Raw genomic sequence first — 72,089 nt, 5'->3', positions numbered from 1 at the left:
CAAGAGCTTAAAAACAAATTTTGTTGCATGTAACATGGCATTCTTGCAGGACCCAGTGCAGCCCCCCCATAATTTACTGCAGGACCCCTAAGGGATCTGCTACACAAGCTGAACCCTCATAGTAATTTGAGACCATGCAAGCTTCTGTAAGTAAAGCTTACATGGTTCTGAGGTGACATAATATCGTTATAAACAATATTTATTCCTAAAATATTGCAAAATAAATATTGTTTACAAAAAATCTTCTTCCTAAACTTAGATAACAAAAATATAAATATCAATATCCAAAATTCCATTGTCAAAAATATCTATTTTCACTTATTTTGATACTAAAATTATCAGACACAAAAGTATTCACATATAAATACACTCAATTATTGGAACATAAAATATTGACAATATTGATGTTGGTAAAAATGAATAATTTAAAATCAAAAACATACAAATAACCACATTGTACATACAAACAATAGACATTTAACAAATTGGGCATTATATTAGCAACATTATAACAATTGTGTATTAAATAAACATAAATATCCCAAAAAAGGAAAGCAAATCAAAACATCAAAATATTAATACAATACATATTTATAACAGCAATAAACATTTAACCAATAAACAAAAATTCTTTTACATATATAAAAGAATCATACATACAAATTAAAACAAATATACCTATATAAATAACAATATGAAATACAAACTAATTAGCAATCACCATAAAAGGCAATAACAGTAAAATAAATTAAAGCTAGTAGAACACTAACCAACAACATATAGTGCATATAAAATTAACCAATAAAATGATGCAGTCAATTTAACTAACAATATCAAAGGCACACAAAATGGAACTAATTGCTACTCCCAAAAATACAAATGCTGCAAGGAGACAACACTTTTCCAAACTGAGCATACAAACAGAAGAGGACAAATATTTACAACTACATTTTGTTATACTAACTTATGGACTAATTAATTTTAAAAAGTAAAATAAAAATGTATTAAAGAAACACTTTACTACTTTTATGTCATTTAATAGAGATACTACAATGCACTTACTACAACTTAAAGAGAAAACCAAACAGCAGAAAAGTGGCAGAAACCAAATACCCAGACAAATGATAACGAAAAATATGCTAATTAAAACATTTAAAAACGAGTAGAAACTGACTAAACTCTCTGAGCCACCACTATCAACACACAAACATTTAAAATAAAAATAAACACTTTTTTTCTCCAACAGTAAAGTAAGCACCTGACTCACATTAAAAGAACCACCACAAGAGACACATATGAAATAGCAAACAGAACAGATCCTTTTACATGTTAATGTTAAATAGTTCATACATTTTTAAGCAATTAATACTTTATATTTTTACACTATGTTCAGATAAAATGACAGAAAGTGCAAGAATCATCACATCTCAGAAAGGAATAAAATTACTTTCCCACATGGGCTACATGTATCGAGAAGCAAGTACAATCACAAAAACAGTCAACTAGAAATGTATGAAAAATTACTAATGCATGCTATGGGAGGGGTACTACACAATATGATGTTGTTATTAATGTAAAGGAATACAACCACGCCCCAAATGTCACAGAAATAGAAGTAAGAAATATAGTACAAGATTCGAGAGAGGCAAGCACTAGTTCCAAGTGCCCACAACTAAAATAATAAAAGATGCACTTCCCAAAGTTTCCAACCACATTAATGCCAGATACTAACTTTCCCCATCTTAAAACGCTTAGTTGCATGAACTAAAAAAGTCACCACTGACACCTCTCCTGCCCCAGAAGATTCCAAGATATCCAAATTCTTGAATACTTAACCATGATACATGTGATATCCTAAACAACGATAAACATATAATAATACTATCTAGCACAGGAAATGTACTGAATCCAGCACATTGTCAAATACGACAAATGGATGGCACAATGAAAATGTGCCCTAAACAATTAACTCCATAAATGGCAAATACCAAAACAACACTAACACATAATTTGTATATGCCCTATGGCCTAATAAACAATGTAGTACTTACTACGAAGTACTAAACCACATTAAAAGTGAAATAAAACAATAATTGAATTTGAACAAGGAATGAGTCAAACTATCCTAAAAATGTGCTTACACATAGGCATACAAAGCTATACCACCACTTTAATCAAAAAATTTGAAGCCAATTTCAGCAATCTATACTTAGTATAGAGTACACAATAATTTGCCTATGAAATAAAAAATTACATATTATACTAACTTGTGTCCCTGTCACAGAGGTATGTATCCACTACAATGTACTTATAGAAAGTCCTTTCTACCAACAAAACCGGGTCTCCATGTGGACTATTTTGAAGACACCTGGGTTGGCAGACTACATCGGTCATTACACAGACTCCATCCCAAATTCCAATTAAAATGGTGGAATGTCTTTGACAGCGCCATGGTACAGGAAGCCAAAACGAACAACCACTGTAAGGACTGCACAATGTCTTCTAATCCACACGAGATGGAGCCTAACCTACACTATAAAAATTCAATGAAACTTCACAAAAGTAAGAAACCTACCAAGAATTATGAATGGAACAATCAGTAGGCATAAGGAAACCTAAAGTAACCTAACAAACCAATAGACCTGTTTGAAGTGCTACAATGTAAAGTAAAACGTAAAATTATATGTAAAGGCTTACACTGCTCAGAATCAATAGCCAAAACTCTAAAATAAAAAATCTAATTCTCTACAGAACACCCACAAAAATAACATATTTTTAAACAAATTAATAAACATCAGTTTAAAAATTATAAATCACAAATTACAAATTAGGCTGATGAATACAATTAATATGTATGTAAATAAGTTACCAAATAAAAAAGTCACCAACTACCAAATCAGATGAAAACAATCAAATAAAACACATAAAATAGAATGTAATAAACAGCAATCACATCAAATACAAAATCATAAATAAATATAAAATTTACTACCCAACAATAAATAACAAATATAAATTACAGTTTTGTAGCTGCAGATCTTTCTCCGTCATGATGTAGTCAATTCAATTCAATAAGCTTTATTCGGTTGAAATAAAAACGACCATAAAAGCACATATTAAAACATGATGTAGTCAAAAATGTAGACCACCAAAAAGGAAAAACAGAAATGTAATGAGCCCCCCAAAAAATTCAAAAATAAGACATGTCCCTTATAAATACATTACAGCAATTCATGTCTCAAGCTATCATAAAATACACATTAACGTATAAAATTTAAAAAAAAATGCTCAGGAGAAAACAAAAATGAATTGAAATTATAAATATTGGTTTGCTAGAACCCAAAATGATTTACTTTAAAAAACCACAAAATCCAAATGTCCATATGACACCTTACAATCTGTAAACCTGTAAAAGGAGAAAACAATGCCACCCACAAAAAACCACATTCAAATGTAAAGTAACATAAAAATGAAGGCATACAAAGCTCATAATAAAATACCATTTAATATATAACAACATAGAACAATGACATCCTACTATGCCTAATGAAAAGGAATAACTAACAAAAAAAACTAAAACTAGAATTAAACTTTTCAAAAACCACACAACAGCACTACCATTTTATCCCTACATTCTCCTAAACCTCTATCAAAATCCTAAACATTTACTACCTCTGATGAACGACATCATCTTTCTGCAACTTTATTCTTGGGAACCAAAAATGAGAAAAATAACCTTCAAATGATAAGTTAACAGAAAAAATGAATGCTGCCTGAAAATTTAAAAATACTTTTTTCCAGTAGTTGGCAATAGGGATTAAAAATAAAAAAGCTTATAAAATATTTAGAAAATGTTAAAAAGTTTAGAAAATGTGAACATTTCTAAAGAAGTTATAAACATATTAATGACTTATGTAAATTATAAAATAAATAATACTGTGTAAACAATAGTATTATTTAAGATGTACTTAAAAGTTTCTTTTTTTAAATAAAAATGTTCATGAAAAAACTGTCACAAATAAAAATTAACCTTATATTTGCTTTTCCTATGTGTTAAATCATATATACAAAAAAAGAATACCCATATAAATTCAACAAAGAAAATATATCTAAAAAATAGAAAGTTTGTTAAGTACCTTTATTTTCATTAAAATTATAAAGACTAACTTCGTATGTCGAAGATGAAATACAAACTCCAATGTAAACTATTTTGGATAAAGCGTTGGACACTAAAGTGGTTACATGAACTATTCACACTCCAATCTAAACCATTTCAGGAAAATTGTTTGATACTAAAGTGGTAACATTTACTATTCCCAATTTAATCTATACCATTTTAGAGAAGTTGTTGGATAGAAATGGCTACATTTACTAATCCGGCTCCAATCTAAACCACTTTGAAAATGTGTTGGAGACTAAAGATGTTGCATTTACTATTCCCTCTCCAGGCTAAACCATTTTGGGAAAGGTGTTGGACACAAATGGGCTCACATTAACTATTCTCATTTTATTTAAAACCGTTATAGGGAAGGTCATGGCCGCTAAAGTGGTACAATGTACTATTCCGACTCCTATTTTGAAGAAGGTATTGGTCAATAATAACATTTATTATACATATCCCTCAAAACAACAATTGTGATTTAAAATAGAATAACTCCGCAAAAAAATAAATCATACCTAGCAAATATTCAACATATCACACAATATACAACTGATAATATATGTACCCAAAGTAATAATACTATGCATTATCAGAATATTAACATAACATTATTAATTATAATATATATATATTCCAGTATAAATATGTTATGTATCTAATATATGGGGCACATAAATATAACATTTGAAAATCATGAATATATAAAATTAATTCATGGTTAACTACTTTTTAGCAAGTAGAAACCCTATTTTATATATTTAAAAATCAAATAATATGCTTTAAAAGTAATAATTACATATCAAAATTATATATTATTTTACAATTGTTTTAATAGATGTTACGTACATTGGCAAATTTACAATTCAACAAACACATATTTATTAATACAACATAAAAATACATTTGAAAATTGGCTCATAGTATTGTGACGTACAGTGAAGTGGCAAATCCTAGAGTGTGATACAATAGAATGTAATAAAGTGGAATAGCGTACAGTGGAGTGGTGTACAGTTTAGAGATGTACAGTGGAGTGTAGTAGAGTGGACTGATGTACAGTGAAATAGCATACAGTGGAGGGGCATAGCGAGGAGTGGCATAGAATGGAGTGGTGTAGAGTGGACTGGTGTTGAATGGAGTGAAGGACAGTGTAGTGTGGTACAATCAAATAGTATAGAGTGGAGTGATGTACAGTTGAGTGGCTTTGATTGATTTAGAGTACACTGGAGTGGGGTAGCCTGGAGAGGAATGGAGTGGAGTGGCTTAGATTGGAATAGTGTAGAGTGGAGTGGCGTAGAGCAGAATAGGATACAGTGAACTGGTATAGAGTGGAGTGAGATACAGTGCAGTGTGCCACCATATATTTTCTGTTTTTAACATATTTAATTCTGTAAAAAACACCTGCCAAGTCATGCTGTAATACTTATAAAGACACTAAGTCAGAAACAATTACCCTTTGGGATTACTCAATAGCATAAAACATTGAGAGGAGCTTAACCCCTTCCAGGCTCATGACGAGCTGGGCTCGTCATGGTGTAGCCTCCTCGCACGCTGATGACGAGCCCAGCTCGTCATGTAACATGGGTTTTTGAAAATCTCAGCATAGATCTAGAATACCCCTAGCGTGCATGTGGTTAAAGATATATTGAGTGGAGGAACAAGCTCCCCAATTTTAATGTCTGACAATCCTGACTTTTGATAGGACTGCTGGGAGACATCACTTATCAAGCCTGAAGAAGGTGGTTGGACCCTTTATACCACCGAAACATGTTGCTTTTTGGTCCTTTGTTGCCCCACCACTATTTAGGGGTTCTTGTGAACAAAAAATGTAATATTTTGTGAACTTGATATTAACAGTGGTTGCCATTGTTATAATCATGTGTTAATGAAGATTGTGTTGTCTGTTTTTGAATTCATGTACAACATGTAATGAACTTGCATAGATTGTTGGTTTTATTAGTCACAGGAAATACTGCATATTTTATACAAATTTTAATGTATTGAACAGATTTATTTAATAAACGTGTGCATTGGTAATTATTTGGCTTTAACCATTTTCTTTGATGAATGAGTGACAGTTTGAATGCTGTAGTGAGCAGTGGTATGCTATTGAGTAATCCCAAAGAGAAATTGTTTCTGCCTTAGTGTCATTTGGTGTCCTGTCCCTTTGGCGCGTAGGATCCTCTCTCTTTTTTTTGGTAATACTTATAAAGTTCTATAATAATTAGAAATTTAAGAAAAACTGCGCAGTTCTTTCTAAACTGCTGTAAAAATGTAAGGAAAATTATAAATACATTTTTCTACCTATTCCCACAAAGTTGTAATAGGTAGGAAACAACAATAAGTCCTATTATTTACCAATATTTTGGACCCGAATTCAGCAAAACACAGTTAAACTGTGCTAAAGAATTTACATGGCCGCATTAGACAATCACGTAATATACTCTGCACCATTCCACAATAGGCTTTTACAGTGCATGCAACTACAGTTTTTCCCACTCTGCTCTACAACACTCTATTCTATTCTATTCTATTCTATTCTATTCTATTCTATTCTATTCTATTCCATTCCATTCTTCTGTATTTATAGAGCACATGGCTACCCAATGGCCTTCCAGTGCGGATCACAAATGTTAGCAAAACAGTACTGCTTGTGTGCCCTCAGCTGCACTAGAATAGGAAGGTTTTCGACTGCTTTCTGGAGCAAAGTTCTGATTGGTCAAGTCTGATATACACTGGAAGAGCTTTAGAAAACTTCACTGCCAGGCAAATGAACTTCCTCTGCATCTTGCTCACCAGATGCTGAATTAGCTAGGGACCTTTCTTGTGGTTGACGCAATGGACAAGAGAGAGTGCTTTGAACTGGAATCTCTTCTGAATCTGTAACCAGTGCCAGGCAGCTACTGCTGGTACAGCTGAATGGTGTGTGGAAATGTTGTACATAATCTGTGTGGTGGCATTCTGGACTACTTGAAGTTATCTTGACATGTTTCTGGGGCTGCATAGTTAGAGAGAGTTACTACAGTCAAGACATGCGTTGACCAGTCCCTACATAGCAACTCTTGGCAGTGGGGAAGGGACCCAACTTAGCAATTTTCTCATGGTTCTGAGAATTCCAAAGCAGCATGCAGCCAGTTTCTTGTCCTGAACCTTCATGGATAGCCTATAAGTGATCCAAAATCCAAAGCTCTTGACCATTGGGGAGGGTGAAAGAAGTGGATTGAGGCAATCAGGTCAGTTATGTTCCATCCAACAGGGGGGGTAGTGTCTTCCCCTTTCATTTTCAAACAGCTAGTAGAAATTTAGTTTGTTACCTGTTTTAGACAGGTGTGTAATTGATTGGAGGTTTTGTTTATGTAGATGGGAGTAAGATGATCATTTGCACAGGATACCGGTGCAGACCATGTTCTCACATTTTCTCTACCAAGTGGGAGTATGTATAGTAGGCCTGGTTGATAAATTCCATTCCGCTCGTGGAATTTGTGGAATTTGGGTAATTTAGCATTCTGCGGAGAACGCTGAGTTGCCAAAAATTCCGCGATCCTCAGCTTTGCTTAATTCTTTGCTTTTTCGCACTTTCAAAATGCGTGTTCACAAGATATTTACTCTGGAGCACGCAAACAGCATTTGCGAACAGGAAAAAAGTATTGTGAATGGGAAGAACAAGCAATTCCGTTTGTTTGCGGAACTCGGCGTGCTTGCGGAGATTTTTCGCAGAGCTTTGCGTAGCGCGACTTCACAAATTCCACCCAACCCTAATGTATAGGTTGAAGAGTGTGGGGCTTAAGGAGGAGTCCTGGGACACTCCACACTTTAGGAAGTAGGTTGTGGAGAGCAATGAATCCTCCCGAACCTGAAAACCTCTGTTTTCAAGCAATCTGGCAAGCTTTTTAAGAGCATCGCTCACAATGTCTGCCTTTTTCAGGGTGTGACACGGTGTCAAAGGCTATGCCCAGGTCCACAAAAATGATCACTACTGAGCTGTCTTGCCTTCTAGTTCTTCAGTTGCTGCTAATTGAACAGTTTCTTTGCTACTGCCCAGCCTGAACTCTGTTTGGGTTGGGTGTAGGATGGCTTGTGCATCCAAAAAGGAACACAGGTTCATATAAATATACTTCTTAACATTCTTACTGACTCCTGAAAGGAGGGAGATGGACTGATAGTTATCTGTATGAAGGGGATCTGCTAATGACATTTTCAGAAGAGGTTTACCATGGTATGTTTCATGCAGGGGAAACAGTGCCACTTTGCAGTGAGTAGTTAAACATGTCTGTCAGTATGAAAGGGGTGCGTTACCTCCTTTCCTGAATATATCGGGGCTGGGTCGAGTAGTGCTCCAGATTTATTAGTTCAAAGAATCTCATCTGCGGCCTCATTGTTAATTGGCAGAAAGGTCAGCAGTTTGATTTTAGCCATGATTGATCCTAGAGAAGAGTCATTCACTTTTCCTAAAAAAAGCTTTCGAAGCATGTTGCAGTGCTCCTCTGAATACAGTGGCCTGTTTGGTTCTTTGTAGCTTTTAGTACGGTGTTTACCAGTATTAATATTTATTTTGAGGGGTCGGGCCTTTTCTATGTTAGCACTAAAATAAGAAACTCTTGCCTTGCTGGACCCATTATACGTTTAGCTCCATGCTCTTTCTAGGTTTTTAAATTCCTTTTGTAGTTTTGTGAGTTTAGGTGTGAACCAAGGGGTGCATGCTGCCAGATGACTGGACTCTCAAGGTTTCATTGGGACTAGGGCATCCATGGAGCTATAGAGCCAATCCTCCAAATTGTTATTTCAGTCTTCAAGTTCCTCTTTGCTTGTGCGGACCGATTCCAACAGGGTCCCACCTTGCAGGGTCAAGCTTAGACCAGCATTGACTTTGCTTAGTCGGAAGGGGCATTTTACGTATGTACATGATTATGTGCAAGGAAAAGGCACTATGTGGTGGTCTCACCTCTATACTGGGATGGGAACATCTGTTGTCAATTCACTTATAATTGAAAAGATAGTATCTAGAAATACTTTTATTGCTGTCATTGTCAAAGTGTAAATTTAGAACACCCAAAAATGTAAAGTTAGCCTACTGTAGGCTAAGCTCAGCTACTAGCTCTGAAAGTGCTTGGCTAAATTCGGTAACTGGGCCTGTGGGGCGGTATATACGCATACTTGAAAAGGTAAATGTGGCAGAAAGCTTGAGAGAGTAAAGCAAACTTTAACTTCCAGAAGGCTCCCTTGGTTTGAATTGTCCTTTTAGTTTGGCTTTAAAGATTATGGCTACCCCGGCTCCTCTTTTCTTTGCGGTTACACCTTGCAATAGCAAAACCTTGCAGGACAGACATTGCTACATAAGGCATTGAATCTTCTTTTAACCATGACTGAGTAATGAATACAACTTCTAGTTCCCTATCTTCCAGTAGTATAAAGAGTTCCAAGCTATATTTTGGCAGTGACCTGCAATTCAGCAGCAACATCTGCCACTCTCAATTTCCCTTTATTGAGAGCGGGGAGGTGTATGATGTTATTAGTTGATATATTGAAGTATCCTAAGTCGTGTTTGCAGTTATTACAAATGAAATGGGTACTATCAGGCCCAATCAAGTGCTCACAAAGCTTACTTGTAGGTCGGTTAAGTAGATGTAGTTGAGCTGGCTGTGAAGAATGTGATTTGTGTTGTTGGCAAACAGGGGGGATACTGGCCCCGGCCTGACATGGATGGGTGCAGACAGGCTTGCTCTTGGCCAGCAGAGTGCCCGCTGCGTACGTCTGCTGTGCGTCCATGCCCCGGACTGCATCAAGTACCGGGCCAGAGCTGAGCAACTATAGCAGCAACCTAAAATAGTGGCTCTAGTTGTTAATATGGACAAAATGGCACTGAACACAGTAAAGAAGTCCAGGTATCAGGAGGAGTGATTGTTCTCAGTTTTCATACAATTATCAAAAAAGACCCTGCCCTCCCACTGACCTACCACTCCAATAAAGTGAAATTTAAACATTTCTAGTGAAAAGTGCAAACATGTGTGAGTTAGCAGAGCAATTCTGGATGAGTTAAAAATGGCCCTTCCCTTCCCTCTACTTCAAACAGAGTGACATTTTTTAGATGATGTGCCTTTCAGTACTACACAGATCGGAGCATAATGCCGAGCCAGCTGAGAGCGTCTGTTGTTACCATTTTTAAACACTTCACTCTATGAAATTCTACTCAACAACACTACAATGTACACCACTTCACTGTACACCACTCAAATCTATGCCACTTAAATCTATACTATTCCAATGTACACCACAACACTGCACCTTACTCCAATCTATGCCACTCCACTGTATGCTATTTGACTGTACACCACCAACTATAAGCTACTTCAGTCTATGCCACTCCATTCTATGCCACTCCACTCTACAAATATACCACTCTACGCCAGTCCACTCTACTCTAATGCACTGTACACCACACCACTATATGATATTCCAGTGTATGCAGCTCCACTGTATAACACTGCAGTCTACGCCATAACACTGGACACCACAACACTATATGCCAGTCCACTCTACACTATACCACTGTATGCAACTCCACAGTATGGCATTTCAATGGACGCCACTCAATTATACATTATTCCTTTGTATGTCACTCCATTTAATGCCACTCTACAGCACTATATTTTAATCTGCCCCACCCCATTCTGCGCCACTCTATTCTATGCCACTCAACTCAATACCAATCCAGTCTTTGCCACTTTACAGTACGCTACTCTAATCTATGCTATTCCACTGCATGCAACCCCACTCTCACCACTCTACTCTATGCTATTCCACTGTGCGCATCTGCACTCTATGCCACTCAACTCTATGCTATTTTTCTCAGTGCCACTCAACTGTACTTTACTCCATTGTTTGCCACTCCTCTCTACACTATTTGATTGTATGCCACTGCACTCTAACTCACTCCACAGTAGGCCAATCCACTCTACACTAGTCCAGGCCACGCCCTTTATTCTATGCTATTCCACTGTATGCCAGTCCCCTGTATGCTGCTCCATTGTATAACACTCCAGTCAGTTACACACCACTGTACACCACTACACTGTACCCAAATCCACTATACACTATTCAACTGTATGCAACTCCACTGCATGACACAACCTTCTAGTCAATTCCACTGTACTGTACATTATTTCTTTGTATGCCACTCTACTCTACATCACTCCACCCTATGCAACTCCACTCTACGCCACTCCACTGTGTGCCACTCCACTGTACGGCAATATAATATGTGTTTTTTTGCTCTTTGCCACTCCACTCTATGTCACTCTACTACACAATTCCACTCTATGCCACTCCAATGTACACCACTCCACTGTATGCTATTCCACTCTATGCCACTCCACTCTGTGCCACTCTACGGTATGCATTACCACTATATGATATTCCACTCTATGCCACTTCACTCTATGCCACTCCACTCTACGCCACTTCGATGTGTGCAACTATACTCTACACCACTCAACTCTTTGCTATTCGACTCTATGCCATTCCACTGTATCCCACTCCATTCTACTCCAATCTGCTCTATGCTGTTGCACTGTATGCCACTGCACTGTAAATCGCCCCGTTCTATGGCACTCCATTGTATGGTACTCCATTGTATGCTACTCCACTCAATGCCATTCACCACCACTCTCCTCTACCCCACTCCAATCTACGCTACTAAACTGTGCGCAACTCACTGTACGCTACTCCACTCTATTCCAGTCCACAAAATGCCACTCTACTTTGAATCATTCCACTCTATGTCACTCTACTTTACACCACTAAACTCTATGCCACTTCAATCTATGCTACTCTACTGGTTGCTACTCTGCTTTATGCTACACCACTCTATGCAAAACCACAGTACACCACTCCACTTTATGCCACTATATGCTATTCCATTCTATGCCACTCAACTCTATGCTTTTCCACTGTATGTCACTCCATTCTACCCCACTCCACTGTACAGCACTGTACTATATGCTATTTCTTTGTACATCACTCAGCACTAAGCCACTCCACTCTATGCTACTTTACTCTGTCCCACTCTACTCTATGCCACTGCACTCAGCACACTCCACTGTGCGCTATTCTACTCTACAGCACTTCATTGCACCCCACTCCACTCTTCACCACTCCAATATTCGATCTTCTACTGTACACATGTACTATTTATGCCACTCAACTCAATGCTATTTGACTCTGTACTACTCCACTTTACCCCACTAAACTGTACCCAACTCACATGCACACAATTCCACTGTATTCTACTTCACTGCACCTTACTCCTCTCTATGCCACTTCACTGTATGCAATTACTATCTATGCCGCTCTCATCTATGCTACTCCACTGTCTGCCACTCCACTGTACACTACTCCAGTGCATGATATATCAGTGTATGCTAGTCTACTATATTCTATTCTACTGTATGCCACTGCACTCTATGCAACACCCATCTACACCATTCCACTGTACTCTATTTCACTGTATTCCAATCCTTTCTACCCCATTCCACTCTGTGCCGCTCCATTCTTCACCACTCCACTCTATGCAACTCCGCTCTATAACACCAACTGAATGCCACTCTGCTGTATGCCACTGTAATGTATGCAATACTACTATACCCCACTCCACTCTACAACACTCCTTTGTATGCTATTCCACACTACGCCACACCACTCTATGAAACTCTACTATGCGCTATGCCTTTGTATGTCACTCCTCTCTATACCACTCCACTACATGCCACTCTGCTATATGCTAATCCTTTGTACGTCACTACACCCAATGCAACTCCACTCTGCGCCTTTCTACTCTACCCCACATCACTCTATGCCACACTACACTGTGCTACTTCACACTATGCCACTCCACGGTATACCACTCAGCACTCCAGTCTACGTTATTCCACTCTACACTACTCCACTCTATGCTACTCCACTGTACACAGCTCCACACTCTACACCACCCCACTGTATGTCACTATCCGCCTTTCCACTCTACTCTATGCCACTTGACTGTATGCTTTTCGGCTGTATGCCTCTACACTGTGCCTCACTCCATTGTATCCCGCTCTACTTTAAGCCACTGTACTTTATGCTCCTCTCCTGAATGCTATTACACCCAGCCAGACTCCACTGTATAACACTCCACCTGTCACAACTCCCCTGTATGATATTGTACTGTACCACATGCCAGTCTGTGCCACTACACTATACGCAATTATACTCTATGCCACTCAACTCCATGCTATTCAACTATGTTATTGTAGTGTATACCTCTACACTGCACCACACTTCACTCTATGCCACTACACTCTACACCACTGTACTCTATGCTATTCAATGTCACTCCACTCTACCCCAATCCAATATATGCTATTGTACTCTAACCATTACATTGTTCGCCACTACACTCTATGCCACTACACTCTACACTATCAAAATGTATGCCAATACACTGTATGCCACTGCACTCTATGCCACACAAGCCTACACCACTCCATTGTATGCTACTGCACTCTACACTACTCCACTCTATGCTACTCCACTGTGCACCACTTCACTCTATGCTACTCCACTCTATGCTTGTCGGGGATGTCGGCAGCGCCAAGTACAATACGCCACTAACCTTAGGTACGGCCAGCAGGAACAATGCCGTGAAGAGTAGTTCCCAACGTCCCTTGAACACTACTCTCAGCACAATGCTATTACCACACTATGGGAAGAGAAGTATCCCAGGGAAAAAGGGAATGGCATAAAATAACAAAAGATATCCTGTTCCGTCACAGGAGTTGGTAACCTTCTTTTAGGCACCCTCCGGGATCCCTGTATGTACGAGAAGTAAGAGCAGAATGAGTAGTACCACAATCATACACTATAGAGGTAAGATGAAGGAAAACGATGCTTTAAACTTACAGAAAACAAAACCAGGATGTATCTCCTATTATACTCAGCTGGGATGCACTTTAGAAACACGCACACCATACAGCTAGAACTCTCACAAGGTATGAAGTTATAACGTTAGCAGAGGAGAGTTTCCCCAACCATAAATGCAGAATAATCTGTAGGGTGCCTAGACAGGAGAGCGCCTTTATGCGCAGTCTCCGACTCTCTGGAGGACGACCAAATACCTGTGAGGATTGATGGTTCCAGTTGGAGGTGAGGCAGGAAGACAGGCGGCAGAAAATGAGAGGAGAGCACGTTATGCGCAGTCTCCGACTCTCATGAAGGACGCTCCACACCAGGACTGTCTCTCCCTACTCAATAAGCTCAGTCTCCAAGGGGGTCTGCTACTAATCCGGGAATGTGGCGCGCTTCGTGTGTTGAGCCCCAGAACACTCGGAACTGAGTTACCTAGCGCCAGGCTTCACTCGAGCAATTCCAGAAGCTCTACACGCTCTTCGTGTTTAAGGAAAAAACTAAACGAAAACAACAGCATTCTCCCGTTCGGCTCCGGAATGGAGACGCGAGCACCCTCCTGACCCGGAGGTGCTTCGGAAAACCAGGGCGAAAGGAATCACGGCCGCGCTTCAGAATAGCACGGTCAAAGTATTTCAGAGAAGGCCTTCAGGCTGCAGCGTCTTCTTGCCGCAAGCATCCAGCAAATCACTAGAAAATGGCAAAACAGGATCGTGGAAATGGCTCCGCAGGCAGTTTGTCAACCCCCGTTGTTAGTGGAGGCGGGGCTTTAGTAGGAACCTGGTTCTCCCTCATTTCCGGTAACTATGCCCCTAAGCTTTGTGGGACATGTAGTTCCCTACAGATACCTGCCTTTCTCATTTGTGGCATTTGTAACTGGGAAAGGTGATGGATTAGTGCAATGTATGTACCTTTCTTAATCGCTGTACCCATAATCGTGACAGAACCCCCTCTCAAGGACCGCCGACTCTGTGGTTGACCCGGCTTTCCTGGGTTGGCCATATGGAATCGTTCCACCAGATCGGGACAGTTAAAGTTCTGCACAGGCTACCAGGTTCGGTCCTCTACTCCGAACTCTTTCCAATCTACTAGATATTGAACCCTCCCTCGTACCAGTCTGGAATCTAGGAGGGATTGAACTTAATACTCCTCCCGCCCTTCTACATCAATCAGGGAGAGGTCTATCTGGCAGCCTCATACTGGGCAGACATGGCTGAAGCAAGGAGATGTGGAAGACTGGATGGATGTGCCAGGACACTGGTAGGGACAGTCTCATGGCCACAGGATTGATTACCTCTTCTATTCCATAGGGGCCTATGTACCTAGGTTTGAGTTTGTTCATCCCTTTCAGATGAAGGTTTTTTGTACACAACCAGACCTTATCTCCCACATGGTAGGTGGGTTCTGGGTTCCTCTTCTTATCAGCGTGTTGTTTTTGTGATTTTTGGGCCGAGATTAGATGCAGTCTTGCGTCCAGTAACACAGCCTTGAGGTGAGCATGATGTTCACTTATACTCGGAAGTTGGGACTGGATAGGCCATTCGAACGGAAGCATGTTGGGGTGATATCTGTTGACACAAAAGAAAGGGGAGAAACCCAATGTAGAATGTTCAGCGTTATTGTAGGTGAACTCCGCAGTCCATAGCAAAGGACACCACTCGGTTGAATTCTGTAGCGAAAAGCAACGGAGGTACTGTTCAAGGGTTTGGTTTAAGCGTTCTGTTTTTCCATCCGTTTGAGGGTGATAGCTGCTTGACAGTTTAGCTTCTATTTTCATGGACTTGCACAATGCCTTCCAGAAGGGGGACTTGAATTGCGTCCCTCTGTCGGTGATCAAGACGCTCGGAATCCCATGAAGTCGAACAATGTTCTGCAAAAACACGAACGCCAGTTTGGAAGACGTGGGTAATCATTTGAGCGGTATAAAATGGCCCATTTTTGATAAGTGATCAATGACTACCAAGATAGTTTTGAATCCCTCACAGGGTGGCATTTCGACTATAAAGATACCGTATGCCATGGTTTGGGAGGAATGGGGAGAAGACGCAAAAGCCCCGATGGTCTTGCGTTTACTGGCTTTCCCTTGAGCACATACCGCACAGTTCTGTAGATAATTCTCCACGTCCTTTCGTAATGTAGGCCACCAAAATGATCGTTCTATATTGGCAATAGTCTTAAAGTGTTCCAAGTGTCCTCCCAGGGTGGAGCCATGAGACCATGCTAACACTCGTTTCTGAAGAATGGTGGAGTTCTGGACTTTTTGGTTCCGTCCAGAGGTGTCAGGGAACAACACCCGAAGACCCCGGAGTTCCACCTGTCTTGGTGCACAAATAAACAGAAACACGGGCTTCTCGATGGTGGCGTCAAAGACCAAAGGTTTATTACTGCAGGGACACAGAAGTCACAGAAACTACACATGGGCAGTATCTAGGAGCCTGTTCGATTTGTACAAAGAGGGTTGCTCCTTATATACTGAATTTTAAGCTGGGGGCAAATTCTTTACATGTAATACATTCCTAAAACCTTTATGTCTAAAACAATAAATATTTGGCGTTACACAGGAACCGTCGATAATATCTGAAGCCAAACATTATGAAGAGGGGTTCCCACTAGTTCATCACAATCCCTTGTCAATATTGCATTCAAGAGCCGGATCGCCTCATCGTAAATTTCGTTACCTCCCCCTAATAAAGGCCCAGAAGGAAAGGAGCAGAGCCAGGTGCAGAAGATAGAAAAGCAGGATAAGAGATGTTTGTGGGTCGTAAATGGGCAAGGCTACCAGCTTCGGCCGCCTAATCGTGATCAGGCCAACGGACACGAGAACCAGTATAGCAGGACTGGCCTCGGGCAGAGGAGGCAGCCTTTGTCGAGTCATGCAGCTACAGCGTGTTCTGTACTAAGGTGCACGTGTCTTTAGAGAGGTGAATCTCCGGCTAAGGCTACGTGTCCTTAATCGAAATGAAGTGATCAGAGGTTATTGCGTATGTGAGGGCAAGAAACACAAAATGGCTGCCATGATCTAAGATGGATGCCATGGGTAGATCAGAAATGTATTTGTTACAGGAGTACTCTTGCTCGTAGCGTAGCGAAAACACCAGGATATACTAAATGGATCATTTGCGGTTCGCTGATACCAATATTATGTATTTCCGACAATATTGAAAACACGGGTTCAAATCGTCACGGAACCTCAGACCCCGCTTTTGCCCTTACATAGGCAATTACTCAGTCTATGTCAGAGTCTAATTCTATGCTCATCAGGTCAGTGACATGCTGTTGTATCATCATCCTTTCTCGTGCCTTTTCTCCAAAAGCAGGTGGTCTCCTAAAACAGGTTGCAGCACAAAGACTACACAGAGCAGGACCACACTGGATAATCAGGCAGCATGAGAAGAGGAATACTAAGATGACACCAATGACCATTAGAACCTTCCATCCCCACGCTGATATCAGAGTCCAAAACCACTCCATGAAGGACCAGTTTCCCTTGTCTACGTGTATAGAGTCGGAAATCTTGTGTAGCTTAGAGATCGCCTCATAGACTGTTGGAGCATTATTGGGAATAAAGACACAGCAGCTCGATTGGATCATTCTGCATACCCCACCTCGATCTGCAAGTATTACGTCTAGAACCATACGGTTCTGCAACGTCATGAGTCTATCCGCCTGAAGCTCAGCTGTCAAATTGCTAAGGGCACCAGCAGTTTCGGTAATAGTAGATTCAACTACCCGTGTTAGCTGACGTATGTTTCTACTATTGGCCATAGGCCCCCAGAACGGAAGGAAACCTTTGAAGAAGTCTCCAGCTTCCTGACCAGCGGTATCTTCCTTGCTGAAAACACCTCTTGCTACTCTGGTCTTGTGATAATCAAATGAAGCAGTTTATGTTGGAGGCAACAATCGGGCAATATAACATGATCCTGAAAAGTCAGCAGGCAACCATGTATATGCCCTATCTTGACAGATGAAGTAGGTACCCCTAGCAGTAAGAAAAGCAGGGGAAGAGTTAGCCGGAAACACGTAAGTCTCTACGCACTCACTCCTCCCTAGCTGAGCTCTCGGATTTCTCCCATTACCTTGCAAACAGACTTGACCTCGGTGAGGTACGACCCAGATTGGAGTTGAGCTTTTACGCTTGCTTTCTCCCAAACTAAGGCGATACTCTGAAGAATTCCAACTCAAATATACTCGCAATTCGTCTCTAGGGTAAGATGGAGTATTATTGACGTCCTTGATCATGTCAATAATTCCCTGGACTAAAGCTTTGTTGGCAGAGTTATATTTAGTGGAACGTGGTGGACGTGGAGGATAGGTTTCAAGGGCATAAGCAAAGATGGTTTGAAGGGCCTGAAATGATCCATTATAGCTGAAAGGCAAAACCAGATAGGGAATACCTTTATCCATAGTGTGGGGTATCAAGCCACACACCCAGCAGTCTGTAGTGTTAACTACCAGTTGGTGTTGGTGCAAGAGCTGTACAAAAGTGTTATTAATGAATTCTGAGCGTCGAGCTTGCTCATGTTCAGAAAACGAATGAAAAGAGTGTATAGAAGAAACAGTAGAAGTAGCAGGATCAAGGGGAGGTACTGTAGTTACTGGCACAAAAATTAAACTCATACCGAAGACGATTCCACCCACCAACGTTATCAAAACAATCAAAAACGTAATGGCACATTGTATCAAAAAGCATTTGCTGTGAAGAATTCTGTAAAGTCTGTTTCTGCGAACATAAATCACATTTTCTCGTTGCAGCGCAGGAAGCTCCATCTTCTACAATCCGCTCGCGACCACTGATGATGTGTACGTAGATGAAAATGCCTCTATCAGCCCTGGGAGTTCCCAGAACCAACAGAAAGATCGACCTTGTGTCAGACCCCCGCAGATTCAACTAGGCACACAGCCACGACCCTACGGCTACCCAGACGGCAAGGCAATTTTAAAAACAATAAAACAATAGCAAACTTCCTGGCTGAAGGCAAAAGTTCAAAATTTCAAAATATCACAATAGGCAGTTGCCTGCTTTATTTGTCCATATTACGAGATCGTAAATTGTATCTTTGCTTTGCAGGTACTGTTTGATCGGCAAATAGCATGTCACTAGCAGCTGTTGCAGTGTTCAGGTTCGCAGATGACAGAGTTTTTTCTGATGCAGGGGACAAATGTTCAGAGTTCAAAGGAGCCTTTTCAGGAGGAGAGTCAGATTTCGGAGTGTCGGTAATCAATTCGGCATCGCTGAAAGGGATGAACTTTGGCGTTTTTTCAAATTCGGAGGCACCAATTCCCTTCTTCACCCAGTCGTCGTAAGGAAGTGGCAGAGGTACACATTTGACGTGAGATGCATGTACCCAGTGCTTGCGACCAGCTACACGAACTGCGGTTCTTGTCACAAGCAGGACCTGGAAGGGGCCGACGTATCTGGGCTGAAGGTTCTTCGTCCTTGCGAAGTTTCGGACCACAACGTGGTCACCGGGTTTCAGCTGATGCCCTGGACTCTCCGGAGGCTTTGGCAATGCATCGAAAACCTGTTGGTGAATAAGACTCAATTTAGCGTCAAGTCGTAAAGGTAGTCGATCAACATAGGATATTCTAGGGAACAAAACTCCTTAGGCCTAGGCACACCCCACACATTTGCCGGGCGGCCAAAGACAATCTCGTAGGGACTAAGCCCTACTCTAGAATGTACAGTTGCTCTCGTTGATAACAAAGCCAAGGGAAGTGCGTCTGGCCAGGACAAACCCGTGGATGCTTGAATTTTGGCTAGTTTTAGTTTGAGGGTGCCATTGTAACCCTCAACTAAACCAGCAGACTGGGGATGGTTCGCACTGTGGAACTTCTGTTTTATGCCCAGACCGGCACACACACTCTGCATAACTTTCCCTATAAACTCACTTCCGTTATCTGACCATACAATCCGTGGCATTCCGAACCTAGGGAAATATTCTTTGAGAAGAATTTTGGCAGTTGACAGGGCAGTATTGTCCTTTAGTGGATATGCTTCGATCCATCTGGAAAAAGCACAAACTACCACCAGGACGTATTTCAGATTATTACAGCGATCCATGTGTATGAAATCTAGCTGAATCACTTCAAAGGGGCAGGAAGGAGGAGCGAAGTGACCAGCAGGAGTTGGAGTTCCCTTGCCAGGATTATGCATCAGGCATACCATACAATTTTTCACCACTCTCTCTGCACATTTACTGATCCCATCATTCTTCCAGACTGGAGCCAACATCTTACAGATTCCCTTAGAACTTATATGCGCTACTCCATGCGCCATTGTCACCACTGCAAGCACATACGCATCAGGCAACATCCAACGCTGTTGCTCTGACAAATCAATCCAACGCCCACTCGAATCCAACTTGCCCGTACTTTCTTTCCATGCACGTTTTTCCTTCTCAGTTGCCTCTTTCTGAATCTCTTTCACACTTTCCATTGTATCCTCACACATTCCAGAATCAGCAAACCATCTTGCAGACGTAGCAACATACATTCTGCTCATCATGTCTCTAGCTGTCTGTTTAGCAGTTTCATCAGCAAAAGCATTCCCACGACCAACATCATCCGTAATTGCTTTATGAGCACTGCACTTTACAATCGCAACTTCAGTCGGCAAGGTTAGAGATTCCAACAAGTCGTTAACTAGCTGACCATGTTGAATCTTAGTCCCATGGGACGTAATGAAACCTCTTTCTCTCCACAACCGGCCAAAACTATGGGCCACGCCAAATGCGTACTGACTATCTGTGAACACATTCACTCTCTTTCCCTTAGCTAAAACACACGCTCTTGTTAGAGCTATTAATTCCGCAGCTTGGGCAGAATTCTGACTCACTCTTGCAGTCTCCACAATCGTACTCAAAGTCGTTACTGCATAGGCAGCAGTCACATCACCATTCTCCAATTTAAAACATGACCCATCCACATACAACGTGCCATCTGGATCTGACAATGGAGTGTCTTTTAGGTCAATACGTCCTTTTGTCTCTTCCTCCGTTCTAAAACAACAATCATGGGGCTCGGAATCACTCGACTCTTGATTAGCCGGCAACAGCGTTGCTGGATTCAATACATTACATCTTTTGATCTGAATATGACTTGCTAATAATGTCAGCTCATAACCAGATAATCTCGCACTGGTAAGGTGTTGTGTCTTAGTTCGATTCATGAGTGTATCCACTGCATGAGGAACCATGACCACTAGCATGTTGTTCATCACCAGACCAGCAGATTGTCGAATGGAAGCCGCAGCTGCCGCTGTAGCTCTCAAACAACTAGGCAATGCTCTAGCTACCGGATCTAATGTTGATGAAAAATACGCACAAGGGCGTTGTTTATCACCAAATTTCTGTGTCAGAACACTCAACGCGCAACCTTCTCTCTCGTGAACGTAGAGCGTGAATGGCTTGCTGTAATCAGGTGTACCTAATACAGGAGCTGAACACAGTGCATTTCGTAACTCAGAAAAACTCTCCTGGCATTCATCAGACCATGGCACCGGACTCGGAACATTTTTCCCAGTCAAAGCTACCAACGGTTTTGCTAAAAGAGAAAAATTTGGGATCCACTGCCTACAGTAAGAGGTGATACCTAGAAAGGCACGCACTTCTCTCTGCGTGCGAGGAACACTCATCTGCGTAATTGCTTTTATTCTCTCTGGGGTCAACTTCCTTCCCTCCTTTGACAAGAGATGACCTAGGTAGGTCACTTCTTGGCAACAGTATTGCATTTTTGAAGGTGACACCTTGTGATTCAAATTAGACAAATGATGCAATAACGAAATTGTAGCTGCTTTGCAAGTTTCCTTGTCATCGGCAGCCACTAGAAGATCATCTACATACTGTACTAGAGCAGAACCTGGAGGAAGGACAAAAGAATCTAACTGACTTTTTAATGCCTGACTGTAAATAGATGGGCTTTCACAATAGCCTTGTGGAGCGCGTTTAAATCTGAAGCTTCGGCCTCCTAGACAGAAGCCGAAAATATCCCTGCTTTCTTCGGCTATCGGAATGCTGAAAAAGGCATTCTTTAAGTCGATGACTGAAAACCAAGTAGCTGTAGCAGGAATCAATGTTAACAAGGCAGTAATATCTGGAACTACAGGAAACTGTGGAACCACAATCTTATTAACTTCTCTGAGGTCGATGACAAACCTGTACACTGGAAGTTTTGTAGGATCAGTTCGTTTCAAGATCGGTAATACAGGGCTGTTACAGACATTTCCTCTAGTTTCTTCAACCACACCTTTCTTAATCAAATCTTGTATAATCAATAAAAGTGCTTGTTCACCTTCACTAGATATTTTATATTGAGGAATTCGTGGAAATTTTACATTTGCTTTCAAAGTGACTACATATGGTGGAATTTCTAAAAGGCCTACATCGTTAGGACCAGTCGCCCAAAGAGTATCAGGGAGTGAACGCAGCTCTGGCGGGAGTGCATCCATTGACAAGTACATCGGAGAGGTGATTCTTTTGCCCAATGTAAGCTGTACTCCTTCCGGAGAACAGTACAATGTCGCATATAGTCGTTTTAATAAGTCTAAACCAAGCAGATTCTCATTACAACCTGTCGTCAAAATCAGGGGTGCTTTCAATTGACATGTTCCAACAGAAATAGACAAAGGACTGGATATGGGGTTGTAAACAGGGGCGCCTGAAAAACCTACTGAAACATTTGTTGAGCCGGACAAAGGTGCGCCAGGGAGTTTCGCATGAATGATAGAACTTTTTGCTGCACCAGTATCCAACAGAAACGGTTCGACTACACCTGATGTTGCTACTGCGACATAAGGCCCACTCTGATCCACTGGAACTGATACTACTCCCTCTCTCTGTCCATGGCTGTCCTAGTACCCATTTTGCTGAAATCCCTCATCCACTTCACAATAGTCTTCAACAAGATACTGTTGAGATCTATTTTGCTGAGCAGACTGTCCATTTCGTTGATCAAAGTGATTAGAAAGACGATCATTTGTCTGTGGAGGCATAACACCTCGCCCTCGACCTCTGGAATTTTGCACAAAACCACCACGACCTCTCTGAGCTGCTGCATTATTTTGCGCTAAAACTGGACATTCATTTTTATAATGACCTTCTTTCTTACAATACGCACACTGGTTCCACTGATATTGAGGTCTAGGTGAGCTATAATCTGTCCTTTGATATGACCCTTGTTGCGTATTAGTCTGATTCGTGCGAGGCGGATACGCCTGTTGCAAGAGAACTTTAGTCTTTAAATCTTTAGTTTTCTTATCTGATTTCTCTTTCTCTTCTTTATCCCTATTTTCATAATACTGTGCAGTTGCAAGTATTTGCGCAGTTGTAGAAACAGCCCACGCACTCTCGGAATCTTTTAATTTATTGCATAGCTCAGGTAACAAATTATGTACGAATTTGTCCACAAACAGTCTCTGTCCTCCTTCTGTGCTCATATCCTGACCACTATGATCTACAAAAGTCTCTTCGAACCTCGTGAAGAAGTCGGAGACACTTTCGTCTTTCTTTTGCCTGCATGCGGACAACTTGTCCCAATTAACACGCAATGCGGGCATCAGAGTCTTCATTAAGTCTATTATCCTACCTGGAAGATTAGCAATTAGAGGTTCGGGTTTGGAACCACCTACTTGCTGACCATCCGCTGCAATGATAGCTGCCCAATCACCACCTAGGGCAACTGGATGATTCTCTTTACGAATTTTAGCCCAAATTGGTTGCGGAACTACATTACCAAATAACATATCGATGTCCGCCGGATTCATTACACAAGCCTCAACTGTTTGCGCTAATTCCTTATAGTATCCGGCAGGATTCTTACGCGGATCTGGCAAGGCTTGCTTCACTGCTAGCACTTCGGCTCGTTTCCATGGAATGTGTATCCACACTCTTTGGAATTGGGCCGGAGCGGCTGCAATACCACGGACTGCATCAGCTTGCACAGCATCACGCCAAATTGGAGGAACCTCCCTCATTGGATATTGGCGATTCAGCTTCGTCTTACTTTTCTCTAAATCTCTTGGTGAACGAAGTGATGGATCATTTCTATAACTTAAAATCAGTTCCATCGCTTCTTCTATATCTTCACCTACTATCATTCCTGCAGCAAACTCTTTCTGAACCTTAATTAAGTCTTCTAAATTTGATTCAACATCATCTTCTTCTATTTCCTCACGTAACAGCGAGCACAGCTCATCAAAGACATATCGTTGCGTTGGTTCCTTCCACTGCATAAATGTATCTAGCACATCTCTTGTACTGTATCTCCTACTCTTCGAAATCCATCTGAGAGCCGTGGAATCTAAAATTCCCCGTTCCTCAGTACTTGGAAGCTGACTACGTCTTTGTACAGAGTCAGAAGTAGGAGTCTTAATTAAAGATTTATAGAGGGGAGACAGAATGCTAGAGACAGAATCAGTGATTCTTCGACGAACAGAGAGCGGAGTCAACATACTGGCAGATGCAGAGAACACAGTAGAGGTAGGAACAGATAGCGGGACCGTAGGAGTATCAAGGAAGACAGCTTGTGGAACAGTAGGTGTAAGAGACATAGGTATAGGTAAAGAAGTCGGCAACCCAGGAAGAGGAGGTGCCGTAGGAACATGCACATTGACCACAGGAGGTACAGGAGCTTGATTCTGAGGGGCAGGAGCAGGAATACCAGGTTGTCCAGCAACCGGTAACTGAACATTCGGTACAGGTGGAGCCGTAGCACCTTGTGCATACGGTGGAGGTGACCGTAACAAGTAAGACAATAGAGGATCGTTTTCGGGGTCCTCCAGTATCTTAGCTGTTTTCGATGGCAAGGCAGGATAGCACTTGTCGATCGCTAAGTTATGCTCTCTAATGGCCACCTCTATGGCCTTCTCAGACTCGTTAACTTGCAGCTGTTTAGCCGCTTGTTCTAAAGTCAACTCTTCTTGCTCTTTCTGTTCTTTCTTCAACCTTTTCATTTCTCTCTGTTTAGATTCTTTTCGCCAGTAACGGAAAGAATCAAACATTGCCGGCCGGGCTTTCTTCCTAAACAATTTCGCTTCTAAATTATCAAGGATCTCGGGTTCAAAACTACCATGCAGTGGCCAACTAAGGACACCGTCCTTTTCCGTATAACGGACCCACACCTCATTATAAGATATAGGACCCACACCATGTTTACAGTACAGATCATATAAGGGAGTCCCAATCGGAGGAACCAGACATGAGTCCTTTAATCGTGAATCACTGTTGCAACCAAAACAAGACAACATACAATTTCTCCGACTTACCATTTTGCAATCCGGAACATAAAACAAACAAAACACGAAACAGATATGTGCACCTGAACCAAGAACTTAGGCCTACCAAAAGCGAACTGATGTATCGATACCCAAACTAAACCAAATAGATTATCGTAACCAGAACAACCAGTGATAATCTTACGAAACCAAACCAAACCAAGAACCAAAAAGGATTTTAACAACCCTTACGAAGTAACCAGCTAGCAACCATTAAATACTTAACTGAGGCACTGAAGACGTCACCAAGGAGAAACCCGTCACGTTTCGCCGTACTAAGGACTGCACCTCGGGTCCAAGACAGGGCGACGGTCAAGGCAACGGCCCACTGCAGCCGTCCTGAACGGGAACCCTCGTGGAAGAGAACTTCGGGCCACTTTTGCGATATGCCGGGATCGATGAAGTGGGGCGCCTCCCTCAGGAATCTTCACACGAAGTTTCTCGAACTCTTCAGGCTTTTGGACCGGTACCGAATGACGTCGTCCCACGTTGGGCGCCAATTGGAGTTCTGGACTTTTTGGTTCCGTCCAGAGGTGTCAGGGAACAACACCCGAAGACCCCGGAGTTCCACCTGTCTTGGTGCACAAATAAACAGAAACACGGGCTTCTCGATGGTGGCGTCAAAGACCAAAGGTTTATTACTGCAGGGACACAGAAGTCACAGAAACTACACATGGGCAGTATCTAGGAGCCTGTTCGATTTGTACAAAGAGGGTTGCTCCTTATATACTGAATTTTAAGCTGGGGGCAAATTCTTTACATGTAATACATTCCTAAAACCTTTATGTCTAAAACAATAAATATTTGGCGTTACACAGGAACCGTTGATAATATCTGAAGCCAAACATTATGAAGAGGGGTTCCCACTAGTTCATCACAATCCCTTGTCAATATTGCATTCAAGAGCCGGACCGCCTCATCGTAAATTTCGTTACCTCCCCCTAATAAAGGCCCAGAAGGAAAGGAGCAGAGCCAGGTGCAGAAGATAGAAAAGCAGGATAAGAGATGTTTGTGGGTCGTAAATGGGCAAGGCTACCAGCTTCGGCCGCCTAATCGTGATCAGGCCAACGGACACGAGAACCAGTATAGCAGGACTGGCCTCGGGCAGAGGAGGCAGCCTTTGTCGAGTCATGCAGCTACAGCGTGTTCTGTACTAAGGTGCACGTGTCTTTAGAGAGGTGAATCTCCGGCTAAGGCTACGTGTCCTTAATCGAAATGAAGTGATCAGAGGTTATTGCGTATGTGAGGGCAAGAAACACAAAATGGCTGCCATGATCTAAGATGGATGCCATGGGTAGATCAGAAATTTATTTGTTACAGGAGTACTCTTGCTCGTAGCGTAGCGAAAACACCAGGATATACTAAATGGATCATTTGCGGTTCGCTGATACCAATATTATGTATTTCCGACAATATTGAAAACACGGGTTCAAATCGTCACGGAACCTCAATGGGATGTGGGACATATAACGCCTGAGAGTGGTACAGTAACTCCTCATTTTTGGTACGATATTCAGGGTTTTCTTGGATCCAGGCGTTACTGTTGATATCGGATATAGACACTTTCAGGTCATCCAGGAAATCATGAGACTCTATCAATGCCAATAGGAGTCCAGGAAAACATGTCTTTGGTAGTATAGTTGGTGCTTCAGTCGGTTCCACCTGGAGTGTGTCGTGGAGATCTTCACTACGTGACAGGGCATCAGCCTTACCGTTTTGGGGCCCAGGTCTATATTTAATCACAAAATCGTAGTCGGCAAAGAACAATGTCCATTTTAGCTGACGGGGTGTTAAAGCCGGATCTATGACAGAATTTCGACAGACAGAATTTCGACCTACACAAATATCGGCGTAATTATATCGATTGCAAGAATATCGACGCCCTATGTACAACATGGTAAGTACCAAAATATCGAAAAAATAATATCGATGTTAAAAATATTGTTGTCAAATATATCGGTTTTTTTTGGGTTTAAAAAAAAATGAAAAATACTGTAAATAATACTTATAAATTACTTAAACATATTTAAATATATTTAATAATGGTAAAAAAAATAATAATACATATTTAATAAAAAAAAAAATATTAACAAATCATATATAATATATACTGAATTAACAATAATTACTATTCCCACTCCAGTGGGTGCAACAGTAGGGAAAACTGACCCTGAACTCAAAAAATACCCCTTTACCCAAGAACTGAAAACTGACCCTGAACCCTAAAAATACCCCTTTACCCAAAAACTAAAAACTGACCCTGAACCCTAAAAATACCCCTTTACCCAAAAACTGAAAACTGACCCTGAACCCTAAAAATACCCCTTTACCCAAAAACTGAAAACTGACCCTGAACCCTAAAAATAACCCTTTACCCAAAAACTGAAAACTGACCCTGAACCCTAAAAATACCCCTTTACCCAAAAACTGAAAACTGACCCTGAACCCTAAAAATACCCCTTTACCCAAAAACTGAAAACTGACCCTGAACCCTAAAAAATACCCCTTTATCCAAAAACAGAAAACTGACCCTGAACCCTAAAAATACCCCTTTACCCAAAAACTGAAAACTGACCCTGAACCCTAAAAATACCCCTTTACCCAAAAACCCAAAACTGACCCTGAACCCTAAAAATACTCCTTTACCCAAAATTAATTAATATTACAATTAAATTACTTCCCACCCTATTCCCCTATAAACCCACAACCCGCTCCAGTAGTAAAACATATAATTTAGTTAAAAATATACATAAATTATCAATTAATTAATCAATTAATCAATTAAAATAAATCATTGCCAATTAATATTTAATTGCAAAATAAATTAATCATTAAAAAATAATTATTTAATTACAAATAAATCACTTCCCACCCTATTCCCCTAAAAACCCACAACCCGCTCTGGTAGTAAAACATATAATTTACTTTTATATATTTTTTATTTATAAAAACATATTAAACACATATTATAACAATTAATTTAAATACTTAACTAAAATTTCTAACACATATTAGTAAATCGAAATTACTTACATCGATATATATGCTATCGATATAAGTAATTTCGATATTACTTACCTTAGGGTCGATATTCTTGCCATCGATATTCTGGACATCGATATTCTGTCCCTTCGATATTAGCAACTCGATATAAGTGTAAGTCGAAATTAAAAATTCGATATTTTGACTGTGTACCGTTAAAGCCTTAGCCGTTTTCAGAAACAACAGGTTTCTGTGATCTGTATAGATTTCCACAACGTGGCACGCCCCAAGAAGGTAATGCCTCCATTCTTCGCATGCCTTCTTTATAGCTAGTATCTCTTTGTCGGATATGGAATAGTTAATCTCGCTTGGTGGGAGCTTTTTTGAGAAGTAGGCCACTGGGTGTAGTTGCCCCGTTGATGGATGTGTCTGTGATAGCACTCCTCCGAGTGCATACTGGGAGGCGTCTGTTTCTAAGATGAATGGCAATTGCGTGTCTGGATGTCGTAGGATCGGGGCTTGTGTGAACCGTTCGTTGAGCGTTTTATATGGAATTCTCTGCTTCTGCTCCCCATACAAAGGGGGTGTTTTTCCATAGGAGGCTAGAGATAGGATGAATGATTTTGGAGAAATCTTTAATAAAACACCTGTAGTAATTAGCGAAACCCAGGAAGCATTGAACGGATTTCACGCTCTGGGGAGTCTTCCAGCAGGTGATTGCCTCTACTTTGCCTGTTTTCATCTGGAAACCTTTTTCATTGAGGATGTAACCCAGAAAGGCTATTTCTCTGACGTGGAACAAACATTTTTCCAATTTGGCATACAGTGAATGTTCGCGGAGACGGTCTAGGACAGTTTTGACATGTAGAACGTGTTCAGGAAAAGAGGTAGAATAAATCAGAATATCGTCGATATAAACGATACAGAACGTGTCTAGTAGACCCCGCAGAACTTCATCCATTAAGTATTGAAATGCCGCGGGGGCATTACAAAGCCCAAAGTGCATCACTCTGTATTCATAGAGCCCGTATTTGGTTCTAAAGGCGGTCTTCCATTCGTCCCCTTGTTTTACCCTCACTAAATGGTAGGCTCCTCGTAGGTCGCGCTTCGTAAAATACTTGCTCTCTTTCAATAGGTCCAGTAAAACCGGTATCAACGGTAACGGGTGACGATTTTTGATCGTGATGCGATTGATGGCTCGATAGTCTATGCACGTGTGAAGCTCATCGCAGTCCTTCTTCGTGATAAAAAAGAGAGGCGAGGAAGCAGATGAAGAAGAATGTCTGATAAAACCGGAGGCAAAGTTTTTGTCCAGGTATTTACGTAGGTATTGCGTTTCCGGCTCAGTGAGTACATAAACCTTGCTACAAGGGATTTTGGCACCGGGGGTCAACTCAATCCTGCAGTCATAAACCCGATGTGGGGGAAGTTGCGTGGGCAATTGTTTATCGAAAACCGTTCAGTATTCTTCATATTCTCCTTTCAAGGACGTGGTGCAACAGAAAGCAGGCGTAAGGCAAGCCGAGGCCAAAAGTATGGCCTTGGATTCTTCGTGAAACGCCTCCGATATACTCATCGTGTGAGCACAATGTTCCTATGGCAGGATTATGTACGTTAAGCCAGGGCATGCCTAGTATTAGGCGGAACTGAGGAGCATCTATAACATCGAATTGGATGGTTTCGTAATGGTTTTCTCCCAGCCTCATGATGAGAGGGACTGTGTGATGCCAGACAGGTCCTGATGTTAGGGCTGTTCCATCCACGGCGTGTACTTGGGTGGGAGTTTTCTTCTTTTGCCATTCAACCCCTATGGTTCTGGAGTATTCCTGGTCAATAAAATTGCTGGTTGCTCCTGAGTCCAACAAAGCTGCCACTGCGATGTGATGGTTTACTTCTAGGTATAGTTGTACATTAACGGTGAGGTGTGTAGCCGTAATTAGGGGGGTACGTGCATGACCTAAGAGATCGTTGTCCAGGCGCCTGTTGAACCAGTGACCTCCCCCTGATTCAAGCCTGTTCGTTTTCTGACCCCTCCTTAGCCCTGATTGCTGCTTGTCCTTTCTGAGTCAGGCTTTGGTTAGGCAACTGGGCTCGGGCTCGACATTCCTTGATGAAATGGCCGCCCTTTCCGCAATACATGCAGAGCTTTAATTTCCTCCGTTTGTCCCGTTCTTTGGTAGTAAGGGGACCCCTGACACCCCCAATCTGCATGGATTCAGGTCTATCGCTCTGCTTAGAGGGTTCTTTAGGATGGGGTTTTGGTCTTGAAACCAAAAAACAGACATCATTTTTCGATCGGTCTCCTTTCCGTTCTTGTAAACGGTGATCCAGTTGTACCGTTAGAGCGAGCATCTCCTCGCAAGTTGGGGGTAGTTGCACCACCTGTGATAGGACATCCTTTAGTTTGCCCCGCAGCCCTTGATAAAAAAGGGAGGTTTGTTTCTCTTGAAGCAATCGGATTCCACTACAAGGCGGTTGAAGGTGGTGATATATGAAAGGAGATCCTGAGAGCCCTGTTGAAGGGTCAGTAATTCACGGTCTAAGGATAACATATGAGACTTGCGATCCAACAGTTTCCTCATTTACAGGCAGAATCCCGCAAAATTATGTAAGACAGGATCGTTGCGTTCCATTAGAGGAATAGTCCAACTTGCCGCGTTTCCACCCAGGTATGACATTATAAACGCGGTCTTTGAAGCCTCCTCCTGAAAGACTGCGGCTTGCATAGGAAATGCAAACGACATTGGTTCAAAAAGGTTTCGGGTCTCCGTAAAACCGCTCAGGAGGGGCCAGGGCAGGGTTGTGTCTCTTACATAGATCCTACCTCCTTGTCTAGAAATACCTGCCACCTCTCTTCTAATGATACCCATCTCTTTCTTGAGTTCTTGGTTCTCTAGTCTGGAGGTTTGTACCTCCTGCTGCAAAGCATTGAAGCTTTCTAATAGCAAGGTTAATACTGCGTTAGTATCCATCGCTCGGGCTGGCGATTAACTTGGGCTTGACAATCTGTCGGGGATGTTGGCAGTGCCAAGTACAATACGCCACTAACCTTAGGTACGGCCAGCAGGAACGATGCCGTGAAGAGTAGTTCTCAACGTCCCTTGAACACTACTCTCACCACAATGCTATTACCACACTATGGGAAGAGAAGTATCCCAGGGAAAAAGGGAATGGGATAAAACAACAAAAGATATCCTGTTCCATCACAGGAGTTGGTAACCTTCTTTTAAGCACCCTCCAGGATCCCTGTATGTACGAGAAGTAAGAGCAGAATGAGTAGTACCACAATCATACACTATAGAGGTAAGATGAAGGAAAACGATGCTTTAAACTTACAGAAAACAAAACCAGGATGTATCTCCTATTATACTCAGCTGGGATGCACTTTAGAAACACGCACACCATACAGCTAGAACTCTCACAAGGTATGAAGTTATAACGTTAGCAGAGGAGAGTTTTCCCAACCATAAATGCAGAATAATCTGTAGGGCGCCTAGAGAGGAGAGCGCCTTTATGCGCAGTCTCCGACTCTCTGGAGGACGACCAAATACCTGTGAGGATTGATGGTTCCAGTTGGAGGTGAGGCAGGAAGACAGGCGGCAGAAAATGAGAGGAGAGCACGTTATGCGCAGTCTCCGACTCTCATGAAGGACGCTGCACAGCAAGACTGTCTCTCCCTACTCAATGCGCTCAGTCTCCAAGGGGTTCTGCTACTAATCCGGGAATGTGGCGCGCTTCATGTGTTGAGCCCCAGAACACTCGGAACAGAGTTACCTAGCGCCAGGTGTCACTCGAGCGATTCCAGAAGCTCTACACGCTCTTCGTGTTTAAGGAAAAAACAAAATGAAAAACAATAGCGTTCTCCCGTTCGCTCCGGAACGGAGACGCAAGCTCCCTCCTGACCCGGAGGTGCTTTGGAAAACCAGGGCGAAAGGAATTACGGTCGCGCTTCAGAATAGCGCGGTCAAAGTATTTCAGAGAAGGCCTTCAGGATGCAGCGTCTTGTTGCCGCAAGCAGCCAGCGAATCTCTAGAAAACTGCAAAACAGGTTCATGGAAATGGCTCCGCAGGCAGTTTGTCAAGCCCCGTTGTTACTGGAGGCGGGGTTTAAGTAGGAACCTGGTTCTCCCTCATTTCCGGTAACTATGCCCCTAAGCTTTGTGGGACTTGTAGTTCCCTACAGATACCTGCCTTTCTCATTCGTGGCATTTGTAACCGGGAAAGGTGATGGATACGTGCAATGTATGTAGCTTCCCTAATCGGTGTACCCATAATCGCGACGATGCTAATCCACTTTACACCACTTCACTCTACATAATTTCACTGTACGCCAGTCCACTCTATCACACTCAACCCTACGCCACTGCACCGTACACCACTCCACTGTACTCTATTCCACTGCATGCCACTCCACTGTTCAACACTCTAGTGTATGCCACTCTACTGTACACCACTACGCTGTACGCCAGTCCATTCTACACTAATCCACTGTATGCAGTTACACTTTACGACACTCCACTCTATTCAGTTCCACTCTATGCCACTACACTGAATGCCAATCTACTATACTCTATTCCTTTGTATGTCACTCCACTCTACACCACTCCACTTTACTCAACTCTACTCTGCCCACTCCATTTTATGCCACTCCACCCTATGACACTCCAGTGTATGCTACTGCACACTATGCCACTTCAGTTCACGCCACTCCAATGTATGCTAATCTGCTGTACACTAATCCACTCTATGCTATTCCACTCTATGCCATTCAACTGTATGCCACTTCACTCTATGCTGGCCACCGATCGTGAATAGATGCCAGTTAAAGCTGCTCACCCAGGCTTCCAAGGCACTACACAATGAAGGACCAGCATGCACCAGCACTCATATAACCTTTGACCAACCCACAAGGAAACTTTACTCCAAATCCCTCTTCCTAGCAGCCAAATTTCAAATCTGTCAAACAAACAGTGGAGGTTGATCCTTCTCCCACTTGATGGCTAAAGCGTGGAACAACCTCCCCCTGCACTTCAGAGCTTCACCTTTGCTCCAGCAGTTCTGTAAGGACCTCACGACCTGGATGTTCAACGAAGAGGAAAACTGGCAGATACTTCTCCTAGTGCCTTGAGACCCTTGTGGGTGACATAGTTCGTGCTCTACAAATCTGATTAATTGATTGGCGCTTAGTCACTCCCTTGTACACCTCTTTCACTCTTTGATATTCCAATACTCCTAATTTCACTCTATCCCAATCCACTCTTCTCTATGCCACTCCCCTGTGTACAACTACACTTTTTACTATTCCACTGTGTGAAACTCCACTCTGCGCTATTCCATTCTACACCATTTCACTCCACTCCACAATATGCCATTCCACTCTATGACAATACACTATTCTTCACTCAACTGTACGGCATTCCACTTTATGCTACTCCACTCTAGAGCACGCCACTGTCCGCAATGCTACTGTACACAATTCCACTGTATGCCACTGCGGTCAACACTACTCCATTCTACACCACTCCACTCTAACCAACTACACTCCACTAAGCTAATTTCAACGACACTATACTCAACTTAAAAACAGTCTACGCCCCTCAACTGTACCACACTGTACTCTACTGTATTACACTACAATGTACAACAATGTATGCCTGTCAATACCCTTGTATGCCTCTCTACTTTACTCTATAGCACTTACAACACTGTACTCCACTCTGCAACACTTAACGCAACTCCCTCTACACGGTTCCACCCCAGTTAATATAATCTACTCTATGAGACTCTACACCACTTCACTTCACTGTACTCCGATACTGCACTCTTTGTCACTCCACTGTACGCTACTCTATGCCACTCAACTGTATGACAGTATATCCCACTCAGCCATAGTGTACCACACTCTCATTGTACAACACATTTATCCACTCTGTGGCACTCTACTCTACTCCATGATACAACACTTTTATATAACTACCACACACCACTCCACTCTACAATACTTTACCCCACTATATACAATGCCATTACACTCTACTTGACTCAAGGTCACTGTACTTTGGAGCACGATATTGGACAGTATGCTATGCCACTCCACTGGACTCCACTCCACTAGAACTTCACTGCCCAAAACGTTATTCCATCTCTGGCACAAGACAACACTCTACCCTACCCAACTGTACCACACCCCCCTCCACTTTATGCAACTTGACTATACAAGACTCTTCTACACTGTATGCCACTATAGAACCCTCTACTACACTCTATACCCTTACATCCCAGTGAATAGTACTCTAATCCATTCTTATACACTTTCTAATATTTTATGGCACACCACTCCAATGTATTAAATGAGACACCACTCCAATTTATAACACTTTAATCATATCTATGCTCTGCCTGTCCACACTACTGCACTCTATATCAATGCACTATATAACAATGTACACCACTGTACGCTATGCCACATCACACCACTCTACTCTATCCCACTGCACTCTATTGTACCCTGTCTACTCTACAACACTCTACTCTATGCTATTCCACTCTACAACACTCCACTCTATGCCACTCCACTGTATGCTATTCCACTGTCATCCACTCCACCCTACTCCACTCCCGTCTACTTCACTCTGCAATAGTAGACACTTTGACAGTACACTGTACAACACCTCCCAACTCTACTGTACCACACTCCACTTAATTACACCCCGCTCAATGACAGTAAACTCTACAATTTGGAACAGTTTCATTTAAAATAAATAGTGATTGAAATTCAGAGAAAGTAACAAAGGTTATAGTTAGGATTTATTTTATGTATTCTTTGTATGCAAATAAAACTTAAAATATACAAACATAATGAATTCTAAAAAAGATATAACTTACAATTATAATTTAGAAACCACCTTTAAATTAAGATAACTTTACAGTTTTCTTTAACTACACTAAATTAACTGCAACTCACAACTCTGCCATGCACTGCATTCACGAGAAAGATATGGTTTGTAATCTCATAACTAATATTGTAAATAATATTATTTTAAAGGGTATATGCAGTACATGGAGAAGGGGCGAGTTATAGTTACTTTAGTGTGCCAAAAATAGGCGGTGAGTGTAAAAGGAGAAGAAATCCATTTCAAGCTGTGAAAGCTGGTGTATGCATGGGCTATCATTAGCCAGGGCATAAAAAGTGAGAGTCTCTCTGGTCAAAAAAGCCCTACAGGTATGGACAGTCTCAAGAGATTGCAAGTGTAAGATCTGGGGCAGAATGCTACTCAGGAAAAACTAGGGGTTACATGGAAGCTACTTTATTCTTAAAGGGTGGAGTGGATCTTTAAGCCTTACCTCTCAGCATTGTAAAGTATAAGTAATTGCTTAACATCAACAGGGCCAGGTAGAAGCACAAAGGGATACATGAGCCATCATGACCACATCTACTGGATGGACTAGTTTCCCCAGAGCAAATTGTTCCAGATGTCCTCCATAAAGTGGCCAACCGTGGCAATAAGGTGTAGTTCATCCCATGGCAATTGTCAGCTTTAAGTGGTGAGGGTTTACTGTCCCAAAAAGAGTAGGTGTAAGCCCTGTAATTACAATGGAGTGTCTATGTCTTTTGTGAAATGTTCTTGAAGTATCTGCTTTGTATTAGGTGGAAAGAAAGACCCATACAGAAATTTGGGGTGGGTGAAAAATTCTGCTCTCCCGGAGGAGTTTGCAGACTTTTGCCCACACCTCACTCTGCTTGGACTTTTTGCTCATGTGCAACGCACAAACATTCAGTTGGGGAGTGTGAACTTGCTTTCCCTAGTGGGATTTTCAAGCTCTAGAATGGCTGCTGGTGATATTTCTCAATGTGGGAGGTCGTGGCAGGTCATTCCAGCTTGCAATGAGAAAGCTGGCACTCGGATAGAAAATGTACTGGCGTGGCAAAAAGAAGCAGTGCTCTCTTGTGCATTGCATGGTGCCATTTGTGCTGATTTTACAGTATGGAACAAACTCCCAGTGCTAAAAATGAGAGCAAGCAGAGTGACATGGCAAAATTCTGCTGCATGCAGAACTCCATGGAATCTCACTCCGTGAGTTTTGCCCTCTCTTAACAGAAATGCTGGGTCTCTCTGAGCAGGTTTCTGTGGCAACATGAGCCCATGCCCCACACACAAAGAATAAGGGGAAGAGACTTGGAAAACCGATTTCTTAAGTTTCCATTGTCCAGAGGGTATCGAACCCCCCGATGAATCGGAAACCTAAAGGGGAATGCCCCTCCATTAAAAAAGAGACCTGCCAAAGCTTACAGAGTAAGGAGAGGAGGACCCTCAAGGGAAGAGTTCTGGCAAGGTGACATCTCTTTAAGGTTTTCCGCACCAGGCTGAAGCACATGTAAAGGGGATACAAGTGGGACCTACAGTATCAACTGGAAAGAGGGTATCCTGCACAATGATGCTAGGACCCCAAATATTTCAGCATCAGGGAGTTTAGTTACCTCCTAACTGTATATGGTCTTACTTTTACACCGAGCACATGTCATCCTGTTGGCTGGTCATTTGGGGCAGACCACGAACTGGAACAGGTTTCATAACTGCATGGCCTCAATCAACACCTGGATGAGCAGTCATTGCCTTAAATTAAACTCCGATAAGACGGAAGTGCTGATTTTCGGCAATTTACAACCTTCTTGGAGTAATCTCTGGTGGCCAGCAGAAATGGGCTTTCCGCCCACTCCAACGGCAAAGACTAAAAACTTAGGCGTGCTGATTGATAACAGATTGACACTTACTCAACAAACTAATGCCATCGTGTCTGCTTCCCACTTCCTTATAAAGAAAATCAGAAAGGTTCTACCCTACATTCCAGTGGAGACCAAGAAAGTGGTGATCACCTCCCTTATACAGGCCAAGCTGGACTACTTTATCTGAATGCCCAGAAGCAGTGTCTGAAGAAACTTCAGGTAGTGCAGAACTTGACGGCTTGCCTTTTGTTGTGTCTGTCTCAGCATAAGTCTGTCTCAGAGGAAATTCAGAAGTTGCATTGGGTTCCAGTGGTGCAAGGAATCAAATTCAAGGTGCTCTGTGTGGCCTAAAAAGCCCTGACACGGAAGGGTCCGCTGTTTCTTCAGAAACTTTTATTGTGGTACCAGCCAGACAGCTCCGTTCCACCGGTGCACAATTACTGGTGGTGCCTAAAATTCGGACCATGCACGGGGGGGGGGGGAGTTTTAAGTATGGTACATCAAAGCTGTGGAACTTTCAGCCTTCCGAGATCAAGAAGGCCAGCTCCCTTCTGAGCTTTAGAAAAAGCTTGAAAACTTGGTTGTTCCAGTGAGAGGTGCTCTGTAGGGTTGCCTTCTGTCCTTAGCGCCAAGACACCTTTTTTGGTATTTGGGCGCTTTATAAATAACTTTAACCTTAACATTAACCAGCCACTTTTACTGACCCAAGATTTCTGAGAAGGTGAAGGTATTTTGGGGCTACAACATCACCTGTTAAGCCAATGGCAAGTCAGTAGGGCAATCCAAGGCTCCCTCAATTCCACTGTCAGTGGTTAGGACGCCTTTTGAGAGGGTGGAAAGTGACTAGGTTCCAACTGCTTCGACAAACAAGACCCCAACTATTGGGCAAGCAAGATGCATAGTCTGTTTCAGCAGATTGGCATATCCAGTCGCATCCCAGAGAGCTGGAGAGGTGCAATAATCAGTCCTATATATAAGGCAGGGGAGCGCTCCGACCCCGCAAATTATCGACTGATAGCATTAATAGACACAGAGGCCAAATATTATACATCGCTGATCTTAACAGATCTCATTAATTGGTCTGACGAGAACAAAAAAAAATTCCAATAAACCAGTTAGGCTTTTGACGGGGCCTTGGTACAATTACAAATGCATTATCAATAGGGCTAATGGCCGACAAAACTCTACGACAACGACAAGCGCTGCATCTATGCTTTGTGGATTTTAAGATGGCATTAGAACGGGTCAGCCGACATATACTATGGGCTAAGTTGAAGCAGCAGGGTCTACCAGACGAAATTCTGAATCCAATTATGGATCTCTACACCGATACCTGGATACAGGTCAAAATCGCCAACGGACAAAGGTTAACAAGGAAAATCTACACAAATGAGGGGCTAAAGCAAGGATGTGTCTTGGCCCCCTACCTGTTCAATCTATTTCTGGCCGATTTAACACCAAGGTTTGACGGGATCAATTCACATCCGCCACGTCTGGGCACATTGCCAGTAACACACCTGTCTTATGCAGATGACATTGTCCTCCTTAGCCAGACGAGAATCGTTCTGCAACGATTAATAAATGAATTAGCTGAGTATGCCACAGCAAATCTGATGGAAATGAATATAAACAAAAAGGTCATGGTCATTACTCATAGACTACCCAAACAGATGACATTTGCAATTAACAACGCACAATTAGAGGTAGTTTTGAGGTATAAATATCTTGGAATTTATTTAGATCACAGGTTTTCATTCTCTGTGCATTATGAGGCACTACAAAAAAAGGATACCGCTTTATTGTTTGCATTTTGCAGCATATCTAAAGTGTTAAAAGGTCCACTGTTTACTCCACTACTCACAGTTATGAAAGCAAAACTACTTCCAACCATCGCCTATGGAAGCATGGTCCATCAAGGAAACAGCGCAGCATTCTAGACAACATCCAAACGCGAGTGTATAAAAGAGTATTCCGTCTACCATGCGACGCTTCACCTGCTCAGGTACATCTAGAGTTTGAACTACAGCAACAAGCACTGTACAGAAGGTATGAGTCGATCAAAACTTGGTACAAAATTTGGATTAATCGTGATCTAGAAATCAATTCAGCACTTTGGGAAGCTTTGCAAAAAGATCCAAAATCTCATTACGCAAAGTATTTAAATGCCTCATTGAGTATAACCGGGATGGCAGATCTCTGGGATCAGAAACTACCTTTATCCTCTTTCCAGTCAGTTATAAAAAAAAGGTGGCAAAAACACAATCACTAATGGAAGACAAAGCTAAGTTTAGTGGTTGTGTGCACGCATGGATGGTATTAGACTCCTACAATAGGCTCAAGCCAGCGACATATCTGGGCCTCGCTTTTTCCCTTTACCTAAAAACCAAATTCTTAGAATTACGCATGGGGAAACTGCCTTCTAATGTTGACCTTCCGAACTGGAAGTTCCAGGGCTCAAGCATGTAGCCTATGTGGGTCACAAATACAGGACTTTCAGTCCGGACGCCATTTGAAATCTCTCAGGCACTAACATCCCCGCACAGCGGATCGAGCGCTGACGCGGGCGGGTGTTTTTTCAGTCCGGACGCCATTGGCCGGAATCACAAGGCACGCCCACTAGCCCTAGCCACGCCCCCTTACCAGGTACAAAATGCACCCTGAATGCAAGCGCGGCCTCATAGCTGAAATCTCCTGAGGCACAGCCTTGAGTAGGGACATTTGATGATTTTACCTTGTAATATTGTGTTTAAATTTTAAAGAAATCCAAGACTCACCGATACCCTGGGCACTGAAATCTCTCAGGCACTAACATTCCCACACAGCGGATCGAGCGCTGACGCGGGCGGGTGTTTTTTCAGTCCGGACGCCATTGGCCAGAATCACAAGGCACGCCCACTAGCACTAGCCACGCCCCCTTACCAGGTACAAAACGCGCGCTGAATGCAAGCGCGGCGTCATAGCAGAAATCTCCTGAGGCACAGCCGGGAGTAGGGACATTTGATGATTTTACCTTGTAATATTGTGTTTAACTTTTAAAGAAATCCAAGACTCACCGATACCTGGGCACTGAAATCTCTCAGGCACTAACATCCCCGCACAGCGTATCGAGCGCTGACGCGGGTGGGTGTTTTTTCAGTCTGGACGCCATTGGCCGGAATCACAAGGCACGCCCACTAGCACTAGCCATGCCCCCTTACCAGGTACAAAACGCACGCTGAATGCAAGCGCGGCGTCATAGCTGAAATTTCCTGAGGCACAGTAGGGACATTTGATGATTTTACCTTGTAATATTGTGTTTAACTTTTAAAGAAATCCAAGACTCACCGATACCCTGGGCACTGAAATCTCTCAGGCACTAACATCCCCGCACAGCGGATCGAGCGCTGACGCGGGCGGGTGTTTTTTCAATTCTGACGCCATTGGCCGGAATCACAAGGCACGCCCACTAGTACTAGCCACGCCCCCTTTTTTCACCTACCCCACTTCCATAAAGGATGTACATCTACCGGAAGCGCAGCGGACGAGCGCAGCGGGCGCGACGATTGCGCGCCGAAGGCGTGCTTAAGGCAAGCTCGTCTGTGCTCGTCTACACCGAGACCGGGCCCAGGGCTACCCCCCTTGCCCGACTTACTCCGGATATTGAGGCCCATAGATATAGTAGGGAAGCATTGATGATGCTGGATCCATTGGCCGGCAGAGCAACCTGCCCACATTTAGCCCCTAATATAACATCTAAGGACAAGAATTCCTGCCCCAACTGCCTAATGTGCCTGCCACATATTAATCCCCTCCCACTTGAATTACTATCTAAATCTGATCAGACTTCAGGCAACAGGCATATCCCGCTAAAGTATGCAGAACATAGACATACACTTAAGGGAGAATTAATAAGTGGGTTATTAAATGTTAGATCCCTCCGAAAACATGCCACTGAGATACAGCTACTGATCGAGTCCAGTAACCTGGATATTCTGTTTCTAACCGAAACATGGACGGTGGCCGGACTAGAGTCAGAGCTGGGACCGGCGTGTCCAGTAGGATTCAAGATTGTCCATAAACCCAGGATCGTGGGACGAGGGGGAGGAATAGGAATCATTTTTAGGGAAGATGTGAATATTGTAACGTTGGACATTGATATGGTTTCATGTGCTGAAGTTCTCGGGATATCGATCAGACATGACTCAGGCCATTGCCTTACGGGCCTAATCTGCTACAGGACACCAGGGCACATCAACATAATGCAACAGCAGGAACTGATCACTGTCATTAACAACCTGTCTATCTCACATAGCAGACTGTTGGTACTAGGAGATTTTAGCTTGTGGATCAACGGCCAACTAGACACGGCCTTTCATAACATCACACAATCCTGTACCAATTTAGGATTAAAACAATGGATAACTACCCCCACACATAGGGAAGGAAACATGCTGGATCTAATATTCGCTGCAGAAGATCTTATTACCATGGGAACAATACAACCAGTTGGATGGTCAGACCACCATCTCCTATTATTCAATATCCATACCTTGGTTAATACAGGACCAGCAAACACGCAGACCAGGACCTTCATTATCCACGACTGGAAGGGTCTGCTGAAAAGGAAAGAGGAAGGGAAGTCTGACCTCCTCCAAGTGGGGAACTCGTTTAACCTAGAGAACGATATCACCATGAATTATCGCCTACTATGCAATGAGGTAACCAGAAAACTTGATTATATTGCACCATTGAAAGCAATAAGAAAAAGAGGTAACCCTTCCGCGCCCTGATACACGGAAACATTGAAAGAGCTGAAAAATGCCTGTAAAAAGGCGGAGAGGCACTGGAGGAAAAACTATTCAGAGCAGGAGAGACTGCTCTGGAGGCAGACAATTGTTCAGTACGAGAAAGAGATCACCACAGCCAAAGCAAACTATTTTGCAGACTTAATCTTAAATAGTTCCAACAACTCACGTGACAACTTTAGGATAGTTAAAGAGATGTCCCATCCTGAATGTGCTAATAGCCAAATCAAGCCCTCACAGGAACTATGTGACGGTCTGGCGTCCTTTTTCCAGGAAAAAATTACTAAGACCATTGAGGGCATGAAGGATGCCCCCACCTCTCCAGCGCAGTATAATAGTAACATCGAGAACGGGGAGAAGAGCGAAGGAAATGTAAGATACCCCATACCAAAGGCTATCTTGGAGAAATTCGAGACTCCGACAGAACAAGAGTTCGCACAAACAGCCCTTAATATAACATCGGGATCCCCATCGGACCCTCGACCTCACAAAATAGTAGAGGAGTTTGGGGACGAACTCTTTCCAGTACTTCGCCAGCTATGTAATCAATCCCTCAACACAGGTACTGTACCAAAAGATTGGAAATTTGCAGTTGTCACCCCCCTATTGAAGAAATCACATTTGGACCCCAATTGCCATAAAAACTACCGACCTATATCGCTCCTGCCATATCCAATTAAGATCATGGAGCGGCTGGTCAGCAGATCATTGTCCCTCTTCCTGGAAACTAACAACATCAATGAAGAAGAGCAATTCGGTTTCAGACCAGCCCATGGAACCGAGTCAGCTTTGCTGATGGTTCTGGACGACCTGCGAATGAGGGCGGACAGGGGAGAATCAGCAATCTTAATTTTGCTGGACCTGTCCGCCGCATTCGATACGATGAGTCACGACATTCTGCTGACAAGACTGAAAAGCCTTGGAGTTGGGGGAGTTGCGCTCAACTGGTTCCGCTCCTATTTGACGGACAGATGGCAGGCAGTAGCCCTCCCTCCGTACCAGTCAGAGTTCGCTACAGTTCCACACGGGGTCCCACAGGGGTCTGCAATTAGTCCGATACTTTTTAACATGTACATGCAACCCCTGATGGGCATCATCAAGGCTCACGCATTAGCGTGATCAACTATGCGGATGACACGCAGCTGATGATCTCTCTTGATGGTGCTCATGCAGATTCACTCGAGACCTTCCACACCTGCATGCTGGAAATGGCATCCTGGTTAAATAAGAACTCACTACAGTTTAATAGTGATAACACCGAAATAATGCACTGCAAAGTAGGTAGAATCACTAGAAACCTGCCCGCTGACTTTTGGCCTCTGGAGCCAGGGAGCTACTAACCCCAGTGAAGTCAGTGAGGAACCTAGGAGTCATCTTCAATGACAGTTTGAGTCTAGAGACCAATGTCAATAAGCAGGTGAGCTGTTGCTTTGCCTTAATGCGAGGCCTTCGAAAGCTGCTGCCCCTTTTACCAGCAGAGGTTAGAGCCACCATAGTCAGGAGCACCATTCTCAGCCACCTGGACTATTGTAATGCTCTGTTACTGGAATCTCCTGCTTACCTGATTTCCAGACTTCAGAGCATCCAGGCGGCAGCATCTAAAATGGCACTTTCCCGAGGGCGGAGATCCTCCACTACTCTTGCACTGGCTGAATTACACTGGCTGCCTGTACACCAGGGGATCCTCTTCAAATCCCTATGCACTGTCTTTAAGGCAGTGCATGGGATGGGGCCCCTACCACTAAAACACAAATTCAAATGGTATGAACCCACTCGGACTCTTCGATCCTCCTCTACTAACCTCATCAGTATACCCAGGATCAGGAAAGCCACTTATGGTGGTAGAGTCTTCAGCATAGCGGCAGCCCATCTGTGGAATAGACTCCCTATTGCCATCAGGAAAACAGATGAACTGATGGCCTTTCGAAAAAAGGTAAAAACATGGCTCTTCCCTAAAGTCTAACTGCCCAGAATCAAATGACCACCCTTCCTACCCATGATGCACATCATTTCAGCTATATTCTTACAGTGCCAGGATGCCCATAGGGTTGCAGAGCGCTTTACAAATACTATAAATAAATAAATATTCATACATTTAATCTGTATTTGCCCAGTGTTAGAGTACCACCGGTGTTATTTGCTGAGGAAACATTTTAATGAAAGAGGAATCCGCACCTACAAATCCGCAATACTAAAAAGCCTGGACTCAAAGAATCCGCAATTAATCTGCAAACTGATAACATTTGTAACTTGTTTTGAGAACTTAACGAAACAATGACATAGGCTACAAGCATTGCTTAGCTGCTCTTTTCAGCCTCTTTAGAGGTATATAGCGAAAAAAGAGACAATTAAGCAAATGTTAATGTTTTGCACAAAGCACCTTTACATTTTAACATTGGGGTATATGTTACATACAGAAAAACCTGATATTTTGTTTTGGAATATTGTGATGGTCTTATCATGCAGAGAAATCGGATTTTATGTATTGGAACATTATGATGGTTTTAATTAACTCTACAATAAAGAATGTTCTACTTTCATATAACTGCTTCAGAATATAGTATTAGTGGTGATGGACAATGCAAAAAGATATTCTTAAGAAACACATTTGAGAACAGTGACTGCAATCTTAATGACTAGGACCCTACTTAGTATCTTCACCAGAGTGGGGTTCTCCAAGGAGGGAAAATCTGACAGGGATACAAACTTAATTTCTGCATACTTGAAGGCTATATGGGATGAGTATGGGATGACTTACAAGTTCAACACTCCATATCATCCCCAAACAAATGGTCTTATGACAAGAGCCAACAAGACCTTAAAATGTGGGTTGTCTGAGAAACTACGTAGGAAGTGGGCAGTCCTACTCCCATGCCTTTTTTGCCTACATGCCCCCAAAAGAGAGTGGTCTTCAACCCCTTTAAAAATATATATGGGCACCTGCTAGGTGTCTTTTAAATCTCATCCAAGAAAGGTGGTAGAAACCGCTCAAGATACCCAAACAGGACATACTCCACTATGTGGTAAGCCTGTGCTCCTGCATGGCAGAGAACATGAAGAAGGCCAATCAGAACCTAGAAGCTAGATAGGAGCTTATTAATTGCTGGAATGACCAGTAATCTTCCCTAATAGAATGCCAGCCCGGTCAAAAAAGTGTGGGTGGTGGAGCCAGTGACACTCTGGGCTTTCCAGGGCAATTGATCTAGGCCGTACAACCTGCTCGAACAAAATGGAGGAAGTCACCTTACTGGTGGACTTTGAAACCCCCAGACACTCACACAGGATGATCCATGTCAACAGGTTAAAGCAACACGTTGACAGGGCATTCATGGCTATACTCATGGTGATTGTTGGAGGAGAGACAGATGAGAGCGCCAAACCTCTTCCTCAACAATGTCAGTGATTGATCAATGGAGAGAGTAACCATCTCTCCAACACTGATTGAACAGAAGCAGAAGGACAGCTGCCAGTTAATAGAACAGTTAAGTGAACTGCGTTTCTTTAACATCTGGTCTGACCCAGTGGTGTGCCTACAACATAGAAACTGGTGACAGTTTATCTGTGAAAAACAGAATTTAAAGGCTGTCAAAGTCAAGGCCAGAATTCAGGTAGATGTTTCCCAAAAGTAGGACCTAGGGATGATTAAAACTCTCGTCATCACTTGGCCATCCCATTGGTTCTGGTGCCTAAGGCCAACCTGAAAGGGGGGACTACAGAACTCAGGTCCTTTCTGGAGCACAGATGACTAAATGTTGTGACCAAGACTGACACACACTCTATCTGCAGATCTAATGAGCTCATTGATTGGCTGCAAGTATCTCAGTACTTCTGATATCACTTCTGTGTACTTACAGATTGACCTAATTCAGGGTGCAAAGAAAAGGTATTCTCTACTCCTGAAGGCCACTTACAGTTTAAAGTGATGCTATTTGGTCTTAAGAATGCCCGTGCCTCTTTCCACATGTTGGAGAACAGGGCACTGTCTGGGTTGGAAACCTTTACAGTTAGGTTAGTACAGTCTCAGAGACTTTTGTTTCTTTGAATGTTTTGGGAGTTCCTCCTCCCAGTGGCAAGGAACACTGTAATCCATGCTCTGCTGGCAATAGTCTCTACCTGAGCATGCCTAAATACCTGATTTAGGAACTCCGGTTTGTTTCAAATGCTGCAGTAAAACTTTCTTCCAAACTTCTTTGCCAGAGTTCTACTTCCAATGGGTTGAGGAAACTCCACTGGCTTTCAGTGGAACAGTTGATTTTGTTCAAATCTCTTACCAAAGTCTATAGTGTATTCCAACAAAGGGCCCCAGATTTCTTTCAGACCATTTTGTTCCTTACTGTCTTCATAGAATTTTAAGATCTGCTAATAATACACTACAGCTGATTCCAAATGTGTGGCTACAGACAACGTGAGGGATCCTTCTCTGTACTTGGGGCAAAGACATGGAATCACCTTCCTCTCTTTCTGAGATAGGCTGTAAATAATGGATCACAGACATAATATCGAGGGACATAATATCGAGTACCAAAAATATCGGCGACAAAATATCGACAGACAGAATATATAATTTGTAAAAATATCGACTTTATTAAAAAGAATGTTAAATGAAATTAATATTAGAAATTATTTACTAAAATATACTTAAAAATACTTAAATTACCTTATAATAATTAAATAATTAATGAAAGTTATAAAAAAATGTTTTACAATCATATTTGTTAAAACATATATATATAGTAACATAATATAATTAAAATATATCCAATATTATTACCGTAGGATAGCGGAAGTATAAAATTACTATTCCCACTCCAGAGAGTGCAACAGTAGATAAGGCGTTGGATAGCGTAGAGGTAAAAATTACTATTCCCACTCCAGAGAGTGCAACAGTAGTGAAAGGGTTGGATAGCGTAGGGGTAAAACTTACTATTCCCACTCCAGAGAGTTCAACAGTAGGGAAAGCGTTGGATAGCGTAGGGGTAAAAATTACTATTCCCACTCCAGAGAATGCAACAGTAGGGAAAGCGTTGGATAGCGTAGGGGTAAAAATTACTAATCCCATTCCAGAGAGTGCAACAGTAGGGAAAGCGTTGGATAGGGTAGGGGTAAAAAGTACATTCCCACTCCAGAGAGTGCAACAGTAGGGAAAGGGTTGGATAGCGTAGGGGTAAAAATTACTATTCCCACTCCAGAGAGTGCAACAGTAGGGAGAGGGTTGGATAGCGTAGGGGCAAAAATTACTATTCCCACTCCAGAGAGTGCAACAGTAGGGAAAGTGTTGGATAGCGTATGGGTAAAAATTACTATTCCCACTCCAGAGAGTGCAAAAGTAGAGAAAGCGTTGGATATCGTAGGGGTAAAAATTACTATTCCCACTCCAGAGAGTGCAACCGTAGGGAAAGCGTTGGATAGCGTAGGGTAAAAATTACTATTCCCACTCCAGAAAGTGCAACAGTAGGGAAAGCGTTGGATAGCGTAGAGGTAACAATTACTATTCCCACTCCAGAGAGTGCAACAGTAGGGAAAGCGTTGGATAGGGTAGGGGTGAAAATTACTATTCCCACTCCAGAGAGTGCAACAGTAGGGAAAGCGTTGGATAGCGTAGGGGTAAAAATTACTATTCCCAATCCAGAGAGTGCAACAGTAAGGAAAGCGTTGGATAGCGTAGGGGTAAAACTTACTATTCCCACTCCAGAGAGTGCAACAGTAGGGAAAACGTTGGATAACGTAGGGGTACAAATTACTATTCCCACTCTAAAGATTGCAACAGTAGAGAAAGCGTTGGATAGCGCAGGGGTAAAAATTACTATTCCCACTCCAGTGAGTGCAACAGTAGAGAAAGTAGATACTTCATATATTATGTAAAAAGATATATATATATTAATATGTATAACAAATTAAATTAAAAGTAATTACCACTTTAATATAATATAATAAATTAATTAATTACAAATACTAATTTAATTTAATCATTACAAATAATTATCTATTAACACTAATTAATTACAAATTAACAATTAATTAATTAGTAATTAAACAGTTACTTAACAATTAAAATCAAATAAATACACAAAAAAATTAACATATGTAATTAGTTATAATTAAATTACTTCCCATCCTACTCCCCTATAAACCCACAACCGCTACAGAAATTAAATTTTAGTTAAATTAACATAATTATCATTTAATCAATTAAATAAAATTAATTGGCAAATAAAATGTAATTAATTACTAAATAAAAATTAATGAACAATTAAGTATGAACAAATACCAATAAATAAATTTACATATTTAATTAATTATAATTAAATTACACTACATAAATTAACTTATTTAATTAATTATAATTAAATTACTTCCCACCCTACTCCCCTATAAACCCACAACCCACTACCAAAATTAAATTAGTTAAATTAACATAATTATCAATTAATCAATTAAATACAATTAATTGGCAATTAAAATGTAAATAATTACTAAATAAAAATTAATTAACAATTAATTATAAACAAATACCAATAAATACATTTAAATATTTAATTAATTATAATTAAATTACTTCCCACCCTATTCCCCTATAAACTCACAACCCGCTACAGAATTAAATTACGTAAAATGTGAATAACATTAAATTCATTAATTAAAATACATTATAACATAAAGAAACTGTTTTAACACATAAAATACACTATAAAAAATTCGATATTATTAAAAGTTCGATATTTTTCTTAACCTATATTATGTACTTCGATATTTTGACTATCTATATTTTTAAATTCGATTTTACATTACTTACCTTCAAAACGGTATTTTTGATGTTTATATTCTGTCCATTCGATATTCTGTCCAGCCTATATTTTGTACTCGATATTATGTCCATCGATATTTTGTAGTCGATATTTTGTCTGTTTACCGTAAATAATGCCATCAGTCGATGGAAAGTTGTGAAAATTACTTTTTGGGTGTGATTGTTGTGCATTACGAATTAGCTTTTCATTTCATATCTTGATGACATTTCTTTTATAAATATAGTTGTCTTTACCTCCACCTGGTATGACCGCCTGACCTACCTCAAGGAAGTTCTTCAGGTCCTGGAACAGGCAAGCCTGACTGTTAAGCCCAGAAAGTGCCAGATAGGGCAGGGATCTGTATTAGATCTAGGCTGACCAGTTGGTGGAAGACACAGGACATCCTTTTCGACCCAGGATCCAAACCATTGTGGTTTGGGAGCTTCCTAAAACACAGACTCAAGTCAGTGCCTGGCTGCATACTACTGGAGGTTAGTTAAGAGGTATAGCACCATTGTTGCCCCCTCTCAGAACTCACCGCTAAGGAACAGCCAAATATAGTAATTTGTACAGAGGAGTGTCGGACGGCCTTCGATACCAAGAAAGATGTGCTGTGCAAGGCACCTGTACTTAAGGCACCTGACTTTAGCAGCAGATTTACTTGCATTTCATGCATTGCAGGGCAGCAAGCATAGTTGCTGTGCTGTGTTGCCTGAAAGGGAGACAGCAGAAATGTGCCATATCTGCTAAGATATGGCACATTTCTTCTGTCTCCTAAAGCTAGTACATTGTGTGCTGCCATAGTGCAAGGATGCATGTGTTACAGGCAGGATTGTTTTTGTGCTGGAAGGGATACCCTCCAGCACACAAACAATTCTTAAATGCATTTCCCCTTTCTATTTGTGCTGCTAACATCTAAGGGCCTGATTTATATCTTGGCAGTATGTATACTCGGTCAGAAAGGCAGCAGTTTCCCCCCCTCACCAACATAGTGGTCCACCTGCCTGATTTTAATCCAGGTGAACAATATGCTTGTTCACAGCAGTGACTATTCATTCTCTGCCATGATTAAACCCCTCTGACAGTCCTGTGGAGTAACAGTCGTCAGAGACAGACCTCTAATTTCACCTACCTAATTTAAAAGTCTGTCAGTACCAGGATAATCCTGTCGGTGAGGGGCAGTGAAAACTGCTAAAGGTTCCCCTCGCCATAGGAAAGGACTAAAATGGTGAGCGAGACACTTTTATTTTTATTTTCAAAAGTAAAAACCCACATTAGGGTTTTCTTTTTGAAAATAAAAAAGAAAACAGTTTAGTGAAAGTCTCCATCATCTTGAGGGAGCCCTTCACCAAACTGTGAACAGCATTGAAGTGAACCACCATGATGCCAGTTCTTGTCATTGCTATCAAAATGACTCCCAGGTTGGTGAACATTTCTATATTAAGTGGGTGGCATTTCTGTCAGGTCCATGGAGTAATTTACTCCGTCTCCCTGATGGAGACATGGGAAGCCCACCTATACATAAATTATGCAGTAAGACCAAAAAATGTCTAGACATTATTGTCTGGTGACATTTTGATCTGCAGTTGGTTGTCATTAGCATTCCACTTGAGGATATTATCTAGCTCAGATACCAAGAAGTACTTGCTCATCAATGATTTTCCATCACTCGGCTTTAAATTGAATCTAGCTATCGTGATCCAACATATTTTGAATTGTTTTTTTAAGTTGTTGGAATTTATGAATATGTGACTACTGTGCATTTTTAACTACTGCTCCAGCATCTATTATGCCATTTGCTACAGTGAAAATGCAAACATGGCTACAGGGCAATCCTGCATAGTCAGACAGCTGCACGGTAATACCTGTAGCAACAAAACATGTATTTGTAAAGCACACCATGGCACTGAATAACATATGTTTATTGTTACCCAACTCAATGGTACTCATTTCTTGACCTCAGTGGAGTGGATCCACCAGGATTTGAACCTGAGACCCTGAGCTCGGACGCATGCCTCTATGGTGGACACATTAGTTCACTAAGCCACAGGACCCAGGTGGAATGCATCCTTTCAAAGTAATCCCTTTTGACAGGTAAAGACCTCCCATAGAATTTTGGGGCATCAACAACATATGAACCCAGTAGTCCACAGGACAGGTTGCATGTTACATAAGGTGGGCTCAGATGAAAATGCATATTACCATGTTCCTACCGTGACAGGCCCTGAAGCTATTTTCGCTGTGGCGATGTAGAAAACCAGTGTAAAGATTAAATTGCATGGGACCAGCTAAAAAAAAAGAAAAATGATGAAATAACTTTTTAATTAGTTGGGAAAAATCCAAATCAATGATGAAGTATGATTTTAATACATTTTAAGAAAAAGTAACATTTTAAAAACCTTAAACGCTCCTGAGCATTAGCAGAGTCTACCTGCCGCAGGTATCTGACTTGGCAGTTCCACAGCAGCGGCTACAATTTCAGATTTGTCCCTTTGAGACTTCCAGACTTTCATCAAGGCAAATTCGTTTGGTGGGCTCCATCACGGTCAGCCTCAAATTTCACCTAGGCTTCAGTCTACTGCCATCATTAACTACAATTGGCACTTTGCACTTTTGAATGCTATTTTTATTTAACTTTTTTTAATTAATAATCTTGGTTACCTTAATTGATTTTGTCTTTTTATTCCATTTTGTTCATTTTTTTTTCTATTTTTATAATTTAGTTTGAAATTGTTTTTGCTTGGTGTTTTGAATTTAATCCTCTTTTGCTACTGCATACATATTTTTCACGTTGCCCTAAGTTAATGCTGTGTGCCATAGCTATGGGGTGGGGCGGTGGAGATCAGGTTTATTTAGTGATTTAAGGGAATCACCTTGTTGTGCTGCCCTGCGTTACAGGGAAAGGGCAGGAATGTGCCGTAGTTATCCAATATGCGCATTCCTGTCCTTTCCCCTTGCGCTTGCGCTGTTTTGGCAGTCTAGCCCCACCGCAGGCACCCTTGCACCATGGTGAAAGGGAGCTTGTGTTGTAGGCTGGATTGTTTTTGTGATGTACAGGCATCTTTTTGCACAAAAACACTCCTGAAAGGCTTTTCCCTTTTTCTGTGGGCAGCACACATCAAAAGAGGAAAAATGAGGAGTAATAAAGATATTTATCCTCGCTATGTCTCACCTGGGGAGGCATATCCACAGCAGCCGCAAATCTGGGCACCCATTCTTACAAGAGTCTGCACAGCAGCCGCAAATGAGGGAGTCTTGAATTCCTGGACTAAGTCTATTATGGTCCCCATACTTAAAAAAGGGGACCGCCAGGATGTGAAATGCTATCGCCCCATCTCATTGCTGGATTCACTCGGTAAGGTCGTGGGGAGAGTAATTCTAGAGCGACTCCAGCAGTGGGGTGAGGAGAGAGGCATTATTTCCGACCTCCAATTCGGTTTCCGAGAGGGGTTCGGAGCGGTAGAGCAGGCCCTCAACCTTAGTCTGATAGTGGGAAAATACACACAGGCTAAGGAGAATATGATACATATGGTCTACGTAGACCTGTCCGCAGCTTTTGACTGCGTTTCACACTCAAAACTGTGGACGGTGTTAAGTCAAATGGGAGTGGAACCCCCCCTTTTAGATTTCTTGAGGGAGCTCTATTCAGGAGCCTCGGCCAGAGTACGCTTTGGCCTGAATGGCGAGTTGACAGCACCGTTTGGAGTACCGCGTGGAGTCAGGCAAGGATGTGTCCTGGCCCCCTTCCTTTTTTCACTCTACACCAACGGCTTGGAGAAAAGGATGCTGAGGGGGGCCCAGGACCTCCCACATATAAAAGAGCGCCTGATTCCCGCTCTCCTTTACGCGGATGACACTGTCATTCTCGCGCGCACACCGCACGAGCTTCAGAAATCCCTGAATAGATACATCGCTTTTATGGGTAGTCTGGACCTACAGGTAAATATCAAGAAAACGTTTGTCATGATCTCAGGTACTGGGAAAAAAGGAGCAAAAGCGATCTATCTCGATAACCAAAAACTTGAGGTCACCAGCCAGTACCCGTATCTTGGTATCATGATAGACGAACGATTGACATGGAAGCCAGCAGTAGAGACAAGATGCCACCTTTTTAAAAGATCAATAGCAGCTCTGATGAGTTTCTCTCAGAGATTGGGGAAAAGGGCTCCAGTGGAATTATTGAAAATGTACAGTGCCAAATGTCAGGCCATCGCGATGTATGGAGCTGGAGTATGGGGACACACGGACACCAGCTCCATCCAGGTAGCAGAAAATGCTTTCCTAAGATTTCTTTTAGCTACTCCAAGAGGCACCTCAACCTACGCCTCCCATCTGGAACTAGGAATCCCTTACATAGAGGACTTGCTCAAAATTCAACCATTGATGCTGTGGCGACGCATTTGGACATCTGTCAAAAATGCGCTGACCCAGTCCATTGTAGCGGACACAATGGCCCTCGACAAGTCTTCAAAAGTAAGATGGCTATGCTATATAAGAAACTTTTTTAAAGACCTTGGCCTTGAGAAATACTATTTTCAACCAGAGTCCATAGTTGACATCCCTAAGAGAGCATTAAAACAGCAAGCCCTCTGTCATTTAGAGACTCTGAGACTGGCATCTGAATCATTAAAACCATCGGTCATCCATGCGAACATGATTCAAATAACGTACGGCATTCATCCGTATTTAACACTGCAGGTGACAACATATGAGAGAATGCTGATGACAAGATTCAGGTTGGATACATTTTTTAGATTGGTTGCATTCCCTATGAAAAATGGATGGGATTTAACTTTTCCCCCATGCCCCTGTGATGGGAAATCAATCCAGTCTAACTTACATGTTATCATGTTTTGTAAATTTCACCAGGAAAATCTGGCTACTCCCCACACTGAGGAGCTGGGGCCTTAGACAATGCAGGCTAGCTTTCCTTAGACTCCAAATGCTTGAATCTGAATCTGTCTGTTATTTTGTCCTTAATTTTCTAAAATGCACCATGAAGCATAGACAAAACCTATAAAAAGTATCTTTTACTTTGATTACGATTAAATGAAATGCTTTGAAAATGAAATGCTTTGAAAATTGTCCTACTCCTTTTTAAATATTGTATCTGTATGAACTTCCCTGAACTTACCTTTTAAATTTGTGTACTTATGTAACAGATGAAAATTGTATTTTTTAAATGTTTCTTTTATGGTTTTTCTTTGTGAAAAAACCGAATAAAGAAGTTTATACTTCTGGTGCATTCCCAGGTTTGGTAAATATTGGAATGCATAAAAAACCATTGAAGTTGTGTGGAAACACCCACAGAACGCCGATGGAATGTCTCCCTTGTGCAGAGTAGAGCAACACAGCGATTTTCGCTGCGTTCTATTACTCCATATTTTTTAAGCCATTCAAAACCACACAAGTGGCTTTGCGTGGTTTTTAAAACTTTAGGTTTGTGTCGCTTTTCCATCACCTTGCTTGGTGCAAGGGTCATAAATATTACTTGTCTACTGCTGTGTGCTAGATCTGCCCAATAAAGGTGCAAATAGACAACATACTGTTTCCCTACCAGTGTTTCTTTGTGAAATGCGGAACATTAACTTTCTTTTAAACACATTGCCGAGAATGGAAGTTTCTCTTCGTTTTACAGAGTTCATGCTGCATCACCTTGCAGACTTAATCAACGAAGAATCCAAAGTCTAAGATAAACGGAGAGCATCGGTCTCCTCGCCGGCACTGCAGCATTACTGGCATGTCACCAAGAGCAGATTAATGCGCCTCCAACTTCTTTGCTGTCTACTTCCTCAATAGGATTTTACAATACAATAATCTTCCTGCGTCCTCCTCTTGTCCTTCACTCCTGGCCAGATGCCTCCCGTTCAAATATATGATTATATTAAACAAAGACGCCAATCTAATTTCATTTCCATAATCTCCACCATGTATCAATAATTACAGGAAGAAAGATTCTATTGCGACGTATTAAAGTACAAATGATATTTGTTATGCAAATGCTGCACATATAAAGGTGTTGAGCTCTAGTTTCAACAAACCTACCAGCGCACAACCGAAAGCTACACAATATTAGTGATTATAGAGTAACTAATGTATAGTTCCCCATATTACATTTTCTGATAAGATCGGCGATAAGAACGTGTGTCTTCTTCGCATGTTAAAATTGAATTTGTTGACGACAACTGAAGAGTATTCTTCTAAACTGTATTTCTGGAAGCGCATACATAAGGTGGCTTCTGCAAAATGGATGAAGAATTATGGGGCATATTACCAAGCAATAGCGATAATTATCGCTATTGCTTGGTTAGCGTGAAAAAATTAACGCTGAGCTGCGGCGATTTTTATCGCAGATAAACCTTGGCCGCAATGCATGAATATTGCTGAAAAGTCAGCGATATTCATGCATTAGCGAGCTAATGCTCTTAGCCATGTTATCCACCTCCCATTGGATAACATGGCTAAGAACTGCTCAGGGCAGGTGTTAGCTTTTGGAGATATTCGCGCTGAGCGCGAATATCTCCAAAAGTTGGTAATAGGAGATAGCGATGTTAGCGACTGTTTTCAGTCGCTAACATCTTGGCACACCCACTTTGCATGTCATTAGTGATAAATATCACTGACATGCAAAGTGGGGCCCAAGATGGTCGCTATCTCCTACTAGCTGTCGCTAACTGGTGTTAGCGACAGCTAGGTAATAGGGAGATAATTTTATCTCCACTTTCTTGGCTTTTAAAGATAATATGCCCCCTAGTTACTAGAGATCGGGAGATAGTTCAATGCCAGCCATATTATCCATTACTTTCAGCACACTACAGCAGAGCTCACAAGACACACAGCACGTTACTTTGACGATGTACAAACTGTTTGGTGGCATCATTAAATTGTATTGCCAATTTGCCACACCAACGTGAAAAACATCCGAGTGCAAGTATATATAATTTCCCCCCAAATTATAAAAAGTTGCCACTGGTATACTGGTCCCCAGTGACAGCAAAACCAGCAATTCCCTATCTGCTATTGGGGGACCAAACTGCACTTTAATAACACTTATGTGTCCAGCAAACCCAGGTGCTACATTGGGTGTCGAGATTCTCATGCTTGGCTTTAGTGGTCAGTGGTGATGAAGTGATTGTGACGAGCAACTTGCTATGGCAAGCTTTTACAGCTTTTCAGGCCTGGCGCTCTTACAGGAAACCATGTGTCAGAAATTGAGTTGTGCACCCCTGCACAAGCAACAGCCACAACCCTTGTCAGGGTTAAAAAATACAGTCACTAAGTTTACCTGTGTGTAACGCTCTGGTAACTTGGCACAAAGCAGCCAGGCTTAACTTAGAGTCAATGTGTAAAATATTTATGCAGCCCACAAACCATAATAAAGTAGAAACAGAACACAAGAAAAATCCCACAGTCATTTAGAAATATAGAGAGAATTTTAATAAATTATTTGACACCAACGTGACAAAAATACAATCAGTAAAACCGGAGGTATCAATTTTAAAATGATATGGTGAAACTGGTGTCTGAAAGATCAAAGCGCGAACTGCAGACATATAGGGGCAGATTTATGAGGCCGTTGCGCCTCTTTGCGCCGCAATTGCGTCACTTTATTTGATGCAACTGCGGCGCAAACAATGCGCCCTATTTACAAATTGATGCATCTAGGAGATGCGTCACGTTGTAAAGCACTGCGCCATAAGGAGGCGTTCCTACGCAGGGGGGGCGTTCCTGCGCAGGAACACCTCCTGAAAGTGGCTGAGTGAAATCTATGAGATTTCACTCAGTCACTTTCAGGGCAATGCTGCGTCAAAACCCTGCGCCTGCTTGAAGCAGGCGTAGATCTTGACGCAGCATTGTGTAGATGGTGTACCCCCGAGCCTTGCTGGAGCTGCGTCGCGCTAGCATCTGTGCCGTTTTTGCACCATGGTGCGCCGCATTATAAATGCGGCGCACCATGGGTGGTGGAGCTGTGGCGCACTGTGGTGCACGTTAACTGGCGCATCCCTGGGGATGTGCCAGTTAAAATAAATCTGCCCCTTAAGTTGCACAAATGCAGGGCAAAGTCGAAAGTTATGGCCAACGGCGAGGGAGCGTCAGTCAGGTACAAGGAATAGATCTGTGCTCCACACCGTATTTAGAAGACAATTTGTAGAAAAAATGTCTTAGAATGTAAAGTTTAATGAGGCAAGGCTGTAGGCGGTGTACAAGGAGGAGGCATAGTTACTGGAGAGCCATTGGTCGAAGTTTCAGTCAAAATGATTACGTTCATACTTACTCTGTTTTTTGGAGGTTGAAAATCTCAACTGGACGAAACTGTTGGCTGTGGCTGATGAGGGCTCCACTAGTCTGGATACCCCTTCTACGATGAGCACCTGCACAGGATTTTCTGTAGTGGAAGCTGCAGCACATTCAGGCCAGCCAGTGATATACCTTGGGCTTATAGACGAGCAGGTACATCTTGTTCTCCTATCGTTCCTCAGAGCATTTTTTAGCGAAAACATTTATTATTATTATTATTATTATTATTATTATTATTATTATTATTATTATTATTATTATTATTATTATTATTATTACTATAATTACACAATCTTATAAAGTGTGCAGCTACCCAATAAGAGTTTATCAATAATGAGGAAAGGTAAGGATATCCACATTGACAGCTTAAAACAGCCAGGTCTTCAGGCCTTTACAAAATGCAAGTAGTGAAGTGTAATTTCTAAGGCTCTGTGAGAGAGCTCCACAGTTTCAGGCCGAGCAAAACCTTGGCACAGTGAATAAGGTCTGGTTCAATGATCTCAGCATACTTGTGGTCTGACAAACCACCACCAGATCCTCATTGTTTTGCACACCTAGCCCACCTCTGGCTTTACACATATAGCACAGAGCTTTTAATTAAATATGCTTTGAAACCATGAGCCAATGAAGTTGGACCAAAGGATGCTTCAAGAAATGATACAGAAGTCTAGCAGCTGAATTCTGAATTATATATAAGCCTTATCTATTCCTGATGTTCAGGATATTGACATATTATAATCTAGATAAGATTTGAGCTTGGATCACTATCCTTTGGGCTGATTAGGGAATCTTCCACATTTTCCTTTTCACCCACTTGAGCACCGTTAAACAGATGGAGGCAACCTTGACCACTCGAGGCTACATGGAAAGATTCTTATCCTCCACAAAGCCCACATTTTTAACTTGGGGGACAACTCAGGAAGAGCCTCTTGGGATTTCAGCCAATGTTGTGGACTCTAGAGTAGAGGATTCTTACCTAGGATCATTACCTCTTTCTTATCACCATTGAGCTTGAGCAAGTTATTTTATATCCATGAGGACAGACAATTCAAGCCCAGGTTGAGATCAGCAGGTCCACGCCCCTGTGCAGATGACAAAGGAAAAAATAATATGTATGTCATCTGCATAAGAAAATAGAGTCATGTGTTTAGGATGTTTACAATCGGGGCACCGTGCGCACCGCTTCCAAGGGTCCAGAATTGGAGAGCTACCACTTGGTGGGTCAGGACTCACTCAGGATGAGTCCAGGTGCAAATTAAAGATGGTTAATACTTTTCTGCCTTTGAGTCACACTGGTGGTCCTGGGTTCAAGCAGCGGATAAGGCATCAAAAAGCATGGCAGGCCTCTGAGGGTTTGAGGCAGGCTTCCCTGCCTCCCTGTCTTGGTCCCAGCCTGACAATGGGTTAGTATACAGGTCTTTGTGTGAAGAAGGGAACAGCCTTTTAACTTACAAGTGTGGCTGTGCTCAACTCAGCCCCCATCCTACCAGTGATGGTCCATCCAGGAATATACAAAGACTAACTGCCAACTACACCCAGTCATATGACCCAGGAACAGGTAGTAGTCACCAAAGAGGGAGGGAAGGTTAGTGCTAACTTTCTAAAGAGTGGCATTTTCAAAATTATGACTTAAAACCTGATTACTATTAAAGGTGTTATAAATTACAAATTGTCAGACACCAAATGCAACTAGCCTAACTGTTCCCAAACACAATTTAGCAATTATTAAATGTCCTAGGGTAACCCAATGTTGTTCTATGGGAGAGGAAGGCCTCACAGAAAGCACATATGTGAGTCTTAAACTACCAGAACATGTATAACTTAAAAGCACATGTCCAAACTTTTACTTACAATGCACCCTGCCCTATGGGCTGCCTAGGGCCTACCTGAGGGGTGACATTTGGGATAAAATGTGAGTTTAAGGTTTGGCAAGGGGATCATTTTGCAAAGTGGAATTTGCAGTTTAAAATGGCATACAGGTTGCAATGTCAGACCTAGGACATGTTTTAACCCCTTGCGTGCTGATGACAGAACGGTTCCGTCATCAGCATCGGTTGAGCTGTGCTGATGACGGAACCATTCCGTCATGACTCCGCCCGCGCAAGGCGGAGTCAGCACAGGCGGAAAATACGCCCCGCATGCAAGGGGTTAAAGCACGACTTAAGTGGGTGGCACAATAATTCATTAATTACTGTGGCCCATTAGTAGCATTTAATTTATGGGCCCTGGGTATATAATATACTATTACAAGGAACCTTCCAGTAAATTAAATATGCAAAACAGGTGTAAGCCAATTTTACCATGTTCTGGGGAGTGAGCACAAGCACTTTCGCACTTCTTGGCTCTGGCAAAGAGTCTTGGGCCAACAAAACCTAATTTAACAAATATAGATGGGGTTTAGCCAATGTTTTGGGGGTTGACCATGAAAAGAGAGCCAAATAAAATATCATGTAACTGACTCTCGGAGGTCACCTCTTCTGTCTCAGGCTTTGTCATGACACTTCCTCCAGCACGGCAGTACAGTCACAGTCCTTTCTTTGTTAGCACAAGCATCAGCAAATTAAGTCTAGTCTTTGGTGCAGCTTCTCTTTGCCGGGTCACGGTAACAGCAGGGCATTTGGTCTCTTCTCCAGTGCAGACTTGATATGAGGTCTGGGTACCAAGGGTACAACTTTTATGACCACAACTTGTTTTAGGTTATGTAGTGACTAACAGCGAATGGACTACCAGGTCCTCTCCTGCCTGAGGACTACTTCCTGCAAGGTGTGGCTTCCAGCTATCCTCCAAAGCAAGATAATGCCCACTCCCAAGATGGCAGAACACTTCTCTCAGCGTGTGGAGCTTGGCAGTTCACCCTAGAGTTGTGGCTACCTATGTGATACATGTCCACAGAAAAAACTAGTTTGCCAACATTTTTCTGCCTGTCTACTAGATCAAAAAACAGTCCTCCCCTTTGAAGTTCACCTGATGGGCTCAGACCCTGTTCGGTCCTCCTGAAGAGGAGATTAAATATCTCTTCTAATGGCGGGCTCTTTATGTTTTTTCTTGGGAGTTGTTCATACATCTCCCCAGGAGGGAAAACACTTTCTTCTGACCAGCAACCACAAAAGGCAACTGGAGAACTTAGTCAACAGAGTGGCAACTTTCTAAAGTTGCCATTTATTTACAAGTAACAGTACCCTGTCTTGGGCATCAAGAAGGGCTTATTTTAACATTTCTTTTGATATCTTGAAGTCCCAACTTTAGTAGTCGGATGTTGATGATGTGTAACTCCTCGCCAATGGGGCTACATCACAATTTGATTTTGTTGCTGTTAGAACGGAAAAATGCTTGCTCTTTTTAATATACAATGTCCTGCCTTCGGGCTCTGTAGGCCTACCTTAAGGGTGACATTTATACCAAAAAGGAAGGTCTGAGCTTTGTCAGTAGTTTAAATAGCAGCTCAAAAATTGCTCAGCCAGCCGGAAATGGAATGCTGAGTCTTGCATTGCTTTGTCACAATTGAAGTGACACAAAAAGTGCTGCAGTCATTGAAGGGCAATTTAAACTACAAGCCTTAGGTACCCCGCATACCATATATTAGGGTGTTATAAGTTAACTTATTCTGATTTTGCACGTGCCAATCAGGCATAAACATTTTAAAGGTCAGAGCACTGGCATTGAAGTCTGGTTATTAGGCCTTAGTGCACTCTCCGAGTCAAAAAACCAGCAGCATCAGTCTAAACCTGTGGGGGTGATCATGAAAAAGGCAGTTCCTTACAACAACTAAATAAATATTGTTCCCAAGAGCACCTATATGAATTAGGTCAAGTTGGTATTGGACACATACATTCCTAAAAATTTAAAGCAATTTCTTCTTTACTGTTGTTCCACAAATATGAACGCGGAATCCATTAACCCCAGTTCAGAGTTCCAATATATATTTAGTGGTGTAAATGCAACTTGGCTTCAAATTAATTTTTTGATCACTGATACAGACATCTTTTTTTTTGAAGGCCTATTGTGATCAATATAATATATAGAACGGGCTTTGGGACAGACATTATGGGCCCGATGTAGGTAGCCAAAAAATTGGTCGGTAACGGCCGAAATTACCGCATTTTGGCCGTTACCGACTGGTATTGGGCTTTCCAGATGTAGATGGCATTTTTTAAAGATTCGGGGCCAGATGTAGGTTGGTCGGTAACGGCCGAAAATCAGTATTTTCGGCCGTTACCGACCGGTATTACAGAAATGGTATGCAGGGGCATTATTTTACAGAATCAGTAAATTTACTGATTCGGTAAATTGACCGATTCTGTAAAATACCGAATCGGTATTTTTACTGATTCGGTAAATCTCAGATGTAGGTGGGACTCTTCTGAGTCCCAAAGGCCCTACAAATTCGGTATTTTAACACCCAATCCAATTGGGTGTTAAAATACCGAATTCAGGTTTGCATGCACTTGTGTGCATGCACACCTAGCCATGTGACAGACAGACATGCCCTTAGGGCATGTCTGTGTGCCACATGGCGCACATGCCTATTTTTGGGGAGCCATAGGGTGTCAAAGGGACACCCCCTGCACCCTTGCAAAAGTCGGTATTTACTGATTCGGTAATTACCGAATCGGTATTACCCATTCATTTCTATGGTCTTCACAGCCCATAGGAATCAATCGGGAATACCGATTCGGTAATTACCGAATCGGTAAATATCGAATTTAAACGAGTCGGTATTTCCACATCTGGAAATACCTACATCTCCCCCTTCATACTTACCGACTATGAAACACTGAATCGGTAAAATTCGGTAGTTCAGAGTCGGTAAATGTGGTTCACCTACATCTGGCCCTCGGTATTTTACCGAATCGGTAATTTAAGGATTCGGTAAAATACCAAATTCTTCACATACCGATTCAGTAAAATACCGAATCCAGGATGTAGGAAGCAGTCAAGTTAGTGCGTTCCTCAGTAAGGAAATCGTTATTTACCACCAACTAGAAGTTGGTGGTAAATAATGAAAACCCTTGAAAAAGCATTTTTTTTGCTTTTCCAACAGTGCCATGTTGCAGACATACATGCCCTAGGGCATGTATGTCTGCAACATGTGCACCCATACTCAATTGAGGGGTGCAACAGGGTGTCAAAGTGACACCCTGCCACCCTTCAATGTTTCCCCCAATTACCGAATCGGTATTTACCGATTCGGTAATTGACATTCATTCCTATGGGCCTCCCGGCCCATAGGAATGAATGGCAATTACCGAATCGGTAAACACTGGTTCGATAATTACCGAAACTTACCGATTTGGTATTTTTTTCGGTAAAATTACCTACATCCCATTTGCCTGTTCTTAAATACCGAATCGGTATGATTCGGTATTAAAGAATCGGTAATCTGGGATTACCTACATCGGGCCCTTAGTCATTTTTGGACGGCTTTCTTGTCTATCTGACTTCTCATCTCCTGATTTGATGGTTTTTCCCTAATCTTGTGTTTGCCTGCCTAGGAGCATCTTGATTTCACTGTGTTTTGATTGGATGGTGGGTAGCCTTCCACTGCTAACGCCTGACATTGCATTGCAGTGCATCTGAAGGGATGCGTCATGATATCTATTCTTGATCCTTCTCCTAATTCCTGACCCACTCTAATGATTGAAAAGTCCCACCAGCCCTGTAGGCCCTGTTAGTTCCTTTGCAATAAGAGTGGCTCTGGCCACTGTTAGTATCCATATAAAAATATTTTTGTAGCCAATCGTAGATTTCACCATTTGGCATATTCAAAGCATTGTCTTATATTTTAAGAAGATCCATTGAAAGATGGCTACCACAAATGCAAGCACCTTCATCCTAGGAAATATTTAGTGGAGCACTGAGTGGAACTTAGTTCATCCCTAATTGGGACTGTAAGAAAAACTCTGGTACCCAGATTTACTTCAGGATTTATGCTGAAGCCTGAAGGATTCAAAGGAGCACAAACAGTAGCGACAATCAACTTTCATGCATATAGGCTTAAGTACTTTGCAAGTTGACTATTGCACTGCATAAACTATACTTGGCATCAGCCCTCTTATAATTTATTCAAAAAAGACTTTTCTGTGGCACAATAGTGAAAAAACATAGGTTTTTAGGCAAAGGTGTTTTACTAAAATAGACGGATATGGCTTTGCAACAAATCGAAAAAAAAACAGGAGCAAGTAAGTGGTCAAGTGTTGTATTGTCTCATATACCTATGTGCAACATGTGTGCTGTGCACAAAAGCATGCATATTACATGTATGACCCCTATGTGGTTGTCAACAAGTATGTTTTTGTAATCTTGACTGCACCTTGAGTACAAATCCTACACTAGACTGTAGTGGTGACCGATATCTGCCCGCACGCATTGCTATGTTAGCATAACCGCATTAGTAGTTTAAACGCCATTTTGCAACTTTGCCGCTTTTGCACACAACACTACAGTATCTGTTGTTGTAAGTTAACTTGCTTTATTTTCTTCACATGAGAATGGTCTGTGTTCCACATCCCTAGACTTTCACGGCAGCCTCTGTCTGTACAGGTTTTGCTCACAGCGTCAAGGTCAAATAACAATGTATGCTGTTAATTCAATGTGATCGACCCACGCTCTAGACATAACATGCATTCAGCTGCAAGAAGCTGAAAATTGAGTGCCTTTAATATTACACTGCAGCCATGTTTGCAGGCACTTGGAGAAACGCCTTTCATTCTACAAGAGAGCTGGCTGATCTTTTAATGTGGTTCACCTAAGCTGATCCTTGAGGTATGTGGTTTCCCATTTAAGCTTATAGACCTTCTATGATTATAAAACCTAGCTTCGAGCAAGGGGAGGATGGTACACAAGTCGCTATGGACCTGTTTCCACTATCAGCATAGTATGATTTCTCCCTTTGTGTTTTATGGAATTGTAACAATGCTGATTGTATTATTTCTTATTGTATGCCTGCTTATGTTAGCCAAAATACTGCCTCTTAGAGCACATAGTTGAAATAAATATTTTAAACTTTACTGTGTCTCTGATTACTCACGTTGTGGACTTTTTTGAGAAATACAAACAAAAGAGTGTTTTTGATTCCCACCATTCTTGAGAGTATTCTGAGTCACTTGTTTAATCATTGGTAGCTTTGCGGTAGGACGGAGAACGAATAAAACACTGATGCTAGTCAGATAGGGGTTCTGGGTACTGAGGTGAGTTTCTGGTACACCACAAGTCACTGAGGTACTTGTTTCCTACGCACAGTTCTGTGCACACACAGAATCCCTGCAACAAAACAGAGCTAGCTTGTCCTTGCTCTTTAACACAAAGCTGAATGTCACACCAATATGCCATTTTTAGCATAAGCCTTGTTGAGAGGGACCTCAGAAGGAATGCCAGCATTGAACCCCTCCCAGACAGTGAAGGTTCAAAGCAGGCATTGCTACCTCGCAAATGTGTGACTATAGGAGGTGCCCCCCGCAATAGACCATGAGGCCATAGGCCTGAAGGCACAAGATAGAATATCCAGGTGCTTACTTTCGGAGAGGTAATTCCTTACCCTCACTTGAAATAAAGGTCAGGGCTGAAGACAATAAACATGATGAATGTCCAAGACCATTTCTGTTTTCAAAAGGGCAGAAACATGTTGCTTTAATCCAAGGGTATGTAAGAATCATAGCATCCACCTACATATGCTGCCTATACCTTACAGTACTTTTTTAGCTATACCCAGGGTGATATCTCTCTCTTTCTCGTGCTTGTTTTGTATGTTTCTGTGTGTTCTGTTCTCAGTCTTCCTCCTACATTGTCTGTATGGTGGTGAATATCTCTTTCCCTCTTATTCACTCTTCTTCTCTCCATCTTTCTCCCTCTTCTGCTTTGTTTGTCCATCTCTGTGTTCCTTCTGCTCTCTCTCACCCTATTGTAGTGTTTGCCTGCTGTCCTCTCTGTCCCTGTACCTCCTGTCTTTTGTCTTCTTTGTGCTCTGTCTGTTATTTCTACTCTGTGACTCCGTCTGCATGGTCATCTTCTTCTTTAGTGTACCTTCCCTTTCTTTCTTGACTTTTCAGTGGTGCTGTTATTTTTCTGTCTATCCATTTGTGCTTTGAATGCTAGTCTGTCTCCGTATGTTCCTGTTCCTGCTACTGTCTCTCTCTTTCCTGTAGTCTGTATCTCTCCTGTCCTGTATCTATTTTCTACTCTATATTTAATATTTTATTTAATATTTAGTTATGTCATGTGTTCAATAAACAATTATTGAACTTAGTTAGGTATTAGGATATCTAATGGTAGAGAATCTTAGGTAATTTATCTGTTAGGCTTGTTGTTTGCTACAATGGCTCTATGTTGTGTAATAAATATGTCTGTAATATGTTAATTAAATTTCATTATTTCTCTTTTTTATAGTGTTTGGTGCTGAACAGCAACAACCTGCCTTCTACGTCAGAGAATTTCAGGAATTATATTCTTTTTTTCAGGTGAGTTGGTATTTAAGAAAGGCTATTTTTTTGTGTGCACATTAAAATAATAAGCAAGATTTTTTTAAATATTTGCAAAGTTTCGGTTTGGAGCCTGATTTTATCTTCTATTTTTGCCATATCTGTATCTGCTTCTACTAGATATGTATTTTGAGATATTTTCCACTGACAGTTGATATTAACTTTTTATGGGCCTGGCGCATGTCTTCTTTTCGATGGAGTTCTGGATTATCTATCATTTGACTATAATTCTTTGCGGTTTCCATGGAATAATTCTTGCTAAGTGTTCATTATTTTTCAAACTCATGCTGTATTATCTTTGGCAGTCTTTTTTCTTCATTTACAGAGGTGTATTATGATATGGCTCTTGGTGTGAAGGGCATCTTTTCTGCATATCTGTGACTGTACTATCTGTATGCACTGTTTTACATATATTTGCAGAGCTTTATTATGATGTGGTTCCTCATGGTTAGCATGACATTTTGTACATGCTATGAAATTCACATGCTGAGTATGCTGTTGAAACATAAAAGCAACTGTCTCTGTGGGAAGTAGTAATCTGTTAAGTGAATGTTATGGTTTGTACAATGTGAGCCTCCCCTTCAGACTGTATATAGTTTGAATAGCACTTTGTAGTAGTGAACTCAGAAAATGGATCCCTAAAAATTAAATATAAAGTTTATCAATAGTTGTGATATCTAGAAAATCTAAAAACAAATTTTACAGTCAGATGTCTTTTTACAGCAGTAATTATTTAATGAAAAAAAGGGACAGTGTTAATGTCTAGTCTTATAGTCTCAATTTGTTTTCAAAACAAGAGGAAGGTGCTATCTTAATATATGTAGTTAATGAGGTACTGGTTTCCTACGCACAGTTCTGTGCACACACAGAATCCCTGCAACAAAACAGAGCTAGCTTGTCCTTGCTCTTTAACACAAAGCTGAATGTCACACCAATATGCCATTTTTAGCATAAGCCTTGTTGAGAGGGACCTCAGAAGGAATGCCAGCATTGAACCCCTCCCAGACAGTGAAGGTTCAAAGCAGGCATTGCTACCTCGCAAATGTGTGACTATAGGAGGTGCCCCCCGCAATAGACCATGAGGCCATAGGCCTGAAGGCACAAGATAGAATATCCAGGTGCTTACTTTCGGAGAGGTAATTCCTTACCCTCACTTGAAATAAAGGTCAGGGCTGAAGACAATAAACATGATGAATGTCCAAGACCATTTCTGTTTTCAAAAGGGCAGAAACATGTTGCTTTAATCCAAGGGTATGTAAGAATCATAGCATCCACCTACATATGCTGCCTATACCTTACAGTACTTTTTTAGCTATACCCAGGGTGATATCTCTCTCTTTCTCGTGCTTGTTTTGTATGTTTCTGTGTGTTCTGTTCTCAGTCTTCCTCCTACATTGTCTGTATAGTGGTGAATATCTCTTTCCCTCTTATTCACTCTTCTTCTCTCCATCTTTCTCCCTCTTCTGCTTTGTTTGTCCATCTCTGTGTTCCTTCTGCTCTCTCTCACCCTATTGTAGTGTTTGCCTGCTGTCCTCTCTGTCCCTGTACCTCCTGTCTTTTGTCTTCTTTGTGCTCTGTCTGTTATTTCTACTCTGTGACTCCGTCTGCATGGTCATCTTCTTCTTTATTGTACCTTCCCTTTCTTTCTTGACTTTTCAGTGGTGCTGTTATATTTCTGTCTATCCATTTGTGCTTTGAATGCTAGTCTGTCTCCGTATGTTCCTGTTCCTGCTACTGTCTCTCTCTTTCCTGTAGTCTGTATCTCTCCTGTCCTGTATCTATTTTCTACTCTATATTTAATATTTTATTTAATATTTAGTTATGTCATGTGTTCAATAAACAATTATTGAACTTAGTTAGGTATTAGGATATCTAATGGTAGAGAATCTTAGGTAATTTATCTGTTAGGCTTGTTGTTTGCTACAATGGCTCTATGTTGTGTAATAAATATGACTGTAATATGTTAATTAAATTTCATTATTTCTCTTTTTTATAGTGTTTGGTGCTGAACAGCAACAACCTGCCTTCTACGTCAGAGAATTTCAGGAATTATATTCTTTTTTTTAAGGTGAGTTGGTATTTTAGAAAGGCAATTTTTTTGTGTGCACATTAAAATAATAAGCAAGATTTTTTTAAATATTTGCAAAGTTTCGGTTTGGAGCCTGATTTTATCTTCTATTTTTGCCATGTCTGTATCTGCTTCTACTAGATATGTATTTTGAGATATTTTCCACTGACAGTTGATATTAACTTTTTATGGGCCTGGCGCATGTCTTCTTTTCGATGGAGTTCTGGATTATCTATCATTTGACTATAATTCTTTGCGGTTTCCATGGAATAATTCTTGCTAAGTGTTCATTATTTTTCAAACTCATGCTGTATTATCTTTGGCAGTCTTTTTTCTTCATTTACAGAGGTGTATTATGATATGGCTCTTGGTGTGAAGGGCATCTTTTCTGCATATCTGTGACTGTACTATCTGTATGCACTGTTTTACATATATTTGCAGAGCTTTATTATGATGTGGTTCCTCATGGTTAGCATGACATTTTGTACATGCTATGAAATTCACATGCTGAGTATGCTGTTGAAACATAAAAGCAACTGTCTCTGTGGGAAGTAGTAATCTGTTAAGTGAATGTTATGGTTTGTACAATGTGAGCCTCCCCTTCAGACTGTATATAGTTTGAATAGCACTTTGTAGTGGTGAACTCAGAAAATGGATCCCTAAAAATTAAATATAAAGTTTATCAATAGTTGTGATATCTAGAAAATCTAAAAACAAATTTTACAGTCAGATGTCTTTTTACAGCAGTAATTATTTAATGAAAAAAAGGGACAGTGTTAATGTCTAGGCTTATAGTCTCAATTTGTTTTCAAAACAAGAGGAAGGTGCTATCTTAATATATGTAGTTAATGAGTTAGAAAGTATAAAAATATATGTAGTTTAAAAATTAGTAAAGGTACTTTTAAGTTATATATTTATGAAAAAGATATAATTTAGTCTTTATATTTTTTTAAAAGGATACAGAACAATGAAAACAAAATAGAGATGGAGAATTATTCTGAACAAAAGGAAATACATTTTGAAATTGTAAAAGATCTGCTGGAGGACTTATTAGAAGAAGTGTTTGAGGAGGAAAAAAACTTTGAAAATGAGGACTTTATGGACATATCATTGGATAGTGCTTATTTGGAGGAAGGGGAAGAGGAGAGTTTGGGGGATGAGGGTTACGAATTGGAAGAAGTACCAGATGACATTATGCTTCAAGTTCTTTTAGATTATGAACTTTTAAATAAATAAATAAATAAAATTATTTTTGATAGTAAAGCATTCTTGAAGACAGTTTTTTGTCCTATTCGTCGTTGAGCTGCTTTATGAGAGTGACAATACATGTTCACATGAAGTGTATAAGAGATTATAGTAAAAAAAAGCACAAGGATGACCGACAGTTCTTGAAAAACAGTGTACTGTTTTTATGCTTTAAAAAATAGAATCAGAAAATACGTCTATAATGTTAACACAGCTATGGACTGTCATAAATTTAGAACCAACATTCACTACAGGATTTCCTACTCTGTTCAGAGACTATTTCTTTGTCTTTATTCTACTTAGAAAATGAATCTGTGGTTTTAATTTGTATGTTATATGCTAGTAGCCAACTATAATATTTGTTATCTTTGTGTTTTACAGATTGTCATTTTCATCAGAATCATAAATTAGTATGCCGACCAGAAGTGAAAAAAGAAAGCTGTATAAACGGACATACCATTTGAAGAGGAAAGAATTACAAGAATTATCAAAACAACAAAGGACGGATAAAAAGAAGAGTGCTCCTGGTAAGTAAACCAAAGATTTTTTAAGAAGGTTATGTCAAAGGAAAAGTATAACCAATAATTTTCAAAAGGAAAAACAGTTATCAGTATCTAGAAGGACAAATGCTACAAAAAATAAAAATGTTTCTGGAATCAGCAGAGAAGAAAATGTATACAGCAAGACACGGACGAATCAGTTTACGGAAATCAGGAAGCGTATGTTTTATAACAGAGTAGTTTCGAATTTATTAAAAAAGGAGAAAGGTTGTAAAAGAAGATCTGCTTTTTCTAAGAAGAAAGAATATATAGAGGATGTTGTTCAGCGCACGTTTGAGACAAAAAGAAATTTATTTTAGTAATTAATAGAATAAATACACTAAATAAGGCAATCAGAGTTTTAAAAGCTAAAAGTAAATGGAAGAGACATATAAATAGAAGTAATTTTTGTAAAGTGTTTTCTGGGAAGTGGATGCATACTTCAACTTCTGAGCCATTTTTTAATGAAGAGAGTTACTTTCAAAGTAACGATTTGTTGCATGTAGTTGACACCAGTGGTCGAGCATATGAGGTGAAGGATGGTTGTGCAATTGAGAAAGAGAAAATTGTGGTTAGAAATGCAGAAGAGGTGATAGCTGGAGAGGTTTTAGAGGGACGTCCTAATGTTCCTGTTTACAGTTGGAATTGTAGTAGCATTTGCAGTGTACGACAGGATTCAATTGATTTCTTTCGCAATTTTTTAAGTACACTAAGGAAAGTCTTAAGAAAATTGTAATGTTGCAAGAATTAGATCATTGCAGAGTGCAAGAAAAAATAGGTCTGCAAGGCCATTCTCTGGCTTGTCTTTCTAAAAAAATATGCCAGAGTGTGTTTCATCACTTCAGGATGTTAGCAGTACATCATGCGAAAATGAGAAAATTAGTGAGAAAGTTGTATTATGCAAAAAGTCCAGCACTTAAACTTAAAAAGTTAAATAGTGCTTTTTTGCATGGATGTGAATTAGATGTTAAGAAGATTTGTGTAGAAATTGAGGTAAGTTATTTTGGTCCAGAGGAAGACAATGCAGAAACTGATATAATTATAGAAGGAAATGTGTTAGAAAATGTTGGAAATTTTAATATTGAAAATTTTGAACAGGAAATAACAAAGTTTAAGGTCATTGCAGGTGAGAAACCAAATTTTCCTTGTATGTGTTGTCGACGCATTCATTACAAAAGTCAAACTAGGTTAGTAGATTTATATTTAAAAAGTGAAGATGAAAGTAATAGTCAATGGAAAGATTTTGCAACTTATTTGTTGGTAGAAAACTATTTTGATTTGGGTTTTGAGCAACTTATTTGTAAGTATTGTTATAATAAATTAAATAAAAAAAGAATGCCTGCTGGAGCTGTACATAATAATCTTGAGTTGATAAATATTCCATCGGAACTGATGGATTTAAATACTTATGAGACTTTTCAGGCTATTGTTCGTATGGAGCCTAAGACTGGCAAATTAAATCCTTCAGATTTACAAAGAGGATTAAAGGGTAGAGTTGTATATTTGCCACTTGATTTAAAAAAAATATGGAAACAATTGGTGTTGAAAATGTAGAAGAGGAACCTCTAGGTATTCTAGTTAATGGTGTACCTACAAAGAGTAAGAAAATCTGGCAAGATTTAGTGGATGTTAGAAAAGTCAAAAAGGCAACGTTGTATTTAGTCAAAAACAATAAATACTATAAAGATGTATACGTAGAAGAAGAAGAAGTAAGTGAAGAAGAGGACAATGATCTGTCTATTTGACAAATTGAAAAAGTAGACTTATTCAGAAGTGAAGAAATGTAGGAGCATTACAGTGTTCATCCACTGCATTCCAAAGAAGCAATAGGGAATTCTATTGAATTATTTCAGATGAAAAAAGCAAAAGGAAATCCTATTAGTGTATGGGAAGAAAGTTTGGAAGGTCGTTGTTTCCCACAGTTATTCCCTACAGGTGAAGGTACACGATATGATGATCGACCTATGCAGATTCCTGCATCTGAGTACCGGACAACAAGATTATGTGCAGAAGATCTGAGGTTTCGCCAATGCATTCCATATTTGTTTCATCTTCTGTTTGAGAGTGACTTATCTGGTCTTTCTTATGCAGTAAACCATATCTTAAAAAGTGGAATGCATCTGCTAAATGTTTCAGCAAAGGAATTTATGGATAAAGTGCAACAGAAAGATAGTGTTTTGGATTCACACCTAATTAATTTAATGGCTTGTCAGCGTGGTACTAATGAGTATTGGTACCGTCATCATGGAGATTTGAAGTGCATGCTTAGAAACTTAGGAGCACCTACATAGTTTTTAACTCTAAGCTGTGCGGAGTATGCCTGGGAAGATTTACTTGAATTTCTTCGGGAGTCGAATGCAAACATAGAAAATATAAACTACAAGACACTTGGAGAACTGTGTTCGTTGGATCCGGTTAATGTTTGCAGATATTTTAATCATAGATTTGAAGCTATGATGTCTTTTATTACAAACAAGAAAAATCCACCTCTTGGTGAAGTACTGGATTTCTTTTGGAGAAAGGAATATCAAGCAAGAGGTGCTCCTTATATTCATATGCTGTTATGGATCAAGGATGCTCCTAAATTTGGAACAGACTCGGATGAGACTGTACTGTCTTTTATTGAACAATATGCCACTTGTGACATACCTAATAGTACAACTGATAAGGACTTAAGAGGAAAAGTGTTACGCTTTCAAAGTCATCGTTGTGGAAAATATTGTCGGCGAAAATTCAAATCAAAGAATAAATTCTACACCAAATGTCGTTTTGGATTTGCACGACCGGTACTTTCAAAAGGAAGAGTCAACAATTTGATGTCATCT

Source organism: Lissotriton vulgaris, chromosome 4_1, assembly GCF_964263255.1.
Source record: "Lissotriton vulgaris chromosome 4_1, aLisVul1.2, whole genome shotgun sequence".
NCBI lineage: Eukaryota > Metazoa > Chordata > Amphibia > Caudata > Salamandridae > Lissotriton > Lissotriton vulgaris.
Note: the sequence above shows the minus strand (reverse complement) of the source record.